Source organism: Stigmatopora nigra, chromosome 12 (assembly GCF_051989575.1).
Source record: "Stigmatopora nigra isolate UIUO_SnigA chromosome 12, RoL_Snig_1.1, whole genome shotgun sequence".
Classification (NCBI taxonomy): Eukaryota; Metazoa; Chordata; class Actinopteri; order Syngnathiformes; family Syngnathidae; genus Stigmatopora; species Stigmatopora nigra.
The window spans coordinates 9,388,298-9,444,328 of NC_135519.1; the positions used below are offsets into that span (position 1 = coordinate 9,388,298).

The 56,031-nt window shown below is 37.8% G+C and overlaps 4 protein-coding genes across 8 annotated transcripts; 2 read left to right on the forward strand and 2 right to left on the reverse strand.

Moving 5' to 3' along the window:
* Positions 1-4,993: 4,993 nt before the first annotated feature.
* erlec1 (endoplasmic reticulum lectin 1) lies at positions 4,994-8,701 on the forward strand. The gene is made up of 13 exons (XM_077730061.1): positions 4,994-5,327; positions 5,406-5,510; positions 5,779-5,859; positions 5,966-6,043; positions 6,129-6,239; positions 6,316-6,539; positions 6,620-6,761; positions 6,986-7,147; positions 7,217-7,276; positions 7,592-7,716; positions 7,800-7,877; positions 7,961-8,036; positions 8,159-8,701. The coding sequence occupies exons 1-13, from the start codon at positions 5,187-5,189 to the stop codon at positions 8,222-8,224; spliced, it is 1,449 nt and encodes a 482-aa protein (XP_077586187.1). The 5' UTR covers positions 4,994-5,186; the 3' UTR covers positions 8,225-8,701.
* A 362-nt stretch (positions 8,702-9,063) lies between these two features.
* Positions 9,064-12,530, reverse strand: gpr75 (G protein-coupled receptor 75). Its single transcript, XM_077729732.1, has 2 exons — positions 12,181-12,530; positions 9,064-12,008 (listed from the first exon to the last, which is right to left on the reverse strand). The coding sequence occupies exon 2, from the start codon at positions 11,940-11,942 to the stop codon at positions 10,305-10,307; it is 1,638 nt and encodes a 545-aa protein (XP_077585858.1). The 5' UTR covers positions 11,943-12,008; positions 12,181-12,530; the 3' UTR covers positions 9,064-10,304.
* A 500-nt stretch (positions 12,531-13,030) lies between these two features.
* psme4a (proteasome activator subunit 4a) lies at positions 13,031-31,602 on the reverse strand. Of its 2 annotated transcripts, none has more exons than XM_077729620.1 (47): positions 31,022-31,602; positions 30,004-30,144; positions 29,813-29,929; positions 27,508-27,552; positions 26,445-26,594; positions 26,112-26,175; positions 25,964-26,038; positions 25,309-25,431; positions 25,152-25,244; positions 23,897-24,162; positions 23,613-23,799; positions 23,442-23,531; positions 23,299-23,363; positions 22,927-23,077; positions 22,736-22,834; positions 22,384-22,453; positions 22,211-22,278; positions 21,891-22,106; positions 21,428-21,585; positions 21,196-21,291; positions 20,910-20,965; positions 20,773-20,829; positions 20,642-20,697; positions 20,291-20,389; positions 20,126-20,188; positions 19,963-20,058; positions 19,681-19,812; positions 19,367-19,576; positions 19,120-19,256; positions 18,971-19,024; positions 18,767-18,896; positions 18,612-18,693; positions 18,362-18,518; positions 18,195-18,264; positions 17,983-18,108; positions 17,757-17,909; positions 17,570-17,674; positions 17,379-17,470; positions 17,164-17,295; positions 16,643-16,851; positions 16,493-16,578; positions 15,959-16,087; positions 15,476-15,631; positions 14,604-14,766; positions 14,333-14,466; positions 14,108-14,248; positions 13,031-13,949 (listed from the first exon to the last, which is right to left on the reverse strand). In XM_077729620.1, the coding sequence occupies exons 1-46, from the start codon at positions 31,216-31,218 to the stop codon at positions 14,114-14,116; spliced, it is 5,490 nt and encodes a 1,829-aa protein (XP_077585746.1). In that variant the 5' UTR covers positions 31,219-31,602; the 3' UTR covers positions 13,031-13,949; positions 14,108-14,113. The 2 variants fall into 2 exon arrangements, with proteins under 2 accessions (XP_077585746.1, XP_077585745.1); XM_077729619.1 differs by having other exon boundaries at positions 18,597-18,693.
* A 797-nt stretch (positions 31,603-32,399) lies between these two features.
* wdr27 (WD repeat domain 27) lies at positions 32,400-52,196 on the forward strand. 4 transcript variants are annotated; one of them, XM_077730262.1, is made up of 24 exons: positions 32,400-32,758; positions 33,640-33,781; positions 33,958-34,082; positions 34,180-34,293; positions 34,375-34,426; positions 34,502-34,572; positions 34,657-34,744; positions 34,831-34,927; positions 35,150-35,235; positions 35,719-35,783; positions 36,407-36,519; positions 36,813-36,883; positions 38,484-38,559; positions 38,840-38,905; positions 38,995-39,098; positions 39,211-39,300; positions 39,819-39,940; positions 40,610-40,743; positions 40,991-41,088; positions 41,308-41,429; positions 42,762-42,859; positions 45,452-45,554; positions 46,508-46,606; positions 51,833-52,196. In XM_077730262.1, exons 1-24 carry the CDS (start codon positions 32,684-32,686, stop codon positions 51,899-51,901), a joined length of 2,280 nt encoding a protein of 759 aa, XP_077586388.1. In that variant the 5' UTR covers positions 32,400-32,683; the 3' UTR covers positions 51,902-52,196. The 4 variants fall into 4 exon arrangements, 3 of the variants coding, with proteins under 3 accessions (XP_077586388.1, XP_077586387.1, XP_077586389.1); XM_077730261.1 differs by lacking the exon at positions 32,400-32,758 and adding an exon at positions 32,794-33,083; XM_077730263.1 differs by lacking the exons at positions 32,400-32,758; positions 34,375-34,426; positions 34,502-34,572 and adding an exon at positions 32,794-33,083.
* Positions 52,197-56,031: the final 3,835 nt, after the last annotated feature.

Sequence of the window (56,031 nt, forward strand, 5' to 3'; positions counted from 1 at the left end):
AAAAAAAGGAAGGTGACCAGTTTCTATAGTACTAAGTGGCATATGGCTATTCTGTGATAATGTCCTGGTGGCATCTGGACTCACCTTGGCGCAGCAGCGAAGTCAAACGGTGTCACATGCAGGTCACTCCTCAAAACAAGTGAACCTATCCATCACTAAGTATATGAGTCCTAATAGATTCACTACAAAATTGTAAGAATCTCTTGACATTTACACGTTAAACATAAAATATGCACTTCAGGATTTTTGTCAATGTTTTGTGCTTTGAAACAAGATTTCCTTAATAATGCGGTGTCTTTTAAAGTCCCTTGAGATTGTTATGAGTCAGGACACTTGAAAGTCAAGTTGCCAGCGTTCTTATTTTGCTCACAATATTCCAATTGACAAGTGAGCTGCCTTGCACCTTGTCTAAAGGCGCTAACTGCAACGCACTGATCAGTTTGCACAAAGGTCATCTGCTGACAGCGTCCGTATCACCAAAAGGTCAGACTCCTTCTGCCATTTGGAAAAGAGGCAGCGTGATACCGAACTGCCAATACACTGCCAACTTGTCTTTTTCGTCACTCTGCTGAATTCACACTTTTTTGGCCTAAAGGCATCTTATGGTGAGGATGTTATTTATTTATTTATCTATTTATGTATTTGTTTATTTTACTAACAAACTGATACAAAGTATTTTTACTAAGGAGATTGCTCCTTTAAATTGCCTATCTGTCTTTAGTAAAAGTGATTAAATAACACATACACACACAAAAAAGTGCAAGAAAGTACAAAAATATATATTGTATGGCATCGCATACCAATATAGTAGTTAATGTGATTGTGTATTAGGCCTGGGTCTTACCCTTACTTTTTTCATTCATTTAGAGCAATAAATCATTTTACCCAGGAAGGTGTGCAAATGAATATCTATATCATAAATTGTTTTCTCTTTGGTAAATAACCAATATTGTCTTTCATACTTTGAAAGCAACTTTAATGGAAGATCCTGCCAGTGCAAATCATGTATTCCATCATTGTTTTTAACCAATTCCTGCAAGAAAATCTAAATGCGTAAAAAAAAAGCTAATTGGAACTGCTATCAAAGGGAATGTGTTTAAAGGGGTTAACTATGTTTTTTTGTGTGTATGATATCTGAGAAACCAATCCTGAGAGCTGTTGCGAGGTGGCTTTGAGCCATCTCCATATCATTAGCACGCTGCAGCAGTGGTTTGAGACCAGACGCCAGGTGCTCTACTGCAGATTGGAGAGCTATGCTGATCAAATTAGTTCTTCCTAACTGCACATCTGGGTGTTTACCTTAGATCTGTACTGAGGAAGATTTAAATTCAACGTAGCCCGAAATCCCTGAGTATTCAGTTTGTTATAGATCTAAAGCTATGTTTATTTTAGCTTTTTATATATATATATTTTTTGATTTTACAAAGTGATTTTTGAACTAAAAACAGAAAAAAATGTATTAAAAAATTACAATTATTGATTTAAAAGGAGGAGAATCAGGAAATGTATTATACATCTATACTCTTCATTTTAATTTGACCCTAAAACAGAAAGTTTGCACTCATGATTTACTTTCCCGGGCCACACAAAATTATGCTGTGGGCCAGATTTGGCCCCCGGGCCGCCACTTTGACACATGTGATTTAGAGGTTGGATATTAATAAAGAAAAAGTACCCTGATCGTAAATATTCTGTAGTGTTACCATAACAGAATATCGATCAATCAGAAACCAAAAATAATTGAGACTCCCTAATTTGATGACTTTTTATTTATACTCATTTTTTGAATAACTGTCTATGCTTTTGATTGTTGTATTGTTGTGATGCATTTATGATCTCGGGGAAACGGTTTCATCACTGATCTTCAGTCCTAATCTCTTCATTGATGTGGAGAACATCAGCAAAATGAGCCCTGCAAATATCTGGAGCCCATCAAGATTTGGGCAAGCATCAATATTCTCTCATTATCTTCACTGCAGGGAGGTTGAAATCTACTTGCATGCTTGCACTCATCTTTCTTAAGATCCACAAGCTTGCTTTGTTTCCTTGATAGAGACTAGTAAGCCAGTAGCAGTCACATTTTCCTCCACAAGACATCATTGAAGCGTGCCTGAGTTTACATGCTGCTCACAAATCTTTCATTGGTGAAGCCGCACTTAATATTGTGGCTAGGTCGAAATATTTTTATAATTTAAAGTTGTTGCAATGGCCATGTTAGTAATATTTTTATCCCAAATATATAGTAATTTTGAGAAAAAGGTCTAAAATTTCACTATGCAATTTTGCAGGTATTTTCCATGGGGATTTATGATTAGAATATTATTGTATAGTAAGCATGGTTTTGTTTTTAGAAACATTAATTGACTTAATAATGAACATCATGTTTGGTTCTAGAAATGTATTCGAATGCTTTACTTCAAATGTAACTAAGTTTGTTAAATTGGTCATATTGCAGTGTTATGTAAGCAAAAATATTACATGTAATGCAGTTAAATAACGGGATTGTTAATAATGTCCGATTGCTTTGCTAATGTTAACGTTCTCTTTAAAAGAAGAATATTTTATAGAGCCCTTGACTTTGTAATAAATATATATCTTGTACATAGCCATAAACCATTGTCATATAAAAATTGTAAATTAGCTTCATTTATAAAGAGCTTTTCCACTCGTTTTGATCTACATTGACAAATGTGTCAAGAATAATCAATTACACTTTTAAATATTGTCGAATTTGACAAGGAAAGCATTAGAATACAAACTCTTACGTGTAGAAAGGCAGCACATGAATCAATACAAAATGCCATTAATAAACCATAGAGAGGTGGCATTATTGATCACTTTGCCACCTGACACATTGTGAGCATTTAGTTTGTGGGTTGGCTCGTGAAAATGTCTTCCATCATGGTGGTGACCGTCAGTGGCATTTTTTCTCTACCCTTCGCGGAATTATGTAAAATGCTTGGAGAAATGACAATTTTATCAATTATGCATAGAGTGGGGGAGGTACGAAAGCATAATACCAAAGCAGAGTTTCCACATGGATTACAAAATAAAATGAAATGCTATTTTTTCTGATATTTTAGAGTTTGGAGTCCAAGCTCCGTTGGGGGGTCCTATGGACTCACAGATGGCATGCTTCCAATCTGATATGTGATGCGTGGACAATTTACAAATGCGTGACAATTCATGCAGAAAAATATTCCTCACTATGGTCCACCCCAAAGTTGTTTAATGGCCCTGAAGTCAGGCTTTTCCTTACTAGACTAATTCAAACCTAAATTTCTGGAGCTTGCACTTTGTATTGGCCAGAGCTACAGCCAAGCAGGACTAAAAGAGGTCTATGTTCCAAGTAGAATGCATAATCATGATCGCAACACATTTTTAAAAAGATAGTAGTATATATGATTTCATTGCATTAGCAGAACAGTGACAAGAGTCGAAAGGGGCCTAGTTTTGGTTTGATAATGAGCTTATAGAAATATTTGTTTTCCACACTAGGCTTGTTATACACTTATTTGTCAGAAGTGACCCTGATACATCCTATCTTAATAATACAATAGTTACCATGGAAACAAGCTGGTTTCATCTGCTTGAATATTTCCGTCAATTCACACATGAAAGTTGCTCGCGGACATCTATCAATAAGTAATATTGACAATGTGAATGGAGGTGAGTACGACCCAGCGTAGGTGTGTCTGTGGAATGATCTTTTTTGGGATGTTTGCCGAGCTTGAATCTTCTTCTATTCTCTACAAGGCCCCCCTTCGAATCTCTTTTTTGTATCACAGTCTGCTGGCACTACGTCTCAGTCACAGGACGCTCATTGCCATGACAAGAGCGCCACCAAAAGGTTAAAAATAAAACAAATATATATGTTCTTATTCTGAAACAGATTGAAAAAAATCTATAGTATGTATTTTTATAAAAATACATACTACATTTTCAATATGTTTGAGACTAAGAACAAACATTTGATTACATAAATTATTGCACAACTCTGAATCCATTCCATCTGTTTTAGTTATAAAAAGAGAATGTTAGTGAATGTGTTATGTGGTATTCTTATAACTTGTATGCATTTGGATTTGTGGTGATACTATGGTAGTGATATTAATAGTTAAAGTACTTAACACAAGTCTACCCTTAAAATGACAATAGCAAAAAAAACTTGCAAACACAAATAATCATTAAATTACATTAAGAATCTGCATTAGAATAATGTGCATTAACCTTTAACCTTTCATCTAGGAGAGGGTGGCAACCTACCCCGCCATGCAACGTGAATGTATCTCACCATTAAAGAGCACCATTTTGTCTAATATTATTAGTATATGACACATTTAATGCAAACATTGTTACGTTGTAAATAAATAAATAAAAAATTAAATCAAACGCCAACAAAGAATGAAATGGATCCCTTATCTCTCACTGTCTTATCACTTACCTTCAGTCAGCCAGTAGAAGGCAGATCCACGCTCAACATCCTTCCTGTTACCTCACTCAGAATTTATTTCATAGAATGGATTTGTGTTGTCGTGTCGTGCAACTGCAGGTTCAGAGTCCTGATGGCTGTTGGAAAAAAAGCTGCCCTTGAGCCTGTTTATCTGTGCTTTGTAGGAACTGTAGCGACTGGCAGAGGGTAGCAATTGGAACATGCCGTGTCCAGGATGGTGTTTGTAGACCAGGAGAGCCTATCCGTGACATTTGTTGACCTCATCTCTGTAGGCCAACTCATCCCCATCTCAGATGAGTCCGATCACAGTGGTGTCATAAGCAAATTTGATGATGGAGTTAGACTGGTGGGCTGATGTACAGTTGTATGTGTACAGGCAGCACAGAAGAGGACTCAGTACATTGCCTTGTGATGGGCCAGTGCTCATTCATAAGATCTATGTTTTGAACGAGTTAATATGTGCCTGAAACATACCGCTAGATGTCCCTGTTGATATTTCAACACGAAAAGGGCACCCGGAAAAGGACGTGGCAGAAAAAGTACTTCCTGTATTTTGCTGTCGTGTTGATCTCACCAATTCTCGTAGTGGAAAGCGCCTCTTTTCACAGTCGGATGTCAACCCGGATCAATTCTTTCAAGTTTTGAATGACAACTTAAGTTGGCGTTTTGGAAGGACCACGTGAGATGTCTACATGAGGAGCGACCGGCTGACAATCACTGACCGGATAGGGAGATGATGGCTCGGCTTGTTTTGGTGATGGTTGGGGGACTTTTGGTCCTCTCCGATGCCGTCTGGTCACACGGGGATGGCCAAGCTTCCTTCACGGATGAAATCCCTTTCAAAATCACCTGGCCGGGGGCTCAATTCACACTGGTAGGTAACCCCTTTTCAGCCCACTCAAGTGTTAATTCATGAAAGGATGCCTTAATCACAATTATGTCTGCTTTTCAGCCCACTTCGGGCGCACTTTACAAAGAAGACAACTTTGTCATCATGACCACACTAGAGAAGGAGAAGTATAAATGTCTACTACCGTCGCTGACCTCTGAAGAAGAGGTAAGGGATGCTATTGATTACTCTTTTCCCCAAACTGGAATCTCAGATTGCAATATCTGTTGGTTATGAGTGGATCATAGTGATCTGCAGGCTGGTGAGGAAGCCCAGAATTCAGTTATTTGAATGCATTTTATGATCACCATTAGTACTTTCAAGTGCTTTTTGGTAGATCAGTACAGTACTGCAGTCTGGCAAATAAGCACAACAATTTATTTAAAGCTTGTTTTTCTTATTTATAGTATTCTCAACTGTTTTTCCCCTCCCCTAGGACGATGAAAAGGAGTACAACGGACCCAATCCGTCAGAACTTCTGGACCCTTTGTTCAAAAGAAGCAGCTGCTCATACAGAGTAAGACCATTCATCCTTCCATTTTTTGGTACACCGACACTGATAAATGCAAAGTTTGGCCTGAAGACTAACCAAAAAGGCTTTTTTTTCCTCCGTTGGGTGGCAGATTGAATCTTACTGGACCTATGAAGTGTGTCATGGAAAACATGTAAGACAGTATCATGAAGAGAAGGAGTCAGGTCAGGTTGGTGTTCTCAGAAGAACCATCACCCAGAGCTGTCACTGTTTTGATAGTGTAATATTAATTCTAATATTGTCTGTATCCATAGAAAATAAGGGTTCAAGAGTACTACTTGGGGAAATTGATAGAAAAAGGAAAAACTACAGATACAGCTAAACTTGAAGAGCCGGAAACAACTGAATCACCACCTGAAACAGAAGTAAGCTTCACAAATTGAACAATCCATCTTATTTTCCACTATGAATATCACACGTAGTCCTTGTGTTGTTCACTAGGTATTGTCTAAGAACATAGAAGGCCAGCTGACTCCATATTACTCTGTGGATATGGGAAATGGGACACCTTGTGTGCTGAAGCAGAACGAGCCACGCTCAGCATCCGTGCTGTACGTGTGTCATCCGGAAGCCAAACATGAAATCCTGTCCATCGCTGAGGTTACCACCTGTGAATATGAAGTGGTGGTGTTGACCCCATTGCTCTGTGCGCACCCAAAATACAGGTGGAAACTCTTGAAATCAGTTGGACACTTTATTGGTCAAGATAATCAGATATAAACATGTCCACCCCCTTTCTTCGCAGGTACAAGTCGTCACCAGTGAATGCCATCTTCTGCCAGGCACTGACTGGCTCGCCATTCCGACCTAAGCGGCTTACCCAGTTGGACAAAGAGCAAGAAGAACAGCTGAAACCTCTTTTCAGCACCACTGCGGAGCACAGAGAAGTGAGTTTTTCCACCGGTCTTATGTAAAAAATACCTAAAAACGATGCCTGAGATATCTTAACAAAAAAAAAGTTTGAGTCTAAGTGAGTTAAGTCCAGTACTTGGACAAATAATTGTTTTAATGATTTATTTTTCAATTGTTGATGATGATAAAATGCATTAATGTAGAATTAAAGGGCAAACAGTGACTGAGTTAACTTTTTTTTTTTTTTTTATGATGACAGGGGGCTTCTTCAACGAGGGTACATGGGGCCTTTACCTCTACTCACAAACCTATGGCCGTGGGCGGGCAGGCGCAGGTTGCTGTAGGCACCACTCATATTTCGCGCCTAACAGATGAGCAGCTCATCAAGGAGTTCCTTAGTGGTTCCTACTGTTTACATGGGGTGAGTCCTCGCTGGGAAATATCAGTCGCCATGTTTAGATGTTTTTCCATTCCAAATTGTGTCTTTCAGGGTGTTGGATGGTGGAAATATGAATTCTGTTATGGAAAACACGTCCATCAGTATCATGAGGTGAGAAGGTGTTACAAGTTTAAGTTCATATATGGAGGAAAGCTGCCTTTTCTTACAGATAATAGAGCAAATCTGGTAATTGTAAAACCTTTGATGATGAAGAAATTTCCACTTGAAAGTCCTCCCATTTTTTATAGTAGGCAGGGTTTTGATTAGGCATCAATATAGAAGCAGTTAAGAGTTCCCATTCTCCCACAAGCAACTGGTCCCATGTTATGCAACCACTCAAGATACAGTAGATGTGAATCTCACTGTCTTCTAATAAGCAGATTCATTCAATTGTTATTTAGGATTAAGGTTGTGTTGGTATTTCAGGATAAGGAGCAAGCCAAGAACATTGTGGTGGTTGGCAACTGGAATGCAGAGGAACACATTCAATGGTCCAAGAATAACATGGCTCGATCATACCATTTAAAGGACGGTGGAGTGCAGAAAGTCAAGTATGCTTTTGTTGTACACTGAAGATAAATTCTCATAAAGCACTATTATCCATAATGACATTTTTTTTTACCAATCTCTGCAGACACGTGTCCCACTTCTATGGTCATGGTGATGTGTGTGATATGACAGGGAAACTCCGCCAAGTCATTGTCAAATTAAAGTATGTATTATACAGTGTTAAAATTCTGAGTAGATGGTTGAATAAGAACACAATTCATGGCTGAAATCTAATTTCTCCATTAGATGTAAAGAGTCTGATTCTCCACACGCTGTCACGGTTTATATGACGGAACCTCAAACTTGCCAATACGTCCTTGGGGTTAGTATACTCATTAATAATGTTAATGTTATGTTCCTGATGTTCTTGTGCTGTGTATCTGTGATTGATAGAACTAGGAAGAAAAAGTATACATACACATTTAATCAATTTTCTTCTTTTAGGTGGAGTCTTTAGTTATCTGCAAGCTGCTCGACACAGCCGATGAACATGGACTTCTGTCGGGCTAAATGACCCAAAGATCACGCGATGAGGACAAGCCTAACAATTGTGTAGTGTGTAGAGAGAGGTGTCCATAACGCATACCTTAATAAGGTTCAAACTGTGGTGGGTGATCAGGATGATGAACTTGAGGTTGCTGACAAGTTGCCGGGATTACTAGGAGTTCTGGATTGAACAATGGATCAAACTCCATACTACTTGCTTCATTCACCCAGCTGGGTTGTAGCTTCAATTGAGATGATAATGTGGATCTACTGTCCATTTTTCTTGTCTCTGCCAATGGGTTTTATAACATAGAAAATTATGATTCAGTGTGCGAATATGTGTGCGTGCATGAGATCACATATTAGGAGATACTTTGCACTTGAAGTCTTAAAAATCTTGGCAACGGGGAACTGTGTTTTTATGTTAAGGGCGAATGTAACTTATACATCAGTGGGTGTTTTAAAATGGAAACTAGGTTTGATTAAAATTTCTTTTTGAGACATTCTGTATTGTGTTCATTAAGTTTTGCTAACAATGCACACTAGGAAGTTGAATAATATCATATTAACGGGATAAAAAACTGATACGATTACATCTATGACATTGTGCATGATCTATTTTTGTTTTATTAACTGAATGACTTTTCGACTAATCAGTTGTACTGTTTTTAAAAGTGTAAAACAAAGGTTTTACTGTCAAATTCACAGCTAATTTGGATTAATTCCTTGAAGAAGGCACCAGCAACATAAATATATGAATAAGTACACATTAAGTAAAGAAGTGATTAAATATTTCCAAAAATTACAAGTCAAAAAGGTTATGATACTTTTTTTAATGATCAGCTAATAAGGGTATTGGGTAAAATGTAATTAGAACACAAAGCATTAAAATCACACCCATTATCAACAAACCAATTTTACTCAAATGTAGCAACTCTTTATACTCCAGAAAAAAACTTTTAATCTTGTTCAAATGTAATACCAACACAACACTTTTAAAGAAATTCAAGTATCCAAGAGATGAATAGATTTATTCTCAACCTTTATCTTTAAAATGGTTCATATTAGAGGGATGATGGTTTTAGACAGCCCACTAGTGGTTAATTATCTGGAAACAATTCAATTGATCATAAATATGTTTACATATGTTTACTTGGTCTGACTTAAGAAAGCAAATGATTTGAGGTGTTTCACCGAAAACAGGCACTTCTTGCAGAGCATAATATTGAGATTAAATTATGAACTGTCACCTAAAATAACTTAAAGGTATACATCCTAAATTTATGTTTGAGCATGCTACCCTTAGGCAGAATATTATGATGCATCTAGAAAGACACCCTTAAAAAACAGTTGCCCATTTTTAAGTATATCAAACCATATAAATATAGCAGATAACAGCTGCTAAATGCATGGTAGAATGGGAGCACATATTTTCTATAAATGTTCAAAATGAGAGTTAGGTGTCCTTATATATGATAACAGAGCAATTGGGGGCAAACAGACTTCATTACTCATCTTTTTAGCATTCTTCATCTTCCTAAATTTCATCAAATTGGTATGAGAAACAAAGATTTCTCACACAACTTAATCAGACTCCAAATATCTTTGCAGTTTTTGAAAGTTCCTAAAAAATAAGACGGGGAAAGCCAAAATATGCTCTTTTTAAATTTTTGTCTGTCCTCTCGATGGGATTGGTAATAATTGTGAAGAACCAATTTATTCCCGTAACTGGTTAATAAGGAAAACATGAGTGGAAAATGTATTCTCTATGAACATATGACCACAAAAAGTTTTGGGAGTGCTTTAACCCTTTGGCTGCCTGATGCTGTGGGGGGGCATGGTGCTAATTCAAAAACATTTGTTGTCACCTGCTGCATTTTTTGCTCTTTAGGCCTGCCATGAGAAAGTTTTAATGTCCACAAAAAATATGTTTTAGGTCTTAGGCAGTCAAAGGGTCAAGCTGACATTTTGTATACTATTTAACACTTGGGGATGAAGTATCCCCAGAAAGTCCTAACCCCCCAGAAAGCCAAATAACCCAAGACCTCTTGTTTTCAGCAGCCAATGTAAACATGAGGATTCCCATGGCAGAACACAACAGTGTTCAGACAGAGGGGATGGGGATCTGTTGCACTGAAGTACTCTCAAAGTCCTGCAGAGTGTCTTGGTGTGTGTGGTAGTGCATGGCCACGTAGGACTTGGCAAAGGCAAATGTCTGCGAGCTGGCAGGCTGGAGGCTGGTGGGTGAGCTGGGCCCAGCGGAGGGACTGCTGTTGTATATACTGTAGTACGGCTCGATACGAGTGTTAATAGGGGTGGAAGTGCTTGGCGGATGTGGTCGCCGTGCACCCCTGGGACTTGCGCCGCATTCTCTGGACTGACTGGGCCCACAGGCCTGGTCCACCAGCCTCCTCTGCGCCTTGGGCGAGAGCACGTATGCCGAGTTGGTCTCGTGGTGTGAGGATTTATTCCGGTTGACTTCTAAGTTGCCCTTGCCCATGGCATGCAAGCGGGTCTTGTACTTGCAGCAGAGAAGTCCTAGAGCGGCCCAACGCATGCAGCAGATCACACGGCGGCGCAGGCCGGCGCTGTTGCGCGAGTACACGAAAGGATTGATGCCGGACTTAAGGAAGATGAGGACGATGGCGCACAGTTCGAACTGGTAATGCGCAAAGCTGCTCTCCGGCGAAAGAACGTCTTGCGCCAAAGAGATCCCCATCGGCAGGCAGCAGAGCAGCACTGAAAAGACAATGACTACACAAGTGACCACAGCTTTTGAGTCCTTCGCCGTGGCCAAGTTGACTGTGGAGGCCAGCTGGCAGCAGGTGGCGCCCTGGGCTGCACCCGGGACCACCACTTGCTTGGTCCTGTTAGTGTAAGAGTGCGTCTGAACGTTCTGCAGTTTGTTGAACATCTGATTACGGTACAAGGGGCCCTGAGCACTACATGGCACCCCCTCAAAACCCGTCACTGCCAGAGGGGTCGGTTGAGGGTTGCAGCGGGCCGCCACGGCGATGATGGGACACTTCCTCACTTGAGCGTTTTTCCTCAGGGTCTGTGCAATCATCAGGTAGGACACTGACACCACGCCTACACAAAAAGCAAAGTCGGCAAGGTAGGCGTACAGCACTAACCTGGCTCGCCCCTCTCCAAGACCAAAGTGGGGCAAGCAGGGTCCATCTCTGCGTGGGTACGCCCGCATGGTAAGGAGGGCTGCCATGGTGAAGCTGGACGTCCATAGCAGGGCAGTGAGGGCCAACGTGCAGGGGAACGAGGCAGTCCGGTTAGGCTGTTGGCCCAGAACCATGCGAAGGCGATGTAGTGCGATCACCGCCACAGTCTCCAGCGACATGATGATAAAACCCGAGCTGGTCAGGTGGAAGGCGAAGCAGAAGCTCTTGGACACGCCATCCACACCACCCGCATCCAGGTAAAGCACCAGTGCAAACATGGGGGCCGTCACACAGCAGATAAACAAGTCGCAGAAGGACAAATTGAGGATCATGAAGTCAAAGTTGGTTCGGAACTTCCGGAAAGCCGGGTCGAAAAAGGACAGGAAAACCACCAGGTTCCCGTAGGAGCCCAGGCAGAAGATGAAGACGAGAAGGAGGGAGCAGAAGGTCAAGGTGGCTGTGTGGACAACTGCCCAAACAGGGGGGTTGTGGGACACCTGGGTGCCATTGAAGTTCACTTGCTTGGGCACATCCGCAAGCTCTGATGGTGGCTCTGTGCTGTTCATCATATTATCATTAGCCGCCCACCGTTAAAGAGTCAAACATTATTCCTCTGAATAAGAGGACACCGGCTCCTAAAAACAAAACAAAAACCTTATTTTAAAAAAATCCATCCTTAAAGATCACAATGCATGCTGATTGGGATCATAAATCATCGACGCGCATCCAAATAAATACACACAATGAGCGTCATATTGGTTAGCGCATCATTCTCATCTTGAATTCCCAAACATGTGAAAATCTTACCGTTAGACAAGCCTTCGATGATCATCATTTTTCAATCTCGCACCTTCGCGGCACCTGAATGCAACGTACCTTCGAAGAAAATGGGGAAAACACTCAATTTACACGCCATTTGGGAATAAATTATAGGCATCTTCTCGTCGTCTTCGTTGCAACGATGGTACAAAGATCCGATTCTCATAGTCAGATCGTTCTGTATTTGTTGATGGGGGGTTTCTCCTCCTCTTGGCGATGTATCCATTTTTTTTTTACCCCGGAGCCACCGGACGTGTGCTGGTTAAAAAAGAAATAAATAAAAATAACGTTCATGAAGTCACAACGACGCAGGCGAGCAGTGAAACACAAGCACTGCTTTCAAATAGTCGGGTGTTATGTTTAGGGACAGTAAATAAAACACACGTTTTAGTCTTTTGCAAAAGGATGCTGTCAGTTTATTTATTTATTTTTTTAAATGCATTTATTTTATTGTGCTGTTGGGTGTGTGTGTGTGTGTGTGTTAACTCAAATGATGTCATTGACGGGCATAGGTGTCCAATTTATTTGAACTGGGAGGGCGATCTTGTGATGTGAGGCGCGTCTATCGCTGCCAACCTGTCCTGGTCAAAATGATTGGACCCTGTCAATGAGTTGCTGAGTTTTTAATAGTAAATTAGAAATGTGGGTTGCCATTTGATGCATAGAAAAAAATAGTAATTGGCACATTTATTATTATTATTTATTACAAATAGATATAGAAATTAGATATGGTTATATGTGCACGTGAATTTCAAACAATATAAATAAAACACTACTCCATGTCAAACATTTCATATCATTTTGTTCGTTCATATAAATAAATGTAACAAGGACTCTGTTAAATTTATAAACAATTTATTAATATCATACAATGGGCAACAATACATCTACCAAAAAGCAATTTTGGCACTACACTATAAAAGGTGAGGTACAGACTAAATGCTTCAAATGTTTGAACTTTTTCAAGGCATTAGGCTATGGTAAAACAATCAAGAGGAAAATAAAAATCAAAAGAAAATCCGCAAAAATGAGGGGATCAATGGTTATTTGAGACGATGGTTCGGCATAGTGAATGACATCTCGCACTGGGGGACCTTGAAAAGTGCTCAGGTGCTCACTAAAACGGACAGGGGAGTTCATCCTCTCCTTTTTCTTTGCAAGTGGACACAAAAATAGGTTCCAGTACTCCCCCTGCCCCAAATCTCAGCCACCAAACCAACTAAACCTGCAGAAACACGCTACTCATAAATAAATAAATAAATATGTCAAGTTTGTGCATATTTGCTCAAGCAATTCATAAACAGCCAAACAGACATTGTGATACTGTCAAAGAGTTTCATCCTTAATGTTTTTTTTGTCATTCTTCATTTTTTTTAACAAACACTTCAACCATAGGAAGATGATGATGATGATATAGAACATGCCCTACATTGGGAAATCTGTTTAGCTCAGAATTTAGTCTTGGCCGATGCAATCCTGAGAAAATTAGAGTGTCCGCCACACCATACCTTTTCACTACGCATAAACACACACACGATCAATCCCCTTCAAAAAACAAAACAAACAAAAGAAAACTGTACAGAAGAAGTGCTATACACTGCAGGTAATCCATCCCTGCCTTGATTGTTCCTTAAATATTAAGTATAGAAGAATGAGCTACACAACACAAAACATTTCAAAGAATTTTGTGTGCCACTTTCCGGTCGGTGTCTTGGAACAGCAGCGACTTCCGCAAAACAGGTTGGCCTGGGTGCAGTCTACAAAAAAAATGAAGCAAAACAAAATATAGGGGTGAGGGCGTGGTATACAAGAAAGAAATGCTACTCAACTGTCAAAAATCACAGCAAATAAGTGAATGAAAAAGCATAGTAATATGAAGGATATTCCTTTGGGTTGTATTTTTAAAATGCTTTACCAAATTCTAGGCATAGTAACACGGGGACACCAGAAGGTCAGTCAGAACCAACAGCTGGTCATCTGTAAACTGCTGCTTATGCTGCTGCCAGTTGTCATGATGTGTCCTCCTGAAGTTGGTTAGGGTTTTCTTCACAGTCATCTGCAGGAATACACATCCAGGTTACAACATTACGGTTCATTGAGCAACATGGAAGGAAAGCTTAGAGCAATCAAAAATGCATACTTCAATGGGTTGGGTATCATTGAGGTGGGCACTGAGGTCCATTAATAGCTGGGGCATCCAGGTAGGGACATCATATGGGCTGGAGAGAATGCAAGCACTCAGCCCGAGAACACCTGCGTGGCGCCGGACCAGATCTGTGACAACACAATATTAAAATGAGGTACAATTTGTCACTTGAAAAAGCTCAATTTATTTGCACTTAATATTTAAATTTATATTTTCCATTGAATTTATCCAAATTATAATAAATTACAATTTAGCTTAGGCTCACCTGCAGAAGGTATAGTGTCCACAATTGAGCCAATGCTCCTCTTCCTCTTTTTGGGTAGGCGAGTTTTACAAAGAGTCTCAAAGTGAGCCTGCATCGGTGCGTCCATGGAGAGGAAATTGCACTGGAGGAAGCCACTGAGTGTAGTTGCAGCCATTTCTCTTACCTATGGTGAAAGTAGATTGTGTGTGCATGTTTGGGCTGGAAATTAAGTGTACACCTCAACACTATAAAAGCAATTCAATGAATGGCGTTGGTAATTTTGTTATTATTGTTGGTCCATGTTAGTTATGTCTTTAAAAAAAGTTTGACAATGATAAAAAAATGACATCATTTCTAGGCCAAAATTGCCATTCTATCTGTGTAACATGATCATTTGTAAACCAAAATTGCCATTTCCATTCTATTTATGCAAGTATTGACAAGAAGTGCTCATGCTATTTGGTAATTTTAAATCAGTGATGTCGAGAAGTTCAAGATACATGGAACATTTAGCACTAAGAATGAGGACAGGGGCACCTCGGCAAGCGGTTTCACACCTCGCTAGATAAATGTATAGAGGCTAAACAAAAATGACGACTCCTAGCCATCCCCCACTCTTCAATCTGAAAGTTATCTCCATAGCAACAGATTACTGCAGCCTGTGGTTTCCATAGCAACAGTTAGAGGACCAGAGGGAGGGGTCTTGGAGGATGAGAATGGGGAGGCAGGAGTTGAATGCTGAATCACTTGCTTTAAGCTAAAGAGTGGCAGAACAAGCAAGCATGCATGCATAGATACCTATACAGAGAGTGACAATTCTATTATAATGGACACACAAACCCCACTAATCTGTTTTTCATTTTCAAACTAAAACTAATTTGCTTGGCTTTTACCTCTAGCTGCTCATCCTCCAACAGTTTTATAACCAGCGCCCGAACGTCATTCACTGCTTTTTGGTCACTCATGAAGGTGAACAGGTTGTAAAACGCCATGATCTGGAGGTATGTGAGCACAGTGTAGCGTGCATGCCAGGAGCTGCTGTCTGCAATCTAAACACAGATACACACGCAATGTCACAGCATGTCAATAATGGGCTGAACCGAGTCATACCAGTGCAAAAACATTGACCATTTAGTCATCTGTCTTTGAAGAAAAAAAAATCTCCAATACCAATTTGGACCTGATGGGCAAAAAGTGTGTTCGATCACTAATTTAATATCTTACAAAAATCACAAAGTGGTTATGCTATCATTGATTATGGTTATGAACATGTCTGCACCACTAACCGTGCATATTACAAGAGATTGCTCGCACTGAAAGCCCAAACAAACAAAAAAACGGGAGGAGCCACAATAGGTGTAAACCCATCTGCTTACCTCCTGCAAGGCTTTAAGAACCATAGGGATCTGCTCTGTATAGAGGAGCCCCTGTGACATAAGAGACAGGCAGGTCTTTGCATCTCTCTTCAACTCATCGTAACTGTCATCATTCTCAACAGGTGCAATCTGAAATCACAGAGATGATGTTATTGGTCATTTTGACTTTATTTTAAATTTTCTCCAATATAATCCATCATAGTAACTAAAAGATCACTGAATTAAGGGTATACTTATATGTGCATGAAACTTGCTATACTCTTTCACCAGTAGATGTCAGCAGTCACATTTACTATTTTTGGTTATTTTCTGTTTTGCAGTAAGAAAACAACCTTTACTGGATTAATGAATTCCTTAAAATATTGAACCCAATAGTGTACTTTAGATTCATACAGGATCTCAGAAATAGCATGTGTGATGACTTTTCTTAAGATTATCCCTTCAAAGTAACACATTTGTGCTCCCTATTGAAACCATGCATATGGAGGTAAATACGATGGTATAGCATGTAAGTGGAAGTTTCAAGAAACCTACCTTGAAGAGTAGGGGCAGTAAGCGCAGGTGCTCTGGTACAGCAGTGGAGTAAGAGCGTCCAGCACTTGCAATCAGCCACTTCAACACTAAAACCATATCAAGTTGACGCATGTAAATACTTTTCAGATGGGTCGATTAGTGTTAACTCACCTGTTTTGAGAAGTTTGATGGCTTGTGTTCTCTCATCCTGTTCTCCCACCTCATTCTCCTCAGTCACATGATTCTGGATCTCCTCGTCGCCCTCGGTCAGGGGCTTGAGCTGTAACAAAATTCTGTCGGTGAAGTCCGAGATGCGTGGCGAGCTGGTTGGCTGAGTGTAAGGCAGGTTGACATCTATCATGAAGATGTAGGTCAGCACGCTGAAAAGGTGGCAGACAGAAGATGTTTATACATAAATGAGTTTTTTTCTTTTATAAAGTTATTTAGTTTTCTGCTTCATAGAAACTGATAGGTTTTACTTTGAGGAAATCATCCAATTAAAATACACAGAAGGTGTATGTACTAATTGTAGAGGAAAATCTAAATTACATGTAGTATTCTTATATGATATGACATTAGTTAGATCAGACTAAAAATTGCCAGCAAAAACATTGAATTCCTAGCATTGGATGAAAACCTTATGATATGGAAAGGATAAGAGTAAAGAAATACAGAAGATAATCTATCCACACCTTCCAATCCGCTCGCGTACATTCTTATAAACTTGAGTCAGTTTTGGCTCCAGATATTGCAACAATCTGTGAAGGAGCTCTGGCACACGCCACTCCTGCTGAGCAAGGCCTCCCTGTAGCACATAGAGACGACTGGGAGAAGAAGAAAAAACTAATTAATTAAAATGATCCATCCCTTCAACAATAGTACTTGGGCTTGCGATTCTTTCACTGACCAAGCATCGACAAATGAGCCTCCCTCGCCGTTGACTGGCGATTCCATGAGCATCTCAAATAGCCAGTGAAGTTTGCGAGGGTCTCTACTCTCCTGTGGAGGGAAAAGACAGCATTTAAAATGTCATAAACTGAAGATTTGGGGGGAAAAAAGAAAAAGTAGACTATATTAACACTAAGTAGTAAGACTTACGCAGGCAGTGGCAATGCATGTCCCCCAGTCTGCATATGTTTCTACAGTGATGTTGGATAATGCTGTGCGGAGGAGTGGACACAACACTTTCCAAAGGTTCTCTACCTGCGAAGCATTTATATAAAAGGTAAATCCAAACAATTTTATGTAGGGTAAAAAAAATACTAATTTCTGGGTAAAACCACACCTTTGAATAATTCCAATGCTTGCAACCTCTGATTAGGCCAGATATGATCTCCGCAACACAACGCTGCTTACTCTCATGGGTGTCTGCTACCAAGCGCTCCATGTGAGGTTGAAGCAGAGGCAAGAAGGCGTCGCTGAAATTGCGGAACAAACCCTAGAAAAAGAGAAGAAAAGATGGATTTTAAAGGACTTTTGTTAACCCTGAGAGCACACACAAGTTTGCTCACCTTGAACAAACAGAATCGTCGTGTGCTAAACTTGTCTTTGCCCTTTCGATCTTCTAGAGAGAGAAACTCAACAAACTGGTTGATGAATACTGGGTCCGAGAAATGGTCATAGATGATCTGCTCCCACTATTATATAAGAAAAAAAAAAAACAATTGATGTGATTGATTCAAATGCACGTGTTTCCATTGTGTGCACATTCATCTACACAAACCTCTGTCATTTCCTCTCTTGCAAGATTCTGTTTGGGCTGCTCTTCCTCAGGAGCATACATCATTAGTTCCCTATCAAATGTGACCAAAATGCATAAAAGGTAAGCAAAACACAACATAGCGCAACCAAGTCAACAAAACAACAGATGGAACAGTCAAGAACATGAACCTTGGCCAACTATAGTAACCCCAATGGGTCTTTTCCACGAAAATACAGAGATCCCAGTCCTGCTGAGTCCTTGGCAGGCTATTGCTATTATACTGCAGCCACCTGTTGTCTAAGCGGTCCCCGGCCACGATATCACCATTAGTCTCTGTGAGTGTACCTTTTTAAAAATAAAAATAACATTTGTATGTGTTTAATAACATCATCTTTGCAAAGCAGATGTAAAGATTGGACAAACCTTTGTTCTTCTTACAGAGCTCTGACGGGCTGACCGGCACTTTTTTATGAGGCCTTTTTATTTGTTTCATGATCCCCGCAACAGCTGATATTGCTACCTATATAAGAAAATTTAAAAAATTAATTCCTTTAGTCTTCATTAATGCCTAGATTTAGTCAGGGCCTCCTTACCTTGCGAATGTAGAGCGAGTCATGGTTTAAGGTTTTGACAAAAAACAAAACAGCTGCTGGCGGGAGTTGGTGGTCATCTCTCAAGAGCAATGACAAAAAGCCGATAGCGATATGTTCAAATTTCCAAGGTCTACAAGAGTAAAAGAGAAGATGTGATAAAAACACACATAGGATACTAATGTGGCAAATAATAAAATCACTTACAAATTTCTGTTGCCAAGGCATTCCAGCAAATCACCAATGAGCTGCTTGTACTTCCTAGAACAGATGCAAAAATATACAATTTCATATTGACATCAAATGGATAATATTGAAAAAAATGATAGAATGAGATGTTATGAGAAATAACTTACTCCCCAGCTTCTGAATTCTTGAGTTCCTGTCGCTCAACACCTTTTGATATTTCTTCTTCTGAAAGAACGGGCTCTTTCGGAAAGGGATTTCCAGTGACCATAAGTTGATTGGCCACATCACAGGTCTCCTTAGGGATCTAAAAGATAAAAGGAATATTATCTTGTTCATTTTATTTGTCGGATTCCGCCCTTGCCAAGATCATCGCAATCAAACAGTATTCAATTGCCCTTTAAGAGTAATGCTTACGGAGAAGTCGATGCCAATGGTCTCGTACTGTCGGTGTATTTTGTCACCAAGTTCGTCAAAGAGCCTCACTATGGAGGGCTTTTCTAAGGACATGGCTGAACTGAGACCAGATCGTACAATAGCAGGCCACGTCAGGGCAATACACTCCCAGTCGTGTAAATTGGCAAGGCACACGCCACTCTGATTCCCGAGCAGACAATACAAGGCACCCTGGAAAGACAGAGACATCCATGTGGCAACATTACACGCCACGTCTGATAAAAATATCATAAATAGACACGATCGAGAAACATAATAGGTTAGGAATGTCATACTTTGAACTGTTGCTGTGTTACGCTGCTGTTCTCTGGGTTGAGGAATTCAAGGACGTGAGGGATCACATCACGACAGCAGAAATTGTATGTGCCAAGTGCAGTGAATAGTGCACTTTGAGCTTTGCTGCGTACCTGCAAATAAATCAATATATTTACAAAGTCAAACATCAAGAACACATGCTCGTACCTGCAAATAAATATGGTGATTCTATTTCAATTACATGAACAAGATAAATTAACACATGGTTCAAAGACAACTAGAACATTTTGAAGTATCCTCACTTGGCTGTAGGTGCTTGTTGAGAGCCGCAACAGATCTCTCATCAGCTCCTGATGAATGCTCCTGTACTGACATCCTTCCACCGTCAGTTTGCGCATCTGAAAAGTCAAAAAGTACCAACGTTATAAATGGCATGGTTTGCAAAGTATGCCGAGACCAACTTACTTCATGCTGGAGCATTACTCTGTCTATGAGCAGCGCTCTTATATGCTGCTTTCTGCCATGAAGCTGCAGAACAAGGTTGACATTGTTTACGGTGGGCATCATAGAAAATTATTTTGATACATTTAAAAGTGAATCTTTCGATGGCAACATGATAAAGAATTTTACCCGGTTTTCCATTGATTTCTTCACAAGGTTGAAGCTCTTCCAGCGAGAGTCAAACTCGTGTTTGTGGGAACCATTGAAGTGGAGCAATTCACTGATAATCTGGGACACATTCAAGACAATAACCCAATTCAATTTATCACATAAGTATGACAAATCAATTCAGGATGATTTATAGTTAAAGCTGATAAGCTCCTTAAATCTTCAAATCATAACTTTTTATATTTTCTGAAATACTGAGTCATCCTCAAGGATTCAATGTGCAAAAAGGCAGACTTGTTATGAGTATGGCAGTCTGAATTGGCGTACACTTTACTACACATTACTGAAAAAAAAAATTCGCTTTCTGTTCACCTTGATAATGGAGAAGAGAGACTTGGTGTCGTCTTCAGAGTTTACCAAAATATAATCTGCAACGATAATAAATCATTATTTATCATCAAAGAGAAAGAAGAGGGATCAGAATTTGAGGAGGGGTCACTTACGAAGCAACTGCCTCATCACTTGACAAATAGAATCTCTGTAGTTCTCTTTTGATGCATCTAAAAATGTAAAAAAAACATTCATACACTACATATTTTGTCATTCAAGAGACACTGCCTGAAGTTAATGTTAAGCATACCATACGCTGTTCCAGTATACAATTTGGTTTCATCGAGATTCACCGTGCTCTGCACCCTGTTATAAAACATCACAATATTATACTAATAATGAGGAATATAAATCAAGCATCCAATAAATAATAAATTACAAGACATAAGCGGTAAAATAGCAAACAACACTAATATCATCGATGATGAAATTAAACATTTGCTGGATAGACTTCAAAAGGTATTCAAATACAGTCTTAGACATTATGCACCATATTAGAGTAATAATGCAACAAAATCCCAAATAGATCTGCTTACAGTTCAGATATAGGCTCTCCTTTCAAGGGAGGCATAAGACCGCCAGCTCCCAATAGGCAGTGCTGAACAATGGTAAGACTTTGTAGGACATCATCCCTGTAGGGGAGGAAAAAAAACACCTAAAAGAAAGTCTAGGTACGTCTATTGCACTTCAAAGGTTAATTAAAAGGGACAACTGGAAGGAAATGATCATTAAGTGTTGTTAATTCCAACAAACTGTGTTGTATTTTACCTGGTCATTTCCTGTTCTCCTTCAGCATATTTTTGAAGTCTTTTGAGTTCTGGTTTAAGGACAATGTCCAGTAAATAAAAAGTAAAAGTAGTCTCATCTTTACTGGGTACATGCCACCGGATGTTCAAGTTCCACAAGTCACCTGGACGGCCCCAATCCTGCATAGATAGATGACATATGAGGTTTGACAATTACAATTAACTTTGGAAGTCAAATTTAACTTTAAATGACAGGAATTGCTAAGGGTAACAATGTGATATTGTGTCTTTACCTGCCCAGTTTGTGCTTAATACACCTCTACTCACTCCTGGATATGTACAATGAGTTCCCTAACTTGCTAAGATAAGACTAATTTACAATTGAGTACAGGATATTTTTGAAAAAGTCCTTAAACATTTTGGAACCAGAATCATCCATGGTCATCATGGAGAAAAAAAAGGGGAGAGAACCTAGAAGTCCTTACCTTGATTGGTAGGTAGTCAGTGATTGGTTGGCGGAAACCACATGGCACACTGCAGTACTCCGTAGGATATATGAGGACAGTGGAGCGGAGGACATGATGCAGCAAGTTACATGCTAAAATGTAGCCCTGCTTACACTTTAAGTGAAGGGTCAACTGCAAAATCTTGACCAATTCAGAAGAATAGGCCAGGAGCTTTTGGCCATCTACTCTTGTAACCTAGTGGGGCATGTGGATGAAAAAATGGGGAATGAAGCACTTTAAAAATAATAATAATAAAATACACATTGCTGTTGCAAGACCAGAAAAGGAGCTTGGTTCACCTCAGACAGTAACTGAAGATTCCACAAAAATTCCTTATCAAGTTCCTCTTCATGTAAGACTTCTTCATCTATTTTAACAAAATCAAAGTGTATATGAGGAAACTGAAGACAACCTAAATTATTCAAGTTCCAAATTTTTAGAATACACTTTGTTTGGCTATAAATTAACTTACTGGCAGCGATTTGGTGTATTTGACTGCAGAAGTGGGGCACAAACTTTTTTAGAGACTCTTCAGGGTGACACTGAAAGAAAAAGACCTTGGTGGTGAGCCACGCAAATATGTATATATTAAGTGACGTCACTTTACCAAATGCAGAAATTTCTAATTGTCTTCAGTAGGTAAGCCGTTATTTGAAGATTACAGTTATTATACATGGGAACATGATTGTGAAGCATTCAATCAATTTGGGTGTGGTACTAATTAGTTGAAAATGACAGATGCTTGGGTACAATTAGAAATTAGTTCAACAAATATTTGTTAAATAACGGTACTTGAAAGAATAGTGGTAATGTTTACAAATTACCTTGGCAGCAGCCCGGCACATGTCTCCCACCATCCTTCCAGCAACATGTGTCTCAAAAATATTGGTGGTTGCAAAGTTAAAAACCTTTTCCAGAGCTACCTGTGAAAACCAAAACATGATAATAATTTAGTGTTTGTTGTCTCTTTTTAAAACATTTGTAGGATTTTAAGTGTGAATATGAAGATGTGTACCATGAAAATATCTAAGGAGCACTGAGTGAGAATGGTGCTGAAGGTAGAAGACAAACCGAGCTCCACCAAACTCTCCAAATGAGTCATTTTCTCAGTTTCTGTTTCCTCGCGCGTTTGCTCCAGAGTGCTGCTGTCGATCAGGGCAAAGCACCTTGGAGACATTATCAAATGAGCAAAAACAGTGGATTAAAAGGGCTGGATAAAATTGCAATACATGTGTAATTATTTGTGCATTAATGTGATTGACTTTCGGCTTGTACACACTTCTGTATTTCTACTAATTTAAAAGCAAATCATAAAGTGTTTTTTAAAGTATAATGTAATCTTTTAAAATACAAAATTAGGTCATAGTATGATTTAAAGTTATCATACCTGTCCATAAACTGAAGCACAAAGTCTTCAAATTCTGCAGAGGCTGAGCACAATTCCCTTTCCACCTTAAACGTTAAGCACATTTCGAAATAAGTCCATGTGAATAGCTAAATTGTTGAACCAATTGGGAAAACGAAATTCACCTCTGTCAATTCTGTCTTTTCATGTAGAGCAGATGAACAATCCACCAAAGGCACAAGCGTCACAAATGTAGCAATGAATTGGAAAGTGATCTGTTTGGATGGCAATATTTGGCTATTTATACATCTATAACAATGACTGAAATTGTTTAAGAGTGTCGGAAAGGATCACACCATGCACTTGCTGAAGTCATTTGGATCAACACCGGGCAGGGCCCTCATGAGTAGTGGCAACATGTGAGTCGGACCCTGAGGAAGGTATTTCCCACCAGACACCAGGCTTCTTGCTACACCGATCATGCAGCTCAAAGTGGCTGTCAGCTGATGGGGTTCTGTAAGAGTCTCCAGTGCGGGATATGTCCTACGTAAGAAAAAAGAACAACAAATAGCCATTTACACTTGTTTCTGGATAAGAGCAGCTAACTAGCTGCAGACTGTAAACATACAACTTGGGTTACCTCTCAAGAACTGGTGGAATGACCAACTCCGGCCTCATCAGAGCCAGGTTCTGCAGAGCCTGAGCAGCATCCAGACTGCCTGTTTTGCTGAACATGGCCAGCAGGACTGGCTGCATCATACTCTCCACAAATTTTGTGATATCATCTTCTGTGAGCTTGTGAGTGTCGGGGATCGGCGTTAGCCACGAAGGCTTCCTGTAGCGCTCTCTATGAAGCCGACGAACAACGCTAGCTGGAAGGCGCTGCAACAACTTCATGAGCTTCATCTGTAAATATATTTATTTGGGTTACTCCTATCCCTTATGACTTACTAGAACTGCACAAATAGTACTCTAATTTGGCAATTAGGGCTCCTATCAGCTGATATTTCTATCATTATTCTTAATATTATCTATCACAAACAATCTACAGGCCTCCTTTGCCTCAGTTAAGACATCGTAAAGATAGTCAAGACCTTAAAAAGTGGTCTGACTAGATGACAGTGGAAGTTTTTGGGAAGGATGTGTGTCCTATGTGGTGTAAAAAGAATAGCATCAATCTAAGAGTAGAACATGGTTAACACCACCATGTAATGCATCTTTTTGGAGGATAGAAGGAAGCCTCGGGAATAACAGGAAAAATAACAATCATCCAACTGGAAAAATGGGAGTTTGATCCATTGAATGTTATTGCGACATGCTGACCAACTGTGCCGCACACCATATCCCTTTTCCAAAAATAAATGTTGTGTCGTCTCAAATCTAGATGAGGGACTTCCGCAAACAGAATGGCATGTGCTCCTCCTCCTGTTGATATTCAATACCAATGAACAACCCCACTAACATGTTTTCTTTTTATTTCTGTACTACACACACAAACCAAAATAGCCAAAGGGAGTCAGGAAGCAATAAGTAATGTGTTAGCCGATCCCAAGGTGTTTATATTGCTGACGTGAGTTGGAAAGAATCATAGCTGAACATATCAAAAGGTCGACCAAAGAATATTTGTTGATAATTAGTTGGGCCAATATTTGGACATTTCATGTATATGGGTATCGGCCTTTTCTTAGCCCGACTGTCCGATATGAAGAAATCAATTTAAATCTGGGTTATTTTGGCTCAGATGCAGCCATGCCTGTTTTTTTATTACTTTTACATCACTTCTAATGCAAATGAATATTGGCTCCAAATATAGGGCTCTGTCACATAATGTTAAACAATTACAGAAATGTAACAGATGTACCAGATTAAAAAGATCCAAAAAAGAGAGAACTCACCAACCAGCGACCGTGGTTTGATGGGTGGAAAAATGATGTGATGCTGTTGAAAAGGCCAGTGAGCTGTGCTTGTGTTTGTTTACTCGGTCCCCCCTAAAATTGAAAGTAATTGTTCACAAGGTGTTTTTTTGGGGAATTGACTGGAGAATGGACAAACCAGAAGTGATGATATCAATAGCACCACATGGCCAATGTCGTAGGCATTGGTCAAGTATCGGGGGAACATCATCTGACTGGTCCCCACAGGCAGATTCAAACTCCTCAAGACTCTTGTGAAAATCTGAAATGTGGAAAGTGAAGTTGTGAACAAGTTTCACAAGAGAGGAACATAACATGTTAGTTAATATCTATGATGAACAGGATCAACAAAGAAACATAATACTATGTTGTTACCAACATGCAGTGAGGAATGTGAAATATACACCCTGAGTCAAAAAAAACACCAGTCATACTGCACAACAGAAAACCCCCTTTCACTCTTAAAAAGTAATATGTTGTGATCATACATTAATGGGTACTACAGTATCACAAGACTCTAAAATGGATTATTCAGAAAAAAAAATAATAATGTAAAAAAAAGGTTTTAAATTTTGATCGAAGAGTTTGGCTTTTAATTCAACATTTGATTCATTATTAAACATGTAACACATTCGGTAAGAATCAATGATTATTGTTTTAATATTGTTTTTAAATAGTGTTTTAATTTATACTGTTTTTTACGTTCCATTTTTCTGAATTATTGCTTGTTTTATAAGCCCCTGTGTACCTTTAAACCATTAATCAGTCCAGGGCAAGTTGTGATGTAAACGCACCTTGGGAATGTAAGGATCCCAGTCAATGTATCCAATGTTGTCATTGGCCAAGCGAGCAAAGAGATTCATCAGATTCTACAAAGAGAGAAAACACTATAAATGACATGATAATGTTAACGGTTATTGAACAAATATTAACTGTCCTCACCAATTCCCAACTTGGAAGATTCTGAACAGATACCCACAAGTTGATCAACTCTTCAAACCACAATCTGTAAGAAAATTATTAAAAATAATATTAGTGGGGGAGACGCTAAAAATCTCTACTAGTTCCACAGGCACATAATTTTTAGGGTCAAATGTATGGGCAAAATGTGTCTATTCACTACTCCGTATAACAAACATTTCTGTTTACACTCTTACACCCCCACCCAGATATGAGTAGTCTGTTGTGACACATTTTGGTTTGTAAGTGCAAAAATACACTGACACAGGTGGAACGGAGTTGTAAAAATTGACAAATGTAGGCGTATACTCTTACTTGAAACCTTTATGATGCAACTCTGGTGGAAGGGTTGTGGGTAGAAAGAGTTCAGAGTAGCAGATTGCTTTCTGCATGGTGACGTCAAAAGGACAAAAAAGCGGTCTCCACTCATCCAGCATTTCCTGGGTTGCAGACTCAGGAAAATAACTGTGACAGGAGAGAGTCAGATTGAATCAATACATATAGTTATTAAAATTACGTACACTGAATAGTCCTCATAATAACATTCTGTGCTGCAATAAATGGAACCAGTCACTCTGAAATCTAAGTTTAGCTGGGGGCAAATAATAAACCACACACCTGGCACACATTGTAGCGGTAATAGCATCAATCCAGAGGTTTGAATGGAGCCATAATCCCACTGGAGGGGTTATGTGTTTCACTACACACATGAACTCTGATCATGTTATGTCAGGTCACTAGCCTCTTTAAGGGGACTTTAGTGACTTGCAGCCAAAGGCCAGTTGGCCCTGCCCTCCCACTGATACTATACCAGCTGAACACAAATTACACTCTGTCATTCTAGTGACAGGATACCCTCGCACGAAACAGAATTAGACAAGATAATAGGATTATCTGACTAAGTGCGAAGTGAGGGACGTCCTAGTGCTCGCCTAAGATGCATGCACATATAACCATGGTGGCCAAAGTCAAGGACCAACTTATTTGTGGACACCAGGGTCATACTGCAAATACACAGTCCACAATCTACAAGAGGATTGAAGGAAGGCATTTCAGTAAAATCATTCATCGGCTTCGTTGGGTGATGATTTAGCAGTATTTTTATTCCTTTTACAAATTGGAAGTCTGAAAATTAATTTTAATTTATTTCAGGTTTTATATACATTTATTATTTTTACTGATTTAGCAGTGAATTATATTTCCATAATGGTTGATGCCCCTTACATAAAAGTTGCATAAAAGCCACAATTCAAGTATAATACAAATTTCCAATGTTCAAATTTAAGAACATACTGATTTTACATAAACACCATTATACTTCTTGATATTCACACATGAGGAAATGGCAGCATGCACGAGGATAACATGATGTACTCACGGCCTGCAGCTTTTCACAAGTGTTTTCAGCACGCCTTCAACAGAACTGTAATTACAAAGAGACAAAAAAGCCATCTTGGTGACATTCATATTTGCCAAATCCAATGTTTAAAAAAAAGAGCAATGCAGTTTGAATTTGACCCCATGCATACAGAAACCTTTCACGCGTGCCTGGTGGATAGATTTAAAAAATAATTAAAAATATGACCATTTTAAATTGTGCATATGTATTTTTTTTAAACACAAGAGGCATGCCAATATTTAGAAGTGGTTGTGTTCCACAGCTCTAGCTATGGTACTATTAATAACTGTACACAGTACTGGCATGTTAATGTTGAAACAAAATTTAAAAAGAAAAATCAGAATACTCAAGACTCAAGTCTTAGAAGTGTTGTAAACTCTGCACCAATATAACCAGAGCAGTGGAGCCCCTCAGCCACAATTTCACCTATCTGTGCTCACATGCTCACTGAAGCCATGCCTTGTTGAAAATGGCTGGCCAAAACCAATCACCAGCTGTACACATTGGTTGCTTGATGCTTTTCAGAGCTCTCACACTTGTATTTCAATGGTCTTCCAATGTCATATCATGTGTGAATGTCACCAAACCAAAATGCCACCTTTTAAGTTCACAAAACACATACATACATGCATCGGGAAACTGTCAATCAAGAGCCAGTCATGAGGTCCATTAAAAGCTCATAGACACTCAAGGAGGGAGATACCAATTCCATAATACGTCAGGAGTGAACCCTCACGTTTCCCTGGACACAGTCCAGGCTGGGAAGAAACGTGACAGGCATATATGTTGCTCTAAAATATGAGCAAGTACTGTGAAGTGTTGGATTTTACAAGTGTGACAGTGTGCACCTACAGGGGCAATAGTTCGTATTATCATTACTAATTGATCAAGGGCATTTTTAGAATGATACCTTGATAGGATAGTTGTTAAGGGGGAAAACTGTTAGCAGCAGTGCGACAGTCTCTAATATGAATGAAATGTTAACATTGATTTAATATTTGATCCAAGGCTGCAGATTGTCGCTCTCGTTTTAACATGCATTGCAGAGTGGATGAATGCGTGAGTGTTTCAAAGGACGAATCCAAAATGAAAACACAAAGAGGAATGATGTTGTCCTTACCACCTCTGAATCAATTTTATCATAATGAGTTTAGAAGATGAACGGGGCCATGGAGAACTAAATGTGAAAGGGGGACAAAGGCATAAAAGAACACATTCAGCACCAGACCAAGTTTCAATTATACATTATTTGAACATGTGACATATTGTGGTCAAAGTGCATTTGTGTCATTTGTGTTGGTTTGATAAAGGTAAGCGAGCTGTCAGCCAAAGCAGCTTGTTTACATCAGCAGCAACAAATATGCTTGTAAATCTGCATTAAAAAAGTGTTCCCATAGCACCATACAAGAGCACATCGCACTGCTTGCTTTAAAAACAAAAATAAACATTTAAATGAGACAATCAAAAATGGCAACAAAGTTAAAATATGGGTAGGGTACAGTCACTCTACTTATAAATATTTGTTGTTTTGATTCTGGGCAGGAAAGTTCTCCCTGCTGCCTTTTCATTTTGCCTACAATATGTACTTGCCTTTTTTCCATTTCCTTTTGGAGGTACTATTTAAACTGCTTGGCAGACACAGTTGTAAGTGTGGACATTTAGCACATCAGCGTCTTCATTTGTATGAGTCAGGAACCAACTTTGCACATTTTGGCGCATGCAAACGTTAACAAATATGCCGCATGGGTAAGAATTTTGGACAGTCTTGTGGTGTAATTTAGTGCAGGCTACACAGCAGAAAAGCTTTCAGAAAATGTAGAGAGACACATAAAAAGGAAGCAGAGTACAGTGGTGCCTCCAAATATGAGCACCTTAAAGCATCTACACAATTTGTAACAATTGAAAATATTTGGCCAAGGTACTTTGCAAATATCCCCCAAAATCATAGTCAAAACTATGATTGACATATGCAGTGCATAAGGCTCACCTTAGCTGGTTGGACAATTTTTATATATCTCCTTTCAGGCTGGTCTGTACAGTATATCTAAGTCAATAAAAATGCCTGAATATAAAAAGTCTGCAAAGTCCCTCTGCATCTTCAGAACCATATTTGTTTTGAATTATGAATTAATCAGCAATTCCAGTGTTTAAGTTTAGTTTCACTGAATCATTCAAGCACTAAATGGCAGGTGAGGAATAGCCTTGAGTTCAACTGTTAAACTAACGAACTCAGTTGGGGAGTATTTATGTCACAACATAAATAGTAGCAGAAACAAAAGCCTACTTGGGAAACCAATTGAGACCCAGATGTTCCGTCTTGGAGAAAAGTATCCTGTCGTGCAGTTCATACAGTGGCCTCCAAGGCAATTCCAGGTCGTCCCTTGAGAGAAGCTCTCTTTTCCTTAGAAGGACAAGACACAGTCAGGCTCATGTGTAAACAGGTTTGCAGAATCATTCCCTATGGCCACTTCTTACTTGAGCAGTTTGATGAGGAGTCGAGCCAGGCCTTGCATCATGCTGATCTCCAAACGAGGAATGGTGACTAGTTCGTAGAGCAACTTGATGAACAGTACATGGTCTTCTTTGCTGAACTTCCGGCCATACAGACGTATGTATCTATGGAAGAATAAAAAACACTTAGATGTGGTTTTCAAGAAATACAGAAATGTTTGTGCCTCAAAACAAAATTGACACATTTCTCAAAAAATAACATGTTTCATAAATGTGTGTGTGGTTGGGGGGGGGGGGGGGGGTTCATGAATGCCCTGCGGAGCATTGAAACTGAATGTTTTGAAACGGTTGTATCACTACATAATAGCAGTAAGCAGAATCTGGGTCAAAGCCCATAGTGAACTTTCCATCTCTATGAGCCGGTACTCTGGGACACAGCAATGTGCCAACATGGGGACAGAAACGGATTAATCGGTACAGCAACAAATTATAAAATGAAACAGCAGTCTCTTGAATAATGTCATATTGACAGATGCGCCCGTGTGATGTATGACTAAGCAAAAAAAAAAAAAAAAAAGTAGGGACCGTTCGCCACAATTAATAACTGCATTGTGTTATAGGTACTGCCAAAAAAAAGTACACATTCATTGCCCAATATTTACAACATCATTTCCTTTTCAGTTTATTACACTTTCAGCACTTTTTTTCATTTTATAACAGATCTTCGTATAAAACTGCCCGGACTATATTGATATCGTCATACATGAGCCAAAACATACATTATGACACTTACAAATTCAACACTAATGGTCCAGACCATTGGATCTGTCTAAAACGAATATCAAGTTAACTAATGACCTCAACCGTATTATTAGCATTACTTTCGTAATTGTACTTGTTGACCTGTTACAAGAAACAATACTAAAAGCAAGTGTTATTACTAAACGTATTGCATTGCACTAACGCGGTCTTAAATCAATAAATACATAACATTTAAAAAGAGGGTTGCACAATGATATTGTTGATGTTGTTTAATACTTACGTAGAAAGTTTCCTGGTCCAAAAGAGCACGCCGGGCCATATTTCTCTAAACTGCACAGCCCGGGCCAAATTCCCTTTAATTTTACTCAAAATATCATTAGATTCTTCATCGAGTCTATCCGCATAAGGCAAAAGTTTGTTATAGACAATGTCTTTTTGAGGAACAAATCCCAATCCATCCAACTGTGCCTCTTTCATAGTACCTTATCCACCAAGTATAGTTTAAATTGGTTATTTTAATTCGTTTGGCGGAGTTATTTTGCAAAAATAAAATACCAATTTCTTGGTTAGCTTTCCAGACTGTGACTAAACACAGTCACAAGTTGATGACACGCACGTTAGCCATGTAACCAACTTAAAATAGCTTCTCTTCACACTAAACGCAAGTAAGAGCAAACGTTAATGCTAGTCTAATTAGAATTTTAAAAAAATGTATAGATTTTTGTCCGGATACGCGTTGGCACTCGTATACACTTCTTGTCTTCGGCTAACAGATTCCTTATATATATGACGAGCAGATTGCGGTCAGGCCAGCCTCCATTCGGACAGACAAGTCAAGCTAGCCGCCCCTCATTTGGAGCACTGTTTGATTTACGTGCATTACGGTAATGCAACGTGGTGACTTCACAACCAAAGCACCTTTATTCCCCAAAATAAATTGTATTAAAAACGCGGATACTGAACAATAATCATGACTGTAATTTTCAACTGATTAAACATTTTATTTTGATTGTTTATAGAAGTATATAATGTATACGTATTTAGGTTTAAAGTATACCCATAAAAAGTCTATGTGGTATGTCGTATCGAACGTTTTACTGAATATGGCAAATGTATTTTTATTATTTATATATCACCCGAAATGACACCAAATGTGGGGAAATGTAAAAATATTTTTCTTAGGAAATACCAGTTTTAGGGTAATCTAATGTCACAGTTATGTGACGATACTTAGATAACGACGACTTTTCATATTATTTTTTAATCAGTAAAAATGATAGTCATACTAGTAATTTCACAGTACTTGCTCTTTTATTTACGCGTTTTTATTATAATGTTTAGATGTGGGGACTTTCACTTTTAAGACAATACGTTGCGTTACCGTAATGCCCATAATTCTCACAGTGATCCCAATTGTGGGCTAGCTCGACTGGCCTGACCGCAATGGGAGATGCTAGCAGCCTAGCTAAAGTTAGCTCTCTACTACAAAAGCTCAGTCATGCCTCAAAGACCATTTGAACGTCGACTCATTCATCCAATTACAGTGGAGTACAAGGGCAGACGACACCTAGCGACCTGACGCACAATTGTCGTCATATCCGGTTGTTCACTAATGACTACATTACCCAAAGTTCCAATTATTGCAAAAGCGTTTTACATAAACCGATTTAACAACTGGATTTCGGTTTTGGAACTTAAAACCACTTATTTATAATAATCATTGACCAAAATACTAGTTAGAATAACACCAGGAACATGGTTTATGAAACTCATTTTACATTTGTAGATGTGCTATCCTAGATTATTTTATATTGTTTGATTATGTCAAAATAGTATTTAACATTAGTGAAGACAAGGCCGGATACATCTCACAAGTAATCTGAACGCTGCGGAACAGGAAGTAAACAATGAATTTTGACTGCCACTTGGTGGTAAAAAATAAATGGTTAAAAACACCGAAGAAAGATGTATCACTTTGAAGGAAATTTCTGCACCGCTGACATCAAAGTCAATGGGAGTAAGTCATCCCTAATAATATATTTTTAATCACGCAAACCCATTGGTCTCCTAGCAACCGCTAGCGCGTGTCCACAAGAGAGGTTGTAAAGGCGTTTGCAACACACGTTAAATTTGAACAAAACGTTTTATATTTCATTTATTTCAAACGAAAGTCATTAGTAGAAGCTAAATAAGTGACAAGGAAGATGATAATTGAACGATTCAAATTGGCATGTGATAGACTTGTGTCGCAACAGCAGTTGGCTTGTTGTTCTTCTTACATTGGAATTCCAGTGCGTGGGAAAGATATTCTCATTTATACTAATGTGGACTTTTGGCAGGAGGTTTGTGTGCATTTTTGTGGAGTAAAAAATGTACTTGAATATATCAACAATGAAATATATGTATCGGTATTTGCATTGCTTGTAACGACTTTCAATGACCAGAATTAAGTTTTTTAATATTTTTTTAATTTTATGATGAAATTGCAGCTAAGTTTGAGGCACCAATATGAAAGACTACTAAAAAATCATTTGAAACCTAAACATTTTAATGCAGATCCAGTTGTATTTATTTACATTTGGAAAATGGCCATGTAGAAATTCTTAAAGGGACAGTCTGAGGGAACTCAACGTTATTAAATTACTTAATTGGGTCAAAATAAGTGCTGTTAATTAACCTGGCAAATATGGAATATTAAAATACGCAAATTATACTGTCTGTCTACCAATTGAGCAAACCATGATAGACTGTCACTTTAATTTTAAATACTGAGTTGTAACATTCTTTTGTGACGCTGCCATCTACTGGAGTGTTATGTATATAAATACATAAATACAAAATCAGGTTTATTTTTTGTGTTTATTTTTTTGTGTTTATTTTTTTTTAATGTCTCTTCAGGCCTTTGTTCTCACTGGCCATCATGGTGACATTACCTCAATGACTTTTGGAAATCAGGACTCACCTGTCCTCCTCTGTTCTGCATCGGATGATTATGTTATTATCTGGAATCTGGAAGTGTGCCAGAGAACAGTGAGCCAAGGTATGAAAAGAGGTCTTTGCTCAGTGTATATTCATGTCATCTAGAAATCATGCTGAGCTTTGATACTGACACATGAGTAATTTAACAGTTTTGTTTTGATCTAGCTTTGAATTGCATTGGTGATCACTTGTATTGCTTTATAATGGCATATTGTACCTATTTGTTTTTGACCACAGGAAACATTGCAACTGGAACAGTCATTGGAACCTTGCTCGGTAAAGTGGCCCATCTTTCCTTCTGTCTATCTGATGATAGAGTTGCTGTATGTGCTGGAGCCACTACATATATTCTCAGTTCACAGGTACTGTGACATCAAATACAGTTTAAGGCTTGGAAGACTAATTTAATTGAATTGTTGATACATATGCTAAATCAATTATGGTTGTTTCACACATGAGAAAAAGCAAACAATTTCGACACTGACCGGCCATTTGGGACCTGTAACATCAGCAGAGTTTTGTCCGTGGAATGAAAACATTGTTGTCACGACATCAGAGGACCGAACATTCAAGGTACGGAGTTGAGCAGTTCGAAAAATTCATTATTTTATGTTAGATGTTGGAGGGATAGAACTGGACCAAACTATCTTTCAGGTTTGGGATCTAAATACTGCAGCAGTTTTGTACCAATCTTTTGTACTGTCAGGTATGTCATTTAATATAATAACATAAAATGAACCAATCATATTTTTGGTGTATTTACTTAATCTTTTATTTAAAGCTTGTCCCCTCCTCGGTGCCCTTTTCATCGAGGAAAATGTCCAGATAGTCATTGGCTCCTCTGACGGACAGGTTGTTGATTTGACTGCAGTAAAATTACTTTCACAAAAAGTAATTTCACACCATGGTTGAACAACTATCTTCTGTCTGCTTTAGGTTTGGTGCTTTTCTCTACTCAGTGACTTTTCATGTCAGCTTGTGACCAAAATAGACCTCCACAAGAGTGAACAAAGACATCAAGCAGGTGACAACCTAGACACAGAGTACACGTTGCTTCTACTAGTTCGAGGAGGCTATTTACTCTAATACTGTTTTTAATCATTCTTATAGGAGGGGCAGAAAAGTCACCTGAAGTGGATATCTTAAAATCTGTTCTCAAAATGGCTTTCTTTGGCACATGTAATGATGACACTAATGGAGAGAAAAGGTAATTTGAAAAACTTTACATATCTATTATTTTTGTCTAATAAAACTAAAATAAATATATAGCCACCACCAATGATAACATATTCCAGTTGGTTTATTTTTCATTCTGTCTGAGCTGGTGAATAGAAAAAATAATAATTAAATATCTACTGTTCTAGCCAACATTCTCCTTCACGTCATTAGTTGTTTCAGTGATTTGATTTTCTTGCTTTTCTCGAGACAGGTGTTGGTTATATGTTGGATGCACTGATGGTCTTTATGTAGTCAATCTGGCTACATCAGAGCTGGTAACAGTTCTACATTTAACAGGTATGTTTCTTATGGCGCTCCTTTTGCAATTACAGTAACAAAATAAATTATTATCCATAACAGGCTGAAATCCTGTGAGATTGCCTTTCATGTTGTAGTCATGGATAGTGTATAACATACATACAATATCATTTTGAGCCATTCCTCAGATTTTTTTGTAGATATGCGTCTCCAAATATGTATCTATACTCAGGGCTAAATAAGAAAATTGCTGAATTATAGTTAGGAGTTAGCCAGTAGATGGTAGCCTTTTGTCTGTTAGGAATTTGCCAGTAGGTGGCATGCGCAGACAGAATTTGTACTTATTGGTGCCTGTGTTCTTGCAGTTGAGTTCAGCCTTCAGCCTGTTGTAACACAATACATGCTTGTTTATTTAATACAATCAAATTGTAAAAAGTGGAAAATTATAATGGTAAACTTCCAGGTATTTTATCTTAACAAAATGAAATGAAACCATTGTGACTGTATTTTAACTGATTCTAGACAACCCGGATTTAAGCATCGCAATGGCTGGGTCTTGGGCCTTCTGTAAAAAGGGCATCAAGTCTGTGAGTATATGATGAATAACAGAAACCTCCATGTTTTGAAATTTAATCACTTTTCAAATGTGTATTAGAAAGGCAGTCGTACCCTGAGAGATTTGATAAATACCATTGTTGGAGTGGCACATTCATCTGAGTTTTTTTGTAGGCAGAGAGGAATTAATTCCACTTTTTGTTTGTCTGCATGTGAATGGTTGTCTTTCTTGCTCTCTAAATATGTAAACTACACTCTGCATGTTTACTAAATAATTTTACCTCAACACAGATAGATTGAGTCAGTTACTTCTTTTACCATGGCACAAATTGCTTTTAGTCAGACCGTACTAGGGAAAAATGTGCTTCCTTTCACATAAAACTTTACTACTTCACCTATTAAAATCTATCATTAAACTAAATGAAGGATGTTTTTATAAAGTTTTGTCTGATACATTTAGACGTGTTAATGGCCTTTTCAGAATACTTATGGACTTTTAGCAATGGCATTTACATGTTTGCATTTGAATTATTGCTTGATTCTTTCCACAGTAAAGCATGTTCTCAAAGTTCTAAAAAAAATAATTTGCAATAGATACATGTTAAAATATTAACAGATGATCAGCATTGACAGGATTTGAATTCTTTTCACACAGAAGCTGTTTTTAGTAAGTTCTTTGTTTACACGGTGTGTGGGCCTCTTGGAGTTCTGTTTGGATGACGCAGAGAAAATCCAAACTGGAAGTCAAAGCTTTTCAATATTTCCAAGGTAATTCTGAATATCAGTAAGCAATTTAATTTTACATTTTATCTACAATGTAAGCACATAAACATACAGTATATATTGTGGAATATAAAGCATGATAGAAAGTCAGTTGAGAACCGTATTCATACAATATGGAAAATCGTAAAGTAAAAGCAGCGGTCATGATTGCTGCCTCCAAATTGGATTTTTTGAGTCAACATCGTTATGGTTAAGCGAATAATAATCCGGGAATGGAAAAGTTTATTATCATTCCAGTATGCCAGTAACTCATCGGGTCATGCTTCCCTTGATTCCAGTTCCTCCCCAATGCTTGAATCTCCTCTGAATGCTGAGTTGAAAAAGGAGTGCAATCATTCGAAGAAAAAAGGTCAGACTATATTTTTATGCTTTCAAAATGATTGCCTGTTGTTAAAAATGTGTGTGACAATTAAACCCTTACATAAGAGCTTCAAACTAATCCTGCTGGTACAATGGCTTATAGCAATACACATTTTTTGTCATTGCTGTGGCCGTTGTGTATCACACATTTTCAGCAGTCTATAATAGACACCCCACATGTTGTGTTATAGCTAGTTTTATTAATTATCTTGCAAGTGTGAGTGACGTGCAGGACTCATGCAAATGCAGTTCTGCTAGAGAATAAGATACAAATAATTGATGTTGTGGTTCATAAAATGCATTATTATGTTAATTTTATAAGCTTCTGGCAGTGTTTTGGATTGATTACACATTTTGCAACTTCAATTCATATTTAACAAATGGTTTTGAAAGTGAATTATATATTTCACATATGTGTAGGGAAAGTTCTGCAGAAAAACAAAGCAATTGCTGTTTACCTCAGGTTTAAATTACGTTAATTGTTGGTTCGTGCAAAGTCTGTTCCACAAAACCATCTCTCATCGTAAGCCTACATGAGAAAATGGAAAATACAATTTCCTTCACACAGTAGCGGGATCATAATGAGCTCTTTAACTCCCTTAAATTTGAGCACTTTCAGCATTTCACCAAGTACTTGAAACATAATAGCACACATGAAAACATTGCTTTCAATAGCTGGGTGTTGATTATCCTACAGGGGTTAGTTTGTACACCCATTTGTAACCTGGGTTTACAATTACTAGGCTTAATTCTATTCTCTAGTAGTTGTTCTCCTTGGTATTTATGTGGCTCTCCTGGAAAGGTGGTGGTGGATAAGGTCAACATTATCCTGACTCCCCACAGTTGCATTGAGGGGAGATGGTGAACCACACAGTGGAGATGGGGTCGAGACATACTCCACAACTGCTCTGTCAGACCTAAAGCCACAAGCATTTACTGACTAATGCAGCCATAATCACACTGTGTTATTAAGTACTATATCTGTAGAACTTTAATACATCCAAGCAGAAACCTCTCAGGCTCTTGGAAAAGAAAACATTATTCCATTGTATGTCCACAGCAAGTCTGAAGGAGCTTACTTCACCACTATGGCGTAAATCTGAGGGCCAGGGTGACTCATAATATCATTAGTAGTCTAAAGTTTGGTTCAGCGATTAATTCATAATTTTGTTGAAAAAGTTTGTCGGAAAACTCACATAAAAACTTCACCACACACACCACTGTTGTTCATTTACAATTATATTTTTGTTTATTTGGGATTTTTAAACATTATTTTATCTGGTGAGGGATGATGGGCAGCGTTTTGTTTGTGGAAAGACAGTTGAAAAGGTTTTGTCTATTTTGAACATTCAGAAATGTGCTTTTAGAAAGAGGCTTACTGTTTAACAACATTCAGCTAAATGATAAAATTGAGTCAACAACCCTATGTTCCTCAAGTTTCTTGGGGATGACCGTTTTCACATGGTGTCCTTTGACACTGGTTATGTGTATAATTATGTATTGAATTATGTTGATAAATCTTGTTATAAAAAATGAAGGGGTAGGAAACAGGAAAAAAATAACTTTGTTTTGTTTTGTTTGCACCATAGGTAGTAGCAGCATCAAGGAACAGCCCCTAGTCTTCCACTCAAAGGTGAAATCATCTGGATATTCAAGCTCCCCAAGGTAGCAAAGTAAAGATTAATAATAATAATAAATGTATGCTTGTATGTTGAAATCAAGCTGAATTACTTTTACCTTACTTGATGAGGGTGGAATCAAACTTTTGGGGTTCGTGTCAGCCAGCACTCCAAAATGTTCTCAACCCAACCTCAAGCGAGTTTATTGTTGTAATTTAGCTACATTTCAATTTTGGTTTATTCATCAATCATCAATTAACCTCACCAAAATGTTCTTTAACCAACCCTTGTCAAAATGGTTTCATGAAATTTTTGATTTACTGTAGAAAACTTCAAATCTCACACCGAACAAATGCTCAGAAAGGTCAATCCTCTAGGAAAACCCAAAAGAAGTACGTGCCTTACATAATTAATAAATACCATATACCTATCATATAATATAGTAATAATTGATTTGTTTCTAATTTTAATGATCAATTAGGGGATTACTCCTCAAAGATTACCCAGAAGACATAGCAGCACCTACAGTTCTTCGTGTTCATCTAAGTGTTGCAAACAAGCCTGTCTATTGCGTCCAATATTCAGGTAAGGATTAAAGCCTGTAATGTAAACTACACATTCTAATATTTAGAGATTTTTAAAAGCTATATGTTATTTTTCACAACAATTAATCATTGTCTTTTTAAATATGTCTTAGGTGATGGAAAGCAAATCCTTTGTGGTCTTGGCGATAACTCTGTGTTGTTGTACAAGTCTTCCCTTAAAGGCAATCCTGCTGTTTATACAGGTACATGAAAGCATCATAATTGATCAAATTGTGTACTTTTACATAAGCATCATCTCATTGTTTCTTTTTTTTCTTTTCTTTTTCCAAATTGACCTTGAAAAACCTCTCACATTCTTTTGTAATTCATCAAATATCCTTTCATTACATTGAAATCATTTTAAGAGACAGGGAGGGTAAATAATGTAATGATTTATTGAAAGAGAAGTATGAGAACTCTTTAGGCTATTTTCAATAACTTTGAAATGGATCTTTGGCTTGAGATGAATCACCTAGTTTTATTCAGACTCCAAACTATAAATGTCAAACTTGAAGATAAGGATTTTTTTTCTCCCACATATGCTTATTATTATTATTTTTTTGGTGAGAATGAGGTAGTACATTTGAGAAATATCCCGGAAGCATCAAAAGAGGGCAGCACATACACAACAATCACAATTCAGATGTCCAAGGGTAGCAGTAATCCCCTCAATCCACATTTTTTAATTTCATCTAATTCTAAAGGCTTTCTTTGTTTTAAGGACACGACAAGCCAGTGAACAGTGTGAGCTGGAGCCTCAACAGACAAACCTGGTTAAGTGCATCACATGACCAGACATTACGGCTTTGGTCTCAAGACCTCCCTGAGCCGGTTATTATCATGGTAAATGTCCTAATCCAACCTGACAACGATACCTTTAGTCTTGTATTTCCTATCAATTGACTACCCTTGACCTGACCACTAACGTGCTATTTGCATATTTATGTCAAAAAAAAGGCTCACTACAGGCAATTCATAATTCACATGAAAAGTAATTCGGACTGAAATAGAAACCCAGCTCTCCGTTTTTTTTTTCATGTGAAAGATCTTTTTCTCTACTTAGCATGTTGTAAAAAAAATGATGACAAATTAAATTTAAAAGTAATAATTTGTCAAATAAAGTCTTCTGTAGTTATGGTCAAATTAAGAAATCCAATGCAGCGTATTAACCAAACATTCAACGTTTATTGCAAAGTGTCAGACTATAAAATCCTGTGACTGTCTTTTACTATTTTGCATAAATATTTGTGCATAAAGTATTACTATACGCTCCTATTTTTTGCACAGACAACTAAGAAATTCAATTTTTGAAGACAAAAGCATTAAATTTAGTTACCAAGGCAATACAAAATACTTAAATCCTTTCAGTTTAATTTACAGTGATTAAACGATACCTACTCGTTTTCTTTGTTTTTTTTAACTATACTGTCACATTGTCCTCATATTCCAATTTATTACACACTGTCTAATATATTTAGGATTATGACTATGTTGTATATTGTTTTCTTATAGGGTAAAAAAATGTTCCCAAAACATATCAAAGCTGCCCAGTTTTATTATCTGGACAAGTTTTTGCTTCTGGCATCTGGAGACTCCCTACAGTTGTATTTGTATCATCTGGATGTCACTCATGATGACATCAAGAGGTAATGTGGTATTTGGTGGTCTTGTATATATTTTATTTGAATATTATAGAATGAATATTGTCAGTCATGCTTTTAGAAACCCTATACTGTGCAATTGTGATTTACAGTAATGACATAAGGTAATACTTTATTTGGCTTTTCCAATATTAAAGACTGGTTAAAAACAATGACTGAACCAGAACACCACTGTAAAGTGTTAATTTCAGTTTAAACACTATAAAAAGTTGTCAAATATTTTTTTCCCCAGGTATCAGCAGCGAAGTTTTGTCAAATTGTCAAGCCGCTTTACAACAACATCCGGAACACATATTACAGACCTTTCTGCTATTAATGATTTCTTTTCCTGTATCCTTTCATAGGATGATAGACAGTAATGTGAAGGTAATGTGATATTATATCATAACCTTCTTTCTTCTGTCACATGCGCAAGCAAAGTGAACCCAGTAAAAGAACACATACTTATTTTTTCTTTTTTTTAGGACTTCTAACCAATTTTCCTTAAATTGAACTTAATTTTGTGCTTTACTTTCCACCACAATAGTTCCCATAACTTTCCTGATGCAGACATTGTTTTGGCTTGTTCTTCCAATCGTTCCATTCAAGTGTTTGACATGAACATCGGCAAAGTTGCTGCAGAGCTGCCTGATGCTCACAACAAAGCCATCCACTGCATCACACAAAACAAGGTGATTATCCCAGAACATTGCACACCCTATTTTGAAAGTTTTGTTTCATGACAATTTTACTACCCTAGATTATTTTATTATTTTTTGTGATTGTAAATTTAAAAAAAAGACATTTTAAATACATGAAATGAGGACATTGTAAAGTCCTAATAGCAAGAGACCCAGAAAAAGCCTAGGAAAACCAATGTCAAGATCCATCCCACCCGAAACAAAAATAATTTGTTTTGGCATCAACGTGGAGCGTGAGTTCCATCTTCATCATGAAGGGTAAACTCTTTGGCAGAGTTATGATGTTGCATAAGATCTTCGAGTGTTACGGCAGTTACATAAGAAGCACATTATTTTTCAGGCAGCAAACGTGTGGTGTAAATGTGCCACTCGGTGGCTAAAACCAGTCATGGTCATTATCATTTAGCATTATTTACTATAACAACAGTGAATCATTTCCCTTGAAAAGTAATGGTGCAGCATTTATATTGATCATTCCTAAGACGAAATAGCTTGTGTGTATCAAATTGCGAGTGTATGTGCTGTATTGAGTAAACCCTATGCTACCAAAATCCCTCACAAACAGCTGACGTCATGCCTCGACCTCACAGGTGTCTCGCTGTGGTCATGCCACCTACTGTGCTGCCTCATTGTTGACTCAGTTTTTTTCAGCTGAGCCATTGCGTCAATGTGTGCCCAAAGGCCTTAGGAGTGTTGAAGGGGTTATTATAGGAGAATAACAAAGAGATAACCCCAGCCTGGACACGTAGTCGTTTTTCTTTTGCCATCAATCTCCTGAACGGCAGCATGGGAAGCTACATTTCAATCTTAGAAGTTTCCATCACCTCCTCAGTAAAAACTCACCTGGAACTCATCAGACCAAAACAGTGCAGTACTTCTCGGAAAACTGTACTGGAAATGCCCTCTCAGACTCCCGTTCTCACACTCTTTGTGGAAATTCAAACAGAAAGTCTCTCCTTCTATTTTACACTCACTCATGTAGAATCTGATAAGTCGGTAAGGATGTCGTGGAATCTGGGTATGTGTGCTGGGGAAATCATATATACAACTGAGGGCTATCTCACTGTGGTGGATCAAGAATGGAAAACAAATTGTTGAAAAGAAAACATCTCACATTCCATCTTCACTACCATTGGCTTCAATTCTACCTCCTCGTGCACTCTTGTGCGAAGTGGAATGAAAAAGTTGGAATCTGTTTGCTTATACAGGCTATATTGCAAAAGTATTTTCCAGTACTTGATATTCTAAGAAGCTAAGTCGCAAACTATTTGAGTCATGCGTGTCCTGACGAGGCATTTTTGTCTATTTGCCTATATTGCATAGGGCTCAATGTTCAGCACACAGGCTCCAGACCTGTATAACCTCTTCCTCACGAGTGCAGTCACGGATGGTGTGAAGATGTGGGACCTTCGCACACTTCGGTTAGTATAAAGATTCATTGTTGTTGAAATAGTTATATTTGACCATTGCAGCACAATTCACTATATACAGAAAGCACAAATTGAAATGTTAACACAAAAACCTCTTAAAGTCCTGATCTGAAATACACTAAATCCATTAATATTTTTTAACTCTTTGTTTGAGATGACACGTTTTTAATTGGCATAGTCTTCAATTGGATTTCTTTTAGTATTTTATTTGAACCCCCTGAGATTAAACACTGCTTATAATGGGAGGGAAAGTTTGTTCTTAGATTACAATTTTTTAGAATGTTATTTCATCCCGACAATGTTCTTAAGGCAATGTAGTTGTTCACCCTAAAATCCCATGGGCTCTCTCCCATGATGTCCTTACTTTTCCAATTAAGCAGCGCTCGACTCTCCACCATCAAATCTCACGAAACATTGAAATGATCTCTCACGATAATTTTCCAATGGCAAATTTTCCCAGAAAATTATGATTCATCACTATTGAATAATTCATTTGACTCCTAACCAATTTGAAAAGTTTCAACAATCTCCATAGTTATTTTTGACGTGGTTTAAGAAATGAAAAGTTACTCACTGCATCATTTAGGGTTGGATAAAATATTGCCAGTTAAAACACATCAATCACAGAATCATTAGCCAATGGAAAAGTTTTACCTACATTATTTGCTTAAGTGGTGACTGTTTTTTGGATAGCCAGTGTTTGTATAAATATTGTTAGAAGCCATCTCCATTCAAAAGTTCAGTGCTGAAATGGCAGATTACTCCTGTCTGACTGAATACTCGGGTGCATGAAATAACCCCCACTAAAAGAGCATTAGACCTTCCAGTTTGCTCTCCTATACTCGTCACTCACAAACTGAACAGTCAACACTCATGCAACACCATGACAGGAGGATGTGTTAAGCATCTCCTCCATTTTTCCAAACATTGATCAACAATGTGACCTAGAAAACCAAGGCAGTGTTTATATAAGTTTAAACGGCTGTTTGTCAGTGTTGTTTTTCTTCTTCTTTTCGAAATCTGATCCATTCAAAATTCCAATATTAATAATATGATTATATTACTGTATAGAACTGGGTCAGCTTTTACACCTCATATGTGGAGACGAAGTGTGCTATGTCCTCTTAACAAACGGCAAAGCTATTCAATGAGGTCAAAGAAACGACGTATTCAGAAATTCAATTTTACTCCCAACAGTATTCCTCCTGTTTTCCCCATTTCACCGAGTTTTACTAGCTGCCAATTACTTGATGTGTTGTCACTGCTATAATATGTCACTTTACTTCCCATTTTTATCTTCACGCATCTGTTTTCGCTATTTACGTTTTGTAACTGGGTCGCAGTGCTGGGAAATACCTTTCTCTAACTGGGCTTGACCTCATGCCAGCATATGTTAGTTGACGGTGCGATTTGATGTTCCCTGTGAGATCTCTGGAGTGATGTTTTTTCAGTTAGTCCTTCTTGCAGCCTTCATTTACTTCACAATAGAGCATAATGACTGGCTTATTGTTGTGTTTTCCAGTATGGAGTGAATATAATTGTAAGTGATTGACAAGCATTTTCTGCAATAACAGCCATCTATAGTTTACCAATCAATTCATACATTGCCCTCTTTTTTGGTGCTATTGAATCTAGAACCGTGAAATTCTGCGCCCAGAGAAATGGCGTGTTATTCCAGGTTTGGACGTCATCTCTAGTTTACTCTTGGGCTACATTCTTGCAATTGTCATCCTTTTTTACTCACAATTTATATTGAATGATATTTGACATAATTGGCTGCAGTCACTGTGACTGTGACCCATGACCACATGTGTACGTACATGACATAATCTGCCTTAGAATGGACCTCTGTCAAAAAAGAAGTCATAATAATTCTGCAATATTATCTTCAAATAGTCTGTATTGATCCCATTATACATTATATTGTCTTTATCTTCCCACAAGTTCTGCCTCTGCATCCTATTAAAAAAAAAAAAAAAGATCTGACCTACTTTCAGATCGCTTCAACGACCACAGCATGAATGTAAACCCATGTTTGCATCAGATCCAGTTAAGGTGTAGATCTGCCATAATTTCAGTTCATGTACAGACGCCTTTGCTCAGTGAGTTGTCAGAGGTATTGTAAAGACATTTCATGCAGTTGCAAAGCAAATCAAACAACTCAGCATGTGGCAAGAATTGCCCATTTTTCATTCCATTTCTCTTCTTTCCTGTGTTTTACTTTGGCTGCAGCCAACTTTATACAGCCCCACAGATTTGTATTTCTAGAAGAGTTAAGAAAATATTCTCCAAAGTAGTAGTTATCTTTTTAGCAGATTTTGGACATGACTGCCGTGGTCTTTAAATTCCTCTATGTTATTTAATGTGCAGTGCAAAAGTGTGACATGTCAAGATGTGCGGCCAGGAGGTGTGCGTGATTAGCGCGTCGGCCTCACAGCTTTGGGGTCCTGGTTTCAAATCCAGGTCCTGTCCACCTGTGTGGAGATTGCATGTTTTTTTTTAACCAGGCAATTATTTCCAATCTTTCTTTGTTTTTGTATAATTCTCATGAATGACTCAAGTTTGAATGCAATTTGTCTACAGGTGTGTACGGCGGTATGAAAACCATCTAAACCGCTGCCATTCGTGCTCATCTGCCATTTCACCATGTGGTCGATTCGTTGCGTGTGGCTCAGAGGACAAATGTGTAAGTTGTAGATACAGAAAATGTTCCGTGTAGCCTTCAACGTGATGATTTAATTGTGAACGAAAATAAGCGTACAAAGTAAGGGAAAAAGGAGACCACAGAGTGCCTTTAAATGAAGTCATTGTAGTTTCTAGATGAACAAGTTGAATTACGGAGCAATTAAGACTTGTGTCATCAGTGTGGTTTTGATTTTCACAATTTATAATTTAATCGATGATGGGATCAGAATTATGGCACCATTGAAGAGAATCATCAAAACATAACTTTCTCCCAATTCATTCATTTTTATAGTAGGGCAAAAAAAAACATTTGCGGTGGAAACTATAGCATAATTTTCTTACTCATAGTAATTTAGAATCAGGATTTGTTAAAAGTAAACCATGTTACCTTTAGCAGTCTATGGTACGTAATAGGTTGAAAAGCTTTCCATGATTAATATTTTTTGCTTTTGTTTCATTTTATTTGTATAGTCATATTTAATTATGGTGATACATCATTTTCTTTTCATTTTTTCCATATACATTTTTTTTCACGGATTTGCTGTGAAAAAAAAGCAGGATTCTATTGCTTCACGGTGAACCATTTGTGGATCCATTGTGAACACTAAGGGTTTTTTTTTTTTGCACTTGACTTGCCTTGACTCAGACTTTTTTAATTGGAATCAGACCTTTTTCCAAAGTCCAACTCAACATGAAATAGTGTTGCTAAATTGCTTTTCCAGACAGTGACTTTTACTTGACTTCAAAGTGTCTTGGAAAATGTCCTGCTTTTCCCTTATGCTGTTTGTGTGGATAAAAAACATTGGAAGGAAATATTAGGCATTTACTGAAATGTATTAGCAAAATCCAAAGGTCGAAGAATTCATATTCAAATTCATATTCTCAATGATAAATTTTAAGTGATCAATAAAGTGCTTAAAATATTAGTGTTTATTTACCTTATCTTCTTTACAGGCATATGTGTATGACATAAGAAGCAGCAGCTACCTTCACAAGCTCCAAAGACACTCTGAAACTGTGCTCAGTTTGGCCTTTAACCCTGCGACTCCACAGGTAAGATATGAGATGACTCATAGCTTATTAACATTGAAGTGTTCTTACAAATAAGAAGTATAGGACTGTCTACCAGTTTTATGGTTATGATAAAGTATTTTCATTCTACTAATTGTCCTAAAGCCCTTTTTTTCTTTGCAATGTCCGACTCAGACATGCTGCAATAATCGTTTTGGGAACCTTGCAGTGTCTAGAAGAATGTTTGTGATAATATAGTGACACATGAAAGGCGGGCTAAAACTGGTGGGAGGTACATATCCTCCATGGGCACCTTCTAACCTTCTAATAACAATTTGGTGAAAAATAATGTCCTTACCAGTACCACAATTTTCGATCCATTGTTGAATAATGTGGCTCCAGAAGCGATTTGACAGGATGTTTGTAGAGAACAAGGCCTAACTATTGGTATTGCACCATAGACTAACTGATAGTTGACAGTTTTACAAGGAAATTTTATTTATTGTCTCAGATAATTTATTATTAATAAGTGATTTGTTCAAAAAATGACACAGCAACATGAAAACAATTTGCCCAACCTGTGCTCATCTTCTCGGAAGCCATATCTCTGGGCCAGATGTTGTCCATATTTACTGCTGTGAGAACTCTCCAGTGGACGGCCCAGACAGATAATGCAATGCATATTTTCCACTCATTTACCACTCATGTTTTCCACCAATACTCAAAGGACCATCAAGGCGGTCCTATCCACGTCACCAGTTTATTTTGCTGCTTAACGCTCAGAGATCCCTATATTTTACTCTCATTTGTTTTTTTCTGTCCTTTTAAGTCTTTCACAAATGAAATATTTGAAATATATATATTTTTTTGCAGTAAAATCAGTCTTGGATATGAATTCAGAACCAGGAGTGTACAATACCTTCAAATATGTAACAAAAAGGGTATTGGGCCTGTTGTTTTGGTGCATGCATAGTTTTTTTTTTTTTAGTTTTGTGAGAGAAAGAACTTTCAAAGCAAGACGTGCCTTGAAGTCAATGCACTTTTAATGCTGTGCCTGAACTTGCTTCCTCCTATGGAATTTAAGTCTTTCAGTATCATATATAAAGGCAAGCAAAAATGTTATAGGTGGCCTGAGGCAAATCACCAGTCAGCTCTGAGAAACAGGTTACTGGGTCAACCATTGGAAAGAGGCTCAATGGGGCTGTACTTTATTTGGGTTACTGTGATGGCTGTGTTTTCTAATCTGAAGCTGTTGATAGCTCCTCGTGTTGTTCCAAACCAGAGATGGAAAACATCTTCATCACATTAAAATTCTATACAATATGATGGAAAAGTGTGGAAATCGTTTACATCTGTTTTCACATTCTATGAAATGTCCCAGTTTTTTTTTCTACGCAATTGGTTCTAACGGCAACGTAGGATTTTGATGAATATCCAATAAAATGAAGATTGGGCTTTCTGTTTTCAGCAGGATTAGATGGTGCCGAGGTTTCGTCTATTTTAGTTGCATCGCCATCCCATTGACTCGCAAAGCTCTCCATCCAATGTATTTTTTTCCAAATTCATTTCAGAAACTAATACAAAAATCCAATGCAAAAAAAATCTCCCTAAATGTAGTTACTTGGATGTTGGGGTATCACCAAGAAAATGATAATGCCCTTCTAGTTTGGAGAATATCGGCTAAAGTCAGACAGAGTACGAATGCTGCAAATGTGTTGCATCCGATTCACGCAAAAGATTTCTAAAGTGTCAAGCATGAAATGAGATTATGTTGATTGAGATGCACAATTGCACTTGGACATTTCTGTTTTTAAATGAATGCATGTGTGTTCTTTGAAAAAAGAATGGAACTGAAATAGGCATACTATCAAAGTGTTGATTGAGTCATTTGATGAAGTGACAATAATTTCATCTGTTGTACTTTAACAACAGGGGACCTCTTTTGTATAATGATAGCTGCAGGATTGCAGAGCAGTGACCGCTTACTGACACCAGCAAATGTGTCTATCAGCCCCCCCCCCCCCCCTCCCCCCCACTACCACTCTACACACACACAAACACACATGCATCTTGGAATAAGAAGTGAATCATCCCATTGGCTCTTGCCTCCGAGGGTCCACATGTATCATCTTTGCTCTTTCCAGCCTGGAAAAAAAATGCAGCTGGCGTCCCACTTGACTTTCTTCACTCTATTATTTCATTTGTGGCCAGTTGGCATTTGAAACTATTCCCACTACTTTTCCTCTTATTTTTTTTTTTTCAATTTTCTCTTCCTCGGAAGTTCTCCACTTGATGGTCAGACAGCAAACACTGAGGCGTCTGCTTTAGAATGTCACATCTGAGTGAGAGCCTGAGTTGAGACAGAACTTCTCTAAGAGCAGGAGGCATGTGTTCAATAGAGGCGGTACAATATTAAACAGGAAGCCACGAGGCTCTTGCCATGTGAGCAAAAGTAATGGGACAGCCAACAGGCACTGAAAATTTTGATTAATTGCAGGCCACTTATGCTGGACCAGACTGAGGGATTAGCTCATGATTAATATTCATCCCAAAGTGAAGTTAAAACGGCATTTTCTGAGGTTCTTCCTAAGCATGTTGATTTAAGCCTGACTTTTTGAACTCTGCCTGAAATAAGAACTGAAAAACAATACCAAATGGCATTGGTTAGTCTGAAATCCCAACTGATTTGTAAATTGGAAGTGACCAGCAATTGACTTGGACCATGACTTGACAATCATTCTGATCATTGCGTTCAATTGGGGCAAATCATATAAATAAATGGAAGTGTTGCTTTATGTTTTATGAGATCTTTCTCTTTAGCTTTTGATAACCCTATATGGCCAAACATATCTGATGTTTTTTTTTTAGCAATTTGCTATTTTTTCCCATGCTGAAAACTGACGTATCTTATGAATGTAGAACAAAGTTATGACAAATTTTATTACGAATATTGTGGTCTTTTGTTCTGAGAGACCATTAAAGGCTCCGATTTTAATGTGGTGTGAATTATTTAGTGGTTTGGTCTTAAATTTAGATAGTTTTATTCAAAATTGTACAATACTCAGATAATAACAGTGCTATGATTCTTGGGGAAAAAACAACTCAAAAACATTTTTAGTCTCTTTCAAGCAAGCCACAAAATAAGTAAATATCTTGCATATATAGGTGTATTAATAAAAAACAGCAACAGAGCAAAATAATGGGAAAAGAAGTAACAACAAATTGCTTTGCTTCATATTGTTGGTGTAAGGCCTTTACTTGTTTTTGAAAACTCACCTGCTCCACTATGTACAGTATGTGGTCTAATGTATGGATGCTACAGTACGTCTTATGTCCTTCTGTGATGTAGCACATGTCTCATAGATGACTTACGGCGCCACTTCCCATCTCTCGTGTGCCTGTTGCTTTCCATCTGTGCAGAACATCCTGTTATTTTGGTGATAGTCTTTGCTCCTCTTAGCGATTATTTCAATCATTTACGTGGAGAAAAAGTTTTTTTCAATCAAAACCTCACATGCTGCACCCTTCATCGTGATTTTCTGACATTCATTCATTTTCCGTACCACGTATCCTCACAATGATCGCAGGGAGTGCGGGAGTTTATCCCAGCCACCTATGACAATTTGGATAGCTCCCATCAGAAAAGTAAAAACACATTTTTTTTCCCGACATTAAATCATGTATTGAGGAACCCTGCCCAACAATAACTTAGATTATATAATATAGATGACATGTCATGCAACTTTTTACTTTGATAAATGGTTTTGAGTGAGACCTCAGGAGAACTATTAAAAATGTTGCAACTTCCCATGTCATATGGTAGATCTTGTTCTATAAAACTCTCATAAGGGAAAAACAAATTTCTTAAGTGGGCATAACTGTTAATAGCTATAAATCAGGCCTTGTCTTAACTTAATGCGTGAGGACTTTTGACCCTGCTGTTAAATCTTTCATACAAGATCAAACAGATGCTGTGTTGTTTTTCTTTTTTTTGTTCTTGTACACGTTCAAAATTCAGGGAAGTCACGCAGTTCATAGCCTAACATGAACCCTTTTCTTATGTTAACCTCACTAAACTCAAGTCAGAAGTCACACTTGGATTTTAACAGTATAGTTTTCTCTTCAACGCAGTGAGTACCATTTCTGAGTCGTTCTCAGTAACAAAGCTGCTCGTTGAAACTTTTAACTCGTTAGAATGTATAGCAGCAGCCCATGGGCAAAGACAGTGAAGCCATTCGAGACTAAGGTCACTGAACAGGAGGTCATGGTAAAAAGTCAAAAGTACTCATCCTCAAACTACAGCTGGTCAATGCAGCTGTTATGCTCGTAGATGATCTGTGCGCATCAAAAAGCTTTGGAATGTGCGAGAGAAATATGGTGGTCTGATCTTTTTTTTAATGTTTTTTTATGTCGCTCTGTCTTTCCCAAAACTTTCGTATGTTTAAAAAAGCACTGCAGAGATCTATCAAATTTGAGACTTTAACACTTTATGCATATATTATATTTGGTAACCATTTTTATGTTCACAACTGACCTGATAAGTGCCGAAATGGGGTTAAATGATGTAATGAGTTCGTAATTTGAAATTTTAGAAAATAGGTAACATAATAAATTGCAGTTATCACTAGAGTTTTAAAGTTAATTTCAGAGTATTTTAATAAAGCTGAATTCAGACCTTTAAATGTTCATACCGTTTATTCATTTTAGGGCTATTACATAAGTAACAGATCATTTGCATACTTCCCCTAGGAGTTTAAATTAAATAAGTACATTCTGTGTAATATATAATAATGGTATGTAATGCTCACGTCAAACCGCTGTTTTCAATCAGTGCTCAGATGAAAGCTGCTCTGCTGACTGTTAGAAATGAGGTAATTCTTCCTTTTGCAAAGAAATATAGCAGTGATTACATAAACATGTGCTTGTATATGTGCTAAATTAACATCTTTTTGTGTGTCTGCGTGTGTTTACACGTGTACAAGCTTCTTGGAAAACGCCATATTTTCAAGTAGTATCTCATTACGATGTAATGTAAGTCACCTAATATCCACATGGAAAATGTTACCACCCCAAATGTTCTGCATTTAAAGTACTTGTTCAATGCACCAATTATTGACCATTAAATAATTCACTAGCATGCATACTCAAAACAGCCTAATCGCCATTTCGAATAGTTCATGGATGCGGTGCAGGAGTATGGTTTAGGTTTTTTCTCTTTTTGTTTTCTTAAATAAAGTTTAATGACATTTTCTGTTGTTTCTCCCATAGCTGTTGACTGGAACCTTGGACGGGAAGATAAGCCTTTTTGATCCTGCCAGTGGGCTTTGTGTCTTGTGACACTAGCTCTACAGCACGTAACATCTCCAACGTAGCTGTCTTATTGGAAGACACTTCAACAAAGACCATAGAAGTCCAACCTGGCTGGTATTTATGTATCAAATGATGGTACACTATATTATAATGTTTGTTTTTTTTTAGTCTCTACTGTGTATGTAAAACGTCTAATACACGATTTACGCCAGAATATTGTGCTATTTAAAAAAAGGAGATTTAGATAATTTAAAACTTGTACTCTTGTACATTTTTCTAAACCATTAATTGTAAAAAACATTTTTGAGAGAGAAAATCTAAATCAAAAATTGAACTATTCTGATTGTAAAAGTTTGCACATTTTCTCTCATACTGGGTAAATGTTTTTTTTTTTTATGCACAATGTTAAAGCAAAATTTGAACTTTATGGCCATAATGTCAAAAAGTATTAAAACGACACTACATAAAAATTCAGTATTACACTTAGGGGCTGTTCTTTTGCCTTCTACTAAAACAAACAAAAAACTTGAAAAAGCCAACTGGAAAATCTTAAACCAAATGGAATTAATTAAGGCATTTTAAATGGATTCTTCTGCCAGTTTGTTAATTGGTAAATTCTGACCACAGCCACACCCTAGTTGTAAAATGGGTGGGCAGTCTTTCAGTGGCTTGTTTACTTCCCCACAAAATAATGATGCAAGATATAGGTCACATTTAGAAGGTATGAAATCATTTAAAATGGTCTCTTCTATGTCACCAATGGTTGTCAAAAATATTCATCAACATTTCCCCAATTTGTATTTTTCTAATCCCCAATTTGCTTGACTATTTGAGGTTTTCACTGGCCTCATTTAGTTGTATTATCTTGATATAACATTATTTCAATTAGACATAATTACAGTTACATTAGCCAAAAACAATTCCATTGAGTTGCTCCCGTCCGTTTAGTTGGCCACATCGAGCATTTGGACAGGTCAAGGATCAAATTGATGTAGAGCAGATGTAGTGGCGCATGGCTGGCTGTGATCACCACTTAGCTAGCACACAAGGCCCATGACGTCAACTGGGTGCAACCTGTGGGCTGCCAGGCCAACAGATGCTGCTGCTGCTACTACTGCGTGTCACATTGGCCTCTAACTTTTTCTCCCTGCCAAACTAACATGTCACACCTGCTTGCATGGGTTCACAATTTTAGTAAGGAAATGTGCTTCATTGTTGCCATGGCATCTGACTGACATAAATAAAACATTGCCTGATCGTAATATCTTCTTCCCCTCAAACATCCTACAGTTGTTTCAGTCCCTTGCAGCTTCAGTACGAAACATTTTTTATCATGCTACAGATGTTTTTATCAACAATTTGTAGAAACTATTAAAGTCCCCATCAGGCCTTTAAGACTAAAACACATGCAAAGGCCTATTTCGGGTTATTGCACACTTTTGGACTACAATGAACGTGTATGAATGTTCAGAAGGAATTAACAACACATAAAGTTAACATTCATGCATTCATCTTCAGTGCTCCAGAGTAAATTATCTATAGAATACAACTGAATAGTATTACTAGAAAATATTAAAAAAACAGACACACACACACACATTTATACAACTGAACAGTAATACTAGAAAATGCTAAACACACACACACACATTTACTGTCTTACACTTCACCACTGAGTCCCAATCAATGAGCACTTTCCAGTATTGTCTGCAACAACCTACTTTCTGCAACCACTTAACCGCAAGAAAATAAATGAAATAATTTATAGTCATCTTTGTGACCAGCAATTCATTTCATAATCTTAATTTAAGTTAGATAAAGTGTTCATAAGCTAGACTCACTATATTGGATTTGGCCCGTTATTTGATATTGAAGCTAATTATATAGTAATAAGTCATATACTTGTCTCTCTTTGAAAAATCTGCTCTCATCTGCTTCATTGAATATATGTGCATAATTAATAGCAAGGCACACAGATGTTGTGCTATTTGAGTTAGCAACCAAAATAAGAGAGTAGGGCTGCCGACAGTATAAGATTTATTGGGTGAGTAGGTCGTTGGTTTGTTTTATACCATATTGTGTGTGTGCACGTGTGTGGCCATGTGTGTGTGCATGTGTCTGTGTGGTAATGCCACAAGATGAACTGGCAAAGTTGACTCTGTCCTGTCATAGTGAGCTTTAGTGTTCTTGCCTACAGCAGCAGCTTTTTGCCGAGACAAACAGTCATAAATTGTCTTTGCAGTCATTTATGTGGCCCAATCTTTTCCCCATTTCATTGTGATGGAATGTGCTCGTGTTAGTTCGTTTTTGTGTGTATTCCTTTTCCTCGGTAATAATTATTTTTATACATGCAGATTCAGTTGCCCTATTCTGATATATTCGTTATGTTTTTTAAAGTCCTAAAGCATTCCTTAGGGTCAATGTGGGTGCACTTTATGTATTGATGTCAGTATAAAAGAATTAGTGGATGTGTTTATCCTTCCACCACACCCTGACATCCTAACATCTGGTCCGAAGTGTGATCCTGTGCAATAGTTTCATTGCTATAAAAAGCAAACTTCTTTTGCCTCGATTTTGTAAATAATATGACACAGAAGTGCAATCAATTTCCGATACATACTCACAATACATATTCTGTTTGCTACTATTATACTAAGTGGATTTGAATCCCTATCCACCTTTCGTTTCAAACTGAAATTGCCCTTGACTCAGATTTTCAAGCAGTGTTTCTCATAGTAATTTATGCATATGGGCACTGACAGTGCAGGCAGCTCGAGAGCTCAGTGACAGACAGATGGTTAGAAAAGTGTCAAATTGTAGCACTTAAAAAACACTAATGACTGACTTCTTGTAGAACAAGTTTATAGCCAGGTTCGCTACTGTTAATTATAAAACATGGGCCAATAAACCACGTAAATCTAGAGCTAATGATTTGATGCCAATGTTATTTGCAGATGAGTTTTTTTACATCTCATTACAAAATCAAATATTCATTCATTCATTATTCATGGGCGGGGGACACCCTGAATTGGTGGCCAGCCAATCGCAGGACACAAGGAGATAGACAACCATTTACGCTCACACTCATACCTAGGAGAAATTTAGACTGTTTAACCGGCCTACCGTGCATGCTTTTGGAATGTGAAAGGAAACCGGAGAATCAGGAGAAAATCCACTCAAGCCCGGAGGAGAACATGCGAGCTCAAATATTGGTAAGGTAAAACACTGACCCTTAACTTTGGCATCATGAAAATTCAGCCAAAGGAAAAAGTCATGGTTAATATCTCAATATATTACTGAGGTCTCAGTGATAACATACCTAATTCTGTTTCTTTCTGTGTTTCTAATAACAATAATTTGTCTTTTTCAGATGTGTATGTCAAAGGTTAACGTTGGGGTCCGTTAAGTGAGTATGACCCTTAAAATACTTATTATTGTCTTGTCAATTGTCTGTACTGGAAGTAGAAATTAAAGGAAGAATATTTGCACACGGTGTCATACAACTGTGAGTCATTGGGTTCTCACAAAAAGCTTTCCAATTGCCGTAAAATGCGAAAATAAAATTAACGAGACCGTTTTGAGTTGATCTTCCTTCATTTGGGATTCATCTCAATGTCCTAACACAAAGCATGTCATATATCTTGGTCATCTACTTGGGAGAAGCCTAACATCTTTAAATGAGCGAGTCCATTTCTGACCTCAGCACTGAAGCATAGACGCCAAGCAATCTCATCCATTTTTGTGTTATGTCATTTGTCATGGGACGTACAACTCTTCCCTCAGATTGTTTATGATTACACTAACAATCATAAAATGGCTTCATACAATCTTTCAGCATTATACTGTGTGAGATAATTTCAACCCGACAAGAGAAACTATGTAAAACTGACACCACTTTGGAATGAACATGATACAATAAACCCCAATTTTTTAGGTGAACATACCTACTTTACATTTTTTCCCTTTAGAGCCTAATTAACAACTATTGTATTTAATGGATAACTACCTTGTTCACACGCATCCATATAACGCCATATCCATCTAAGTCGCCATGTGAGTTGAAGATTAGCTCACGCTGGCCACCAGTTGAAACCTGCCCAACGTGATGAATGATTTTGATGTACAATAAATTCTGTTCATTAGCCCAGGGTCTAATC

Excerpts from the sequence above, each read along its gene's own strand:
- erlec1 (XM_077730061.1), top strand. The coding sequence starts at position 5,187 with ATGATGGCTCGGCTTGTTTTGGTGATGGTTGGGGGACTTTTGGTCCTC. Across the intron at positions 7,148-7,216 it reads GTTCCTACTGTTTACATGGG|GGTGTTGGATGGTGGAAATA; the intron begins GTGAGTCCTCGC and ends TGTGTCTTTCAG. Across the intron at positions 7,878-7,960 it reads CAAGTCATTGTCAAATTAAA|ATGTAAAGAGTCTGATTCTC; the intron begins GTATGTATTATA and ends TTTCTCCATTAG.
- gpr75 (XM_077729732.1), bottom strand. The coding sequence starts at position 11,942 with ATGATGAACAGCACAGAGCCACCATCAGAGCTTGCGGATGTGCCCAAG.
- psme4a (XM_077729619.1), bottom strand. The coding sequence starts at position 31,218 with ATGAAAGAGGCACAGTTGGATGGATTGGGATTTGTTCCTCAAAAAGAC. Across the intron at positions 24,163-25,151 it reads CAAACCACGGTCGCTGGTTG|ATGAAGCTCATGAAGTTGTT; the intron begins GTGAGTTCTCTC and ends ATATATTTACAG. Across the intron at positions 18,694-18,766 it reads ACTCGCTCTACATTCGCAAG|GTAGCAATATCAGCTGTTGC; the intron begins GTAAGGAGGCCC and ends TTTCTTATATAG.
- wdr27 (XM_077730261.1), top strand. The coding sequence starts at position 32,946 with ATGATAATTGAACGATTCAAATTGGCATGTGATAGACTTGTGTCGCAA. Across the intron at positions 35,784-36,406 it reads GTAAAAAGGGCATCAAGTCT|AAGCTGTTTTTAGTAAGTTC; the intron begins GTGAGTATATGA and ends CTTTTCACACAG. Across the intron at positions 45,555-46,507 it reads GTGGCTCAGAGGACAAATGT|GCATATGTGTATGACATAAG; the intron begins GTAAGTTGTAGA and ends TCTTCTTTACAG.